Source organism: Peromyscus eremicus, chromosome 7 (assembly GCF_949786415.1).
Source record: "Peromyscus eremicus chromosome 7, PerEre_H2_v1, whole genome shotgun sequence".
Taxonomy (NCBI): Eukaryota; Metazoa; Chordata; class Mammalia; order Rodentia; family Cricetidae; genus Peromyscus; species Peromyscus eremicus.
The window spans coordinates 33,981,271-34,049,700 of NC_081422.1; the positions used below are offsets into that span (position 1 = coordinate 33,981,271).

Sequence of the window (68,430 nt, forward strand, 5' to 3'; positions counted from 1 at the left end):
ATTCATAATTTATAAGGCAATAACATAAGTCTCAAAAGAATGGAATTTAACAATTTATATATATATATTAGATTATGAAGTGAATAATTCAAAAACAATTATTGATCCCCTATTCTGTAAAATAGTCAGGATCTATGAAACACAGGTACACAAAATGAATATGAAGAGCTGACCTGCATAACATGAACTCTACAATTTTTGGTTTGGTTTGTTCTTTGTTTGTGTGCTCTTATTTGGTTACAATTTGGAGAGTTTGGGGGGGGTTGTTATTTTATTTTGTTTTGTTTTTTGTTTTTGTAAGCTTTTTGTTGTTGTTGCCTTAGATCTTTGTTTGTATATTGAGAAGGCACTTATACTAGGGTGGGGAGAGAGGTGCAGAAGATCTGGAATGACTAGGGGGGAGGAGAGGAACATGATGAAATATATTTAAATTTAAAAATCGTGTTCAATAATAAAAAGAAAAACAAGAAATGCACACCAGAAGGAATAAAGGACCTGTGAGGCAAACCCAAATACTATGATGTCACTGCTTAAATATTTGACTAATTTCCAAACAAGAAAACAGGAGTACTTGGTGCTGTGGGATGGTCTATATGGCAAATGTGTTGCTGATTAGTCAATAAATAAAACACTGATTGGCCATTGGCTAGGCACGAAGTGTAGGCGGGACAAGGAGGTGAATAAAGCTGGGAAGTGGAAGGCTGAGTCAGAGAGACACTGCCAGCCGCCATGATGAAAAACAGCATGTGAAGATGCCGGTAAGCCACGAGCCACGTGGCAAGGTATAGATTTATAGAAATCAATTAATTTAAGCTGTAAGAACAGTTAGCAAGAAGCCTGCCATGGCCATACAGTTTGTAACCAATATAAGTCTCTGTGTTTACTTGGTTGGGTCTGAGCGGCTGTGGGTCTGGCAGGTGAGAGAGATTTGTCCTGAGTTGGGCCAGGCAGAAAAACTCTAGCTACAACTTGGACGTTTCTCTCCATGGAAGAATGAAGAATCTATCTTTAGGTTCATTTCTGGGTATGGCAGCCATGTGAACCATCTGATCCTCACAGTATCATATTGATTAATATTTAGTTCTAAATCGAGATCCATGGTTTCTGTGCTCTAGGAAGCCATGCAACCTGCTGTGCATCCTGACAGTGCTGACAGTACCATCCCCTTTTCCTCCTATAGTCTCTGTATATATACCCAAACCATGAGGTTTCTCTTATCTTTGAAAAAGCATAATATGATAATTATTTGAATTGGAATATTATTAAATGTCTGGGCATTTTTTGTTTTTGAACTGTTTAGGTGGCATGTGGATATTATGAAATCCATATCTCTACCCTTGGGAAAGTAGAAATTAAAGTCCCTGTGTTAGAACAATAAAACTTGTAAGTAGGAAAAGAGCATCATCCTGTTCAATAATGAATGAACTCAGAGACCAGCAACAGGGAATCATGACCCAGTTAAGACACATCAACATCATATTAAGGTCAGTGTGCAATTGTAAATGAAGCTATTTGGGGCTTATACTTCTTTAAGAAATAACCATAGAATAATTCATATTTACCTCTTAATATCTTTTCTAAAACATAGAAATTTCACAATCAGAATTAATGCACTTTTATAAATTAATAAAATTAGCATTCTATTACTGGGTATATTTTACAATGTTGTAATTATTTTGTAGTTCATTGTATTAAGATAGAGTAAATATCATGCCCAGACATAATTTAATGGAGGTGACAGATGAAATAATGCATTTTTGGCTATATGCAAGTATTTACTGGATAATGTATTTATGTTCCTTTTTGGAATGAAATCAAAAGGTACCCTGCTGGAGGACAGCATGCTGGTTGATTCAGGAAGCTGCCCTGTGGTTGCCTGGCAACAAGTTGCTCTGTGTGTGTGTGTGTGTGTGTGTGTGTGTGTGTGTGTGTGTGTTTTGTTTGTTTGCTTATTTGTCAATAGAATAAGTACATAAGCCAAGATTGTACTGAAAACAAGCAGGATAAAATGTTCTATTTCAATTAATATCAACCTTTAGGGAAATATGTATACTAATATGTATAGAATATATGTATTTATATAGAACTATAGAAATTAAATAGAAACATAAAAATCATATTTTTAAAGTCCCCAGAGAGATTGAAATACATTGAATTTTAGTAGTTAGCGTGAGGAAGTCAGCAGAAAGATGGTTGATAAAGCCCCTCAGTACACACAATTTCCATGTTTTCTCCTTAGTTTTATAATGTTCCACCAAGTTAAAGCAAATAAAGCCTTCAAGTTCCTTTTTTTTTTTTTCCTGAAAGCTGAAATGCAGAGGACTTATACGGCCCCTTCCTGAGGTTACATTAAAAAACAAGCAACTGGTGGTGAGAAGAGACTCTCAGACCAGCAGAGCTAGCTGCTTACAAGTCCCTCTAGGAGCTCTGGAATGCATCTTTCCTGAGTCACTATCCAGGCTGGGATGGGCTTCTCTGTGATGCAGCTGCCTGTATGTCATTCAAACTTCTGTAAGTGAGTGCTCCTGCATCCTTACTCTTAGTAATCCCATCAACTCATTGGATGGGCATGCTGGCCTTAGTTATCATTTTGGCATCAGGTTGTTTCTCATTAACAGTTCTCCATGAACTTCAGATACTGTATAACTCTTCAGTGCCCTTTGTGGTGCTGCACAAGACTACAGTGCTCTCTGTGGGGTAAACACGTTTGTATTGTGCTCCATGGCATGCAAACACACACTTCTGTAGTTGTTTCTATTCACCAGCATAGAAGTGAAACCAACTGACTTGTGGTTTCTTAGTCACACTTTGTTACCTTCAAATAATGTTTGAGAAGGCTCCATTTACCTCTCCAACATATTCTCCTCTCATAGTGTGTGTCTCAGAGATGTTGATTACTCCTTCATGAGATTTAGAAAAATCAAAATGAAGAAGTGGTGCTTGGAATCCCACAGCCGTATTCACTGTCTGTGCTATTGTCCTGTCCCTTCAACTTCTGTGTTACATTTCTTCTCTTCTGATTCTGAGCAGCAATGCTTCGTCATGTGGATACTGAAAGGAACTGGCGATACCATTAAGCTAATGAGCAGCAATTGCAATGATGCCTCATGGAACTAAAAAGATGCCTCATGGAACTAAAAAGATATTTTGGACATTTTAATTCAATCCCAAATCATTCCAAGCTATATGACAAAACTAGCTAATGAGTACTGAGGACAATATCTTCAAGTGGTGGATACTGAAGAAACATTTCATGGACTGTTGAACTTTGTCACTGACACCAGAGTTAATTCACGTTAATTAACTATGATTCTCAATGAACTAACCTCTTATTTCAGAGATACAAACATCTTAAAATTATCCTGATATTAAAAAATAAAAAGTAACATAGGCTTATGAAACAGCTAAGGAACCAGTGTTCTCAGAGTCTTCAACTGACAGTAATTTTGCTTGGCAATTATTATTGGGTTTGTCAAAGATTTAGTTATTTTACTATTGACTAATATTGTAAGAAGAACTCAAAAATCAACCTCTCTATCACACCTGTAAATATGGAAAAATTACTGGGCGGCATTTTTTCATTAAAAACCCAGACATTTGGAAAGACCTGCTTCATCTACAGCAAATGGAAGCAGAACCTGGAGTTTTATTCCAATTGAAATGAGTAGTTTGGTAAGGGAGGTTTCTGCTTTGGGTATCCTAACATGTCACTAGCTGGATAGCACATGTTATGTTTGCCTGAAACAGTATTATGTGTTAATAAATAATAATTAAATAATATTTAATTAAATAAAAATAAAATAAATAATATTTAAAGGTTTTAGTTGTTTATCAATGTATGTAATATGCATGTAGAGAGTAATATGCTTGTGAAAAGAACTCCAAAGGAAGGAGACAGTGAAGCCTTTGTGTGACAAAGCTTAAGGAGTCACCAGAGCATCTGATTACACAAAGTCCCAGTGGTCACTTTGAGAACATGGTCTACTATGAGGCTAAGGATACTTTACCATAGTTCAGTCAACATTGAATTTTAGTACATCATACTAGAGAGAACATATGGAGCGTTAACTGTAGCTATGGTGGAAACAGTAGTTATAATGAGCAGAAGGATATTCCTTGGCAAATAAACATCTCAGACTACAAAATTTAAAAACAGTTGGTCAAGAATGAAGTAATGAAAACAAGAGGTCTGATAAATCTGCTAACATTGTCTGTGGTAGAGGTTCTTTTTTTTTTAGACTAACCTGATAGGATCAATAAAGCCCTTTATTTTTTGTTCAATAATGTTCTGTGTCTGAATGCACAATGAGAATCATATTTCAATTCGCATTAGCAGGAGAGACTCCCCTCCCCAGCCCCCAACAAAGAACCTCTGTGCACATCCAGGGACTGAGAATCAACAGGAGAGAGTAAGAGTTGAAATGAAAATAACTTGCCAGCAGTGTGGTGGCGCTCACCTTTAAGCCCAGCACTCAGAAGGCAGAGATAGGTGGATCTCTGTGAGTTCAAAGCCAGCCTGGGCTACAGAGTAAGTTCCAGGACAGGCTTAGATTTTTTTTACATTTCAGTTTACCTAGTGTTGTCCCTGTCATGTCCACCCCATCTGTAACATTCCTGCAATTTTAGTCTTCTCTTGTACTGACCCAGAAGGTTGGTTCCACTAACGTGGAATTGCTGGTCTGATGCTTCTCTCCAGTATTTGTGTTTCTTGTAGATGAATTTCTAAACAGTCTTATTAAATAAGAAACGCCAAATATAGGGGTGAAAGCTGTACAGATCAGAGAAATAGTGATAGCCACCAGCTAACCTTACTCACCACCATAGCTTTCCCCAGAGAACCAGCTTCTTCCTATCTAACCTGCACCTTTATTGCCTTGCCATTCTGCCTTCTCATTGGCTCTTTGCCCAGCCACCTTATTTTTTCATCACTGCCGGTCTATACGGACCTCCAGGTCTTTATGGTTGGTACTAGGATTAAAGGCGTGGGTCACCACACTTGGCTGTGTCCTTGAACACAAAGAGACTCTGCCTGCCATGTGATCAGATTAAGGGCTTGTGCTACCACCGCCTGACTTTTGTTTATGGCTGGCTATGACCTCTGATCTCCAGCAAACTTCATTTATTAACATACAAATAAAATATCACCACAGTCTCTTACGCACACATTGGGATTGCCATTCTGAGAATCCGTTCAGCAGAAGGCAGGCAGAAAGCCTTCTCCACCTGCAGTGCCCACCTCACTGCCATCCTCTGTGCCTACGGGCCTGTAATCATCATCTACCTGCAGCGTACACCAAACCCCTGCTTGGTGCTGTGGTACAAATATTAAATAATATTGTCTCACCTATGCTGAACTCTTTAATCTGTCCACTGAGGAACAAGGAAGTGAAGAGGTCCTTAAGGAGAGTTTTCAAGGGTGTAATGCTTGCTGTTCAGAAATAATTTGGGAAATTAGTAATGATAGTCAAAACTTTGTCTCTAACCAAAACCCTTAATTTCCTTTATTTAAATGAAAAATGCATTAATGGGCACACAATGGAATATCTGAAAACATGTGGCAAGCCTGTAACACTTTTTATATTCTTCTGCCTCTACAATTCCAGAGTCCTCCTACATAACGCTATAGCCAACCACAGAGGTTACTAGGGCTGAATTCTTAGTAATTCTGGTAATTGCTAAGCCAAGGGGCATAGTAACCAACAACAGAGAGATTTCCTGTGTGTGTATATATATATATAATCCTCATCCCACACATACCTCCTGGTTGAAGACTGGAGACAGCTATGACACTTTTCATCCCTTCCCCATGTCAAATCAGTCTCACTTCACACTTCTGCTTACTTAGAATGGGGTTACTCTCCTTTTCTGCTCCCAAGCCCTTCACTTCCCTAATTCACAAAGAAGAATGTTAGACACTTAGAAGGCATGACATTGTCTGGTGACTGTGATGCCCTCTTCACAACTCTCATCTCCACATATGTACACACCACTCCTATAAAGTAAATGTTACCATTTCTATGCAAGAGTTCTCAGTATTGGAAACCTCAAATAACATATTAAATCTGACATTATGTATTAGCATTATGGCCCTCAAGCACATATCTAGTTCGTTAAGCGTCTACTGTGCCTAATTGTCCACTCCTCCTGGAGCCACCCCTTCATGACCTCTGTGGTGGCTTAACACACTCATCATCTTGCCAGAGAACTCATCATAGTAATGAATTGTTCAGGAAACAACTGATAATAAGTGCTGCTAATAGGTCTTGAGTATATGTGGACCTCAGTGTTAACTCCATTTTAATCTCTCCATTTCTTCACCTGTAGTAAGAATAGTTAGTATCCAGTCTCCTGCAACAATCTATTGATGGCTGAACCTAGTCTGGGCCCAACTCCAATGCCTCCTTTCTTCATACTGTGTTGACAGCTTGATGCTGTCACAAAAAGGAACCACAGCTGTCTGTTTTCACGGCATGGCTGCTGCTGTTACATCCTAGAATTACTGTTTGTCTGACTGTTTTCACAGCATGGCCGATGCTCTGAACACCCCAGAACCACTGTTTGCCTGTTTTCACAACATGCCTGATGCTCTTACACCTCAGAAACACTGACTGTTTTCACAGCATTCCTGATGCTATTACACCCCAGAACCACTGTTTGTCTGACTGTTTTCACAGCATAGCTGATGCTGTTATACCCCAGAAGCACTGTTTGTCTCTCTGTTTTCAAAGCAAGGTACTTTAAGATTTCATCCTGGTATTGGCATCATATTTTAGCAATTCTTTCATGGTGATGTCATCTCAACTCTGAAACTTCTTAGCCTCTAGAGTAAAGTTATTTTGGGGAGGATAGCCTTTGTGTTCCCCACCGATGGCTCAAGGGCTACAATGGAGGCTTTTGGGAATTTTCATTTGGCTACCCCAGATCTTCTAAATGTCCCATTACTGACTATCTCTCAGGACAGCAGCTGCTCTGGTAGGTGGCCAAGTGCTTTTTCATGAAGTACCCAGATGCCATTGACTCAGTCAATTCTCCATTGTCAGTGAGGTGAATCCATCACTGTACTTCCAGGTTGTGCCTAAAGAGTTTTCAGATGGCAATCACTTTAGTCTCCAGATATTTCTATACCTCTTCCTTATCCAGAAACTGGCAGAAATGTCAGAAAAGAGCTCCTAATATTTCAAGAGGGCAGCATTCTCAACCTGTGGTAGGATGCACTGGGATACTGGAGGAGAAAGATCTGGGGTTGAGAATTCTAATTTTTTATATACTTATTTCATTATGTCTATAAAATGCATCCCACTGGAGATCACCACTGAATGTCTTTTCCCTGAGTATGAATTTTTTTAGTGATTCTAGGCTGTCTTTGATTTAGAACAGGTAGATTGTGATGAAACTCAAAGTCTACCTCATCCCATGCCAAAGGCAGTGAACATGATGTCAGGCTCATCAGCATTGATGCAGTTCCTGGCTGAGTTCCAGGTGCATCATCTTTCCGAAATGACTTGCCAAGGACTACTTCTCAGAGTATTTCTAAGTTTATTGCCTCTCCAATATCATCTAATTAAAACCAAATAGCACATTATGCTTCTGGAACTAGACACAATCCTGTCCACACTCCTTTTGTGCAGTGGCCATGTACTTAGTCACAACCATGTCACCCAGAGCTCCACAATAATGGAACCCTGGTTATCAATCACTGACCCAGCTCCTAGGTTATAGATGCAGCTCCAAGAAGTCATAGCAGCTCCCACTCCTTCATCTCACTGCCTGCATTAACCCTGATGTTACCTTCTTAAGCCTATCCCTTAGATAGCCTAGCAATTGCCCCATCATACCATTTAAGGGAAAGCCTTCCCATCCTTATGGAAATGTCTGAATTATCAGTTGTTATCTTGTTCAGCTGGTTCTCCCACAAAGCCTTGTTGCCTTACTTCATGTCTAACAAGACTGCAAATGAAAATCATTTCCCAATTTTTTTCAGAATCCAAGGAGCAAAAAGCATTATACCCACATTTTCCTAATATTATTTTCATCTGTGGTTTTTAAATTATATATTATCCTGGCCTACAGAACTGTAAGCTAATAAATGTCCTTCCTTTATATTATAGCCAGTCCCTGGAAATTTTTTATGGCAATGAAAAAGAAATAAAGACCCCCTTTAAAATATGGATTACATACTTATTGGCATAAGAAGAAAGAACATTAATAACACATTTTTATGCAGAACAGTGTTCTAAATTGGATGCATACCTATACTAGAAATATACAGATATTTGAAAGTCAAAACATGAATAAACACTCATTCTTTGACTCCTTTTAAATAAATTTGTCAATGACTGTATCAAAAGTTCCAAACATTTTAAATAATCTCCAATTATAACACCCAACATTAGAATATTTAAAACTAATTCTCTAGATATATATAAATACATACTATTAACAAGGAAACTATTAAAATACAAAGACATGGTTTTTGTTGATGGAAAAATTATGCTCTTCTATGCTCTTGTATTGATGAGACTATAAAACGGGAAAGACAGAATGGAAATAGCATCGTAGTTCCTTAAAAACAAGGAAGAATAAAATAATGAAATTAATCAATTCAGATTCTTATTGTATATACAAAATGCTCAAAAGTAAGATCCTGAAGAGCTACTTGTGTTTCTGTGTTCATAACAGTATTAGTCACAAGGCCTAGAATGGAAAATGTCTGAGTTTATGAATGGATCATCTCAATGTATTATACAATGGATATACGAAGGAATATTTTTCAGATGTGAACAGCAAGGAGGTTCTGACACATGTGTTACCCCTCACCCACATGGACAATCCTTGAGGAGAGTAAGCTAAGAGAGAACAGACAATCACAGTAAAATGAACATAGTCATTTTAGGCTCTAGAATGAGTTTCTTTTATTTAAAAATGAAATAGAATGATGGTTAGTAAGGGGTGGAAACTTGGGGAGACTATAGAAGCAGAAAAAGAGGGAGCTTTGGTTTAATGGATATATTTTCTTTTATCTTTTGAGATTATATATATATTTCTCTTTCTCTTTCCTGCCTTCAAACTCTTCCTTATACCCAACCTTTCTCTTTCATTTTCCTGATGTCTCTTTTCACTGATAATTGTTATAGGCATTCATGTAAATTATATATGTATATATTTCTAAATATAACCTGCATAGTCTAGATAATGTTACTAATATGTGTATGTCTTCAGGGATTACCATGTGGTGTTGGATAGTCCATTGGTGTGCTCTTCCCTAGAGACTATTTCTTCTACTTCCAGCATTCTTATGATTTTCAGTTTCTTTTAAAACTAATTTTAAATTATACTACATAATCATGATCATCACTATGACACTTTCAGCATGTATAAGTTTCAATTCTGCATAATGGAAGGATTCTATAGATTTATAACAATGTGAATGCATTCCATACTGTTGAAACACACATACTAGAAGAGGTTTAAAGCTCTATCTTTAAAGCTGTTGCCTGTTTTAAGGCTGCATGCTTTTTGAGGTAGTGAGATAACTTCTTTTATTATAACTATATTCCTGGAGATTCTTGAACCACTCTATTTGAATTCTTTCCCAACCTCAATGTAGCAAAGCTAGGAAGCATCCAAGCAATAGAAAGCAGGGTGACTGAGAAACAGTGCTTACAGCATTAGCATTGTGTTCCCAATTAGCACATCATACTCCCTACCAGTCATGTGCGATTGCTCTGTGGATGCACCATAAGTGTGTCTGAGCTAGGCTGTTGTGTGATCATTTTATACATCAAATGGGAATTGGGAGTGTTAGAATGTTTGAAGTATTCACTTTGTGGAAATAAACAGGATCCTACTTCAGATGTTCACCCACCTTTGCACAATGGAACAAAATGGACTAAAACTAAAATGGTGACCATCACTATCTCCTAAGATATCTAACCACTATGTTTATCCTATTTATATCACTGGATTTTGTAGTCTTGTCCTCATATCCTTCATGGTCCCTCTTCTTAGCCATGGTTAATTTAGGTTTCTCCTTGTTTGCTTTATTACTCCAACTTTTCCTTTTGTTTTATACAAATCATCCTCTCTCTCTTTGAATTTCTTATTAGTCTGTTTCCCACCATAACAGCTTAATTTTTCTCCTCATCTGGAAATAGAGATCTACTCTGGTACCATCGTGTTAGGCTAACTAGCTCTTTTCCCATACACACTAAAGATAACATTTCTCTGAACTAATAACTATTCTTTCTCCTTCATCCTGACCAAGTGTCTGAAAAGTCTCTAGTTCAAGGATCTTACTTGACTATTTGAATAGTATCTTCTTCCCCAGAACTATTCTTTGTACTGTAGATCTAATCATCTCTTCATATACTTTCTCACCCACAATATACTGAAACAGTCCTGCTTGAAATGGTGGCATTTCATCTAGTCCTTAAATCAGAGACAACCTGTTTAATGTAAACAATGGGACCTTCAGTCATCATCTGCTGTCTTCTCTCTCTCTGACTTTATCTTACTTGGAGTTCTCTTTCTATAACTCCTAACACCCCTTCCTTTGCAGTACTATGGATCAAACCTATGGCCCTCCCCATGCTAAGCAACCACACTACAAATAAGTACACTTAAGATGAGCTCTATTCCTATCCACTTTAATTTCTTATTTTGAGACATGGTCTAAACAGGTTTTCTATGCTAACCTTGAATATACTCTGTCATTCAGTATAGGTGAAAGTTTCTGTCCTGCTAGCAACTCCCAAATACCCAGAAGCTGCTTTCCAAATTACCATATGGAGACTTATATTAATTATAAATGCTCGGCTGGTAGCTCAGACTTATTATTAACTAGCTCTTACATTTAAATTAACCAATTCCTATCCATCTACTTATTGACACGTGGTCCGTGGCTTACCAGTCCTCCAGCATCCTACTTCTTGGGTGGCTCATGGCGTCTGCTCCACCCCCATACCTGTTTCTCTGAGAGAAATACATATTCACAGGATACAAAATGACCATTCCATAGCTGTAGCTGGAGTTTTCTCTCCAAGTCACACCAAGCCCCGGCAGTTCCACAGCCCACTTATAAAATAAACACACAGACGCTTGTATTACTTACAAACTGTATGGCCATGGCAGGCTTCTTGCTAACTGTTCTTATATCTTAAATTAACCCATTTCTATAAATCTATACCTTGCCACGTGGCTCGTGGCTTACCGGCATCTTCACATGCTGCTTGTCATGGCGATGGCTGGCAGTGTCCCTCCCCCCGCACCCCTGCCCCCCCCCTTCCTGTTCTCTCAATTCTCCTCTCTGTTAGTCCCGCCTATACTTCCTGCCTGGCAACTGGCCAATCAGTGTTTTATTTATTGACCAATCAGAGCAACACATTTGACATACAGACCATTCCATAGCACATAGCATTTTGCCCTTTCTATCTAATCAAAAGGAAAGTTTTTAACTTTACGATAGTAAGATTAAATATAACCAAACAATTACCAAGCAAGAATTATAGGTATAATATCTAGTCCATTTATATTTTATAAAGTCAGAGAAAACATTTAATTATCTATCCTATCTTGGTGAGTCTAAAGTTTTATGTCTAATTTGCCTTTTATCATAACTAAGAAAAATTATAACTATGACTATCTAGTCTTCAACTCCATCAAAGACTTTAGAAGTTTGAAATGTTACCTAATGACAAGGACATCAGGCTGCCTGGACAGTCGCCCGAAGTTTCTCTGAAATGTTGGGGCATCCATCTTTGGCCTATAGGCCTAGAATATCTGACAGACCTTTTTCAGAAGCAGGAAAATTTGAAGGACTCTCCTACCCTGCCTTGGCAAAGTTTGGCAGTCATTTTTCTTCACTTCTTGCTTGTCCAGACTAGAGAATGTGCTTACTGTCAGCAGGCAAGTCAAGGGTAATCTCCAATAGGCCAGTTGTGCCAAAAAGAAAACAAACTCCAAAAGGTCTGTCTTTGGTGCCTATCATCTCTGAAGTAAATCGGAGCTGTCAGGAGCAGATGTGTCTCACTATCATGAAAAGCCTTAAGTTATTGAAACATTTTAAATGCCATATTCTGTAGGTCTTTGAAGTGTTTGAATATTACCTATCTAATTGAAATATATCTTTGTATACCTAGATAACCTAACTAACATGACTGTAAGTTTGACTATTATAGATGACTATTAATGTGTATTTTTAATTATACATTACATTTTTAAATAAGCTGTATAAACACAAAACCTAAAACAAGAGTAGAAATATACTTACAGTTCAACAAAATTGACTTTAAATTTGTATAAATAAACTAAAATCTATAATAATGTAAAATATTTTGAGATTAACAGGTTTTTTTGGATTAAAGTAGATTCAATAATCTACCTTTTTTTCTATCATAATAGTCTATCCTTTCCCCTATCATTTTTATATCATATTCTCCTTTCTTCTTTAGAAAGTGATTGACTATGACCAATAACAATTTATAATCAACCCCCTAAACAAAGACAAACATCTATAATCTATTTTGGGGGAATGTGGGCATAGTTCTCTAGACTACTTCCTGCTGATTGGGGGCACTGATAAAGATTTGGGACTCAGCTGGGTGGTGGTGGCGCATGCCTTTAATCTCAGCACTCGGGAGGCAGAGCCAGGTGGATCTCTGTGAGTTCGAGGCCAGCCTGGGCTACCAAGTGAGTTCCAGGAAAGGCGCAAAGCTACACAGAGAAACCCTGTCTCGAAAAACCAAAAAAAAAAAAAAAAAAAAAAAAGATTTGGGACTCAGAAAAATTAAGATAATTGTTAAACTTTGGCTGTAGTATTTTGTGAGGCTGGATCATCTTAGTTAACTGCCTTAAAGCTGCTTTGGATGCTGGATCATCTGGACCATTGTTTTTATTGCTGTCTGATCCCCTTGCTCTAAAAATACATAAACTTTTAAAGGAAACATGCATCTCCATATTAATACAAATATAAACTGTTCATTGTACATAAGCCAGTCAAAGATAATTATTTTGTTTTATCTCTGAGCAGGTAAAATTATAAGTTACATATCTTGTAGTTATTTTAGGTTTATTTTCCCATGTCTGTAGTTAGGAATTCAGGGGGTCTTCCTTGATCAAACCTGATTTTTCTTAACCCAGAATGAATCCATAGCCTCTCATTTCCTGTGGAAACAAAACCAGAAACTCTTTCCCAGACAACATATCCCTTGACTTAAATTTTGAAGTCAAGGCAATTTTAACATATAGAGGTTGATTTAATCTAGCAACTTTTATAATGTTTCTCAGCAGTTATCATTTGTTCATTAGCCATCAAAATATTTAAAGACATCACAATAATATACAGTATCCAGACTCTCCATATATTTTCCATTTTATGTGGTTTATCATATTTTTGTTATTCTATTTCCTTTTTAAGGACCTTGTTATTTTTAAATCAATTTTTATGACTGTTATTACACTTTCTCTTCTTTCTCCCAAGTTCACACATATTTCTTAAACACATTTAGAGGGTTTTGTTTTTTGTTTTTGTTTTTTTCTGAATCTGTCTTTACTGCATATGTCTTTTTCTGACCACATGTGTCTTTAAATTGCCAAGCGACATGACTAGGACCAAATCAGCTGGCCCCACCCCATTCCTTGGCTTCCTGAGAGTCTAACTTCATGGTGGAGGTACTGGCTGGATCCATGTGTATCACCCCAATTCTAGGGAGTTTCTACATCTATGCTGTCACCATGTAGCATTTCACCCACTGCACACAAACCCCATTTAAGTGTTTGGTAGCAGAGCCTCTTTAGAAAGCTACCCATCTTTGCCACTAACACTGAATCAGGAAACTGTCTCTTAAAGGAGCTGTGCCTCTGCTTGCCACTAGCAAACAGAGCCTACCCAAGAAAAAGTGGTTACCAAGAAGCCGAGTTTGATTCAGTTTTGTGTGTTTAGAATTCTTTTTAAAGCTTTTCAGGCTTTATGTGGAAATTCTTGGCAAACGTTTGGGTACCATATGTAAACAGAGGTGGAGTTTCTATCCCAGTTGCAACTCCCAAATACCCAGCAGCTGCTTCCCAAATTACCAACAGAGGCTTATACTAATTATAAATGTTTAGACTGTAGCTCAGGCTTATTATTAACTAGCTCTTACTTTTAAATTAACCCATTCCTATTCATCTATTTATTGCCAGGTGGTCCATGGCTTACTAGTCCTCAGCATCCTGCTTCTTGGGTGGCTTGCAGCCTGTCAGGACCTTGCTCCTCTTCCTCTGAGTCCTAATTTGACTCTTCTGCCTATCCTTATCCTGTCTTGCTATAGGCCAAAACAACTTTATTATCAGCTAATGAAAGAAATACATATTCACACTGTACAGAAGGACCATCCCCTAGCAATTCTGGAAAGTCTGTATTTGTGATCCTATTACCTCAGACTCCTAAGAAACTGAAAATAGAGGCTTGTGGAATATTTTTTACACTGTATGAATATATGTCACTGTAACTGGTTTAATAAAGAATCTGACCAGCCAGCAACTGGACAGGATAAGGTTAGGGGGGAAGCCAATCAGAGAATGCTGGGAAGAAGAATGGTGGAGCCAAAGGAGCAGCAATCAGACACAGAGGGAAGCAAGATGGACGTGTCATACTGAGAAAAGGTACCAAGCCACGAGACAAAGCAGAGATTAAAAAAATATGGGTTAATTGAAAATGTAAGAGTGAGCTAGAAATAAGCCTGAGCTATTGGAAAAGCATTTATAATTAATATTAAGCCTCTGTGTGGTTACATGGGAGTGGTTTGTGGAGCAGAAAACTTCCACCTACAGAGACTATGACATTCAGGCCCAGCTCCTAAATTCTTTAAGTATGTTGAGTTCCTTTCCATCATGCACAGTGTACATGCCAATGCCTCAGCTGGGAAATTGCTTTGTCCCTCCCTACCCCATCTGCTGATTCACACTGCAGGTCTCAGCTAACAGAACATTTTGTGAGAAAGCACTTCTCTCACCTTCAGAGAACCCTACCTCACCATATAGGTCACTATGTGACAAATAGAATTTCAGAATTATCAGCTTGGAAAATCTTTAGTGACAGGTTAAGTATGTGAGAAAAATTGAGGTTTCAAATGAACATTATTGAACAGTATTAGTCCATAAGAATATTCACAAAAGATGTTGAAATACTCCCCCCCTACACCACCACCACCACATAATTAAAGCAAGGAGTTAATGAGATGCTTTTTCAATAAGACTCCTTTCTCTGGGGATTGATACCCAAAGGATGATCACTATTATTTAAAATCTCTTGTCTTGTGACTTATTGCAGTTCCTGGAACCAAACAGGAAATTGCTGCCAGGGAGCTGAATCACACTTAGATGTGTGGAATTCTACTGGAAACTGATATAATGAGGAGAAAGAATTATCAATTCCAGTTTACAGACTGAAGGATGGTGAGGCTTCTTCCTTCTGCTGGAGGTACATAGGAAAAGAGTGCTCAACACCATCCATCACATTAGGCTTCCTATTGGCTCAGTAAGTGCCCAAATGTCTCCTTCACCTTTACCAGAGTGTACAGTCTCCCAATCACTAAGGATATATTATGGGGGGTAAGGGAGAGCACACAGAGTTTTAAGCAATAGATTTTCTGAGTTAACCTGTAATTTAAGGAGTATACTGTATTGGAAAATTGAAAAACTATTAAAGTATCAGAAAATTTCAAAATATGACAACTCAAAAGGAGTGTTTTCTGTGCCTACCCTTCTCTTTAACACAAATATGATTCCAGAATTAGACTTTGCAGCCTGATATAGTGGCAACAGTAGCTTCTTCATTCCACCTAGAATGCTAAAGTCTTTTTTTAGGTAGCCTCTCTTTCTTGTCCCTCATGCCCAAGGAAATAATCTGGAACATCAGTGAATCTACTGTATGAGTGATTTCAAAAATCATGAATAGACAGTTAAGGGAAGTTGACAACTGATTATGCATTCTTATGTTCACAAATGAACCGATGAAATTGGATGCACCTTTCTTCATTAAAAGCAGAAAAAGTTCATATTTTTTAAAATATCTGTGACTTCATTGTTTGCATTATGATCTTTGTGTATCCTGTTTCTGCCATATAATTGGGCAATAAAGTGCTTTTTAGGTTGCTTTTCTTTTTTGAGCCTCACATAATTATATATGACATGTGTGACAAATACCCTTAAAAATTTTAACACAATATGAATTGTGAGGTTTGGACTTCAGTGTTTGTATGTGCATGTGTCTCTGTGTATGTCTGTCTGTCTGTGTGTGCATCTGTGTGTTTATGTGTGTTTATGTGAGGTGTATATTATGTTTCCAAGAAACAGAAGTAAGTGAAGCTCTGCTATTATAAAAAGTAACTCTGGAGACTTCAGTCACTGTGCTAGTCTCAACTTTCCTTCCTACAATCCGCAGAATTTTCTCATGTAAAATCACAGATCCTCGTTTTTCACAAGAACAGTAAGCAAACATTCATGCTGCTGTGTAAGAAAACTTTAATGTATTCATTCAGCTTCCAGCTCCATTTATGTTCAGATTTTGATTTTAAAATCATGAGGTATAACCTTTGCTGTTGTAATTTTTGTCATAAATGCTGTTGGTTCTGATTCTCTTTACCTGTAGTTCCAGAACCCAGGTGCAAATGTGATTGGAAGCAAAACTTTTTACTAATTAAAATTTTTCTTGGAAAATTTCAAAACTGTGTATAACGCATCCTGATTATTCTCATTCCCCACTTTTTCTTATCCTTTTATACCCCTGCCATTTCCCCCATCTTCCCTACAACTCCAATTCTAGTGTGTTTTTCTTCATTTTAGAATCATGAGCATCTGGAATGATGGAATACGATCATTTATATGAATAGGGGAAAAGAGGCGATTAGCCTTTGAAGTTACTTTCTGGGTGAGGTTGTTAAGACACCATTTGCAACTGCTCTGGAAGTTAACTTCTGAGTGACAATATTAAGAAGACCATCTGCAACCAGGTGCCTAACTTAGAAAAATACTCCATCAGCAGGAAAAGCAATTCTGTCTAGAACATCTCTCTGTAAATACCAGTATCTTTTTCTCTTCCACCCTGGTGAATTAAACTCATCTAATCCACATACATAATAAATTTTACATCTTTCCACAGACTTCCAGGAGCTGATTCTTCCATAAACATGACAAACCACACCATGGTGACAGAATTCACCTTGCTGGGCATCCCTGAGACAGCAGGCCTGGAGCAGGTCCTGCTCTTCCTGTTCTCAGCACTGTATGCCTGTGCCCTCCTGGGAAACTTGCTCATTCTTACTGCAGTCATCTCCTCCCAGCGACTCCACACACCCATGTACTTTTTCTTGGGAAACCTCTCCATCTTTGACTTGGGTTTCTGTTCCACAACAGCTCCAAAGATGTTGTCATATCTTTCAGGACAGGGTAGGGGGATTTCTTTCCAGGGTTGTGTTGTACAACACTTCTTCTATCATTGTCTGGGTTGCACAGAATGCTTCCTGTACACAGTGATGGCCTATGACCGCTTTGTTGCCATTTGCTTCCCTTTGAGATACACGGTCATCATGAACCACAGAGTGTGCTGTGTCTTGGCCACAGGGACCTGGATGAGCGGCTGTGTGCACTCCATTATCTTAACATCCCTCACTTTCCAATTGCCCTATTGTGGCCCCAGTGAGGTGGGCTATTACTTCTGTGACATGCCTGCAGTGTTACCACTAGCCTGTGAGGACCCCTCTCTAGCACAGAGGGTGGGCTTTACAAACGTTGGTCTTTTATCTCTCATTTGCTTTTTCCTAATCCTTGTGTCTTACACTCGAATCGGAATCTCTATCTCAAAAATCCGCTCAAAAGAAGGCAGGCAGAGAGCCTTCTCCACCTGTAGTGCCCACCTCACTGCCATTGTCTGTGCCTACGGACCAGTCATCATCATCTACCTACAGCCCAACCCCAGCCCATTGTTTGGTGCTATAATTCAGATTTTGAACAATCTTGTGACACCCACACTCAACCCATTGATCTACAGCCTGAGAAATAAGGATGTGAAAGCAGCCCTGAGGCAAATATTTCTTAAGAAAACTCAACATCCGGAAAGTAAATAAAAATGTCTAAATCTTTGCTTAACGAAGTTTGAGTCAACATTTAGTAGGTCAGATTTGCATCTACAGCATATTTCACTAGAGAAATTGACAGCTCTAACTTCTAAGGCATATTGAAATGAAATGTACATTACATAAATTTACCACTTTCTTCTTTGTTTGAAGATATATATTCATTTTATGTTTCCTTATGTTTTATAATGAAATATAAGTGATAAAGTCTCTTAACTTTATCCTGTGTTAATTTTTACGTTGTATGGATTCTCTCCAAGCACTGCTATTCTCTCAAGTATTTGTTACTCATCTAACTCTTTAAAAGGATTGAGACATATTTACTCCCTCAAACAGACTAAACCAGAATTTTATATCCTTTCTAAAATAGAAAGGTAAGCTCAATTTTCTACCAGAGACTCATAAATTCAAACTAATTAAGTTACATTTAAGGTGAGCTCTTCCAAGCATACAATCTTGCATGATTTCAAACTTGTTCCCTGTGCACATCTTCTGGGACTGAGATATGTGTGTTGTTCTGTAATTGTACCCCTCAAAAGGCACAAATGTGGATTATTTCTCAAGAGTTGGTCAATAAATCCCCTTTGTTGTTTTAAAATTTGTTTAAATCAGACAAAAAGGCCAATTAAATTGAAATACATTCATGCATTTTATGTGTCTCAGTCAGGTAGCTGTAGTAAACTGTTAAAGGGATAACATAAACGTGTGTTTCTTCCCTTTTCATAGTAACATCTACAATGAATTTACCTTTCTCTAACCTCTGCACTTCAAAATGCCAAGAAATAAATAGATATGTTTCATTTGTAGAACCTAGTTAAGTTTCTAATGAATGTATTCTTCCTCTTATCTTGGTTTTAGTTTTCTCTTAGTTTTTATATCTTCCTTATATCCAGGGCTATTCTTGAATTCGATATTCATTCCTATTTTGAAAAATAAATGATTAGATTATAGAGAGGGAGAGAAGAAAGAAGAAAGGGAAAAAAATCTAGCTGTGTTGTAAAGGAAAAATTAGTACTACATAATGGAACGATTGGTGTGTGTCTTTTTCATTAAGTTTCTGAGAAGCGACAGGGGAAGGCAAAGTCTTCCACAACCAGAAATTATACATCAAAAGAACAAATCTGTAAGTGTGGGCAACTCTGTTAGAAAATATTCAAATGCCCCAGAGACAGTACTTTCCAATAACCAGGGCACTATGATGTTCTATCTAAGGGTCTTTGAGATAAAATACTGTAGATATCAGACAATACTGCTAGAAATCAAAAAGACATTAGTATAACACAAGAAATCTTAGGTCCTTTCAGAGAGCCAATATTAATTTGAAATATTAAACACACTAATGTTAAAGAGTCAAATGTAACCTGCAGCTTTATACTCCCTCTGTGTTCAACATAAACACTGAAAGTGGAACAACTACCCATTTTATCAGGAGGTTATGGTGTCAAACATTCTGAAACTCAGGAACCACTACAGTCAGTCCTATCTCGTTCCTTTGCACTTGCCTTCTGGACAGAATGTCAAAATGGACGTGTTTTACAACCTTGCCTCACTTCCTCACTTTTACTACCTTTTTCACATTTATTCTCCCTCTTCTGTCTCTCTCCCTCTGCCCCTCCCCCTCTCTCCTTCCCTCACTACTGTTGGACCCCAAAGGTTTAGGGTCTCGAGTGGGTGCCCCAAGAACCCAGACTCCAGTCCAGTTGATGCAATAGCAAGAGGTTTTTATTGAAGCACCTGTACAGACAGGCAAACTCTGCTCCTAAGAGCAAGAGTCGCATCTTACTGTAGTCACATAGGTGCTTTTAAAGGAAAAACCCACAAAACCCACAAGATTACAATTCCCGTACAATTTCATGGCCTGATCACAGGGTGATCACAGAGTGGGTACAGTCACGTCCACATGCACATTCTTCCTGAAACCTCAAAGCGGGTATCAGGGCGGGAGTGGAGCTTACACAAGGGCCATGGTGGTCCTTCCTGGAACACCTGCAACTATCCCAGTCACAGTTGAGCACATCTCTTAACGGAAATCTTTTTACATTGTTACATTGTGGCAGGGGTGATTGAGTAGTGGCTGAGTCAGGTTGCCCTTGGAACTAGATTTTTAGTTTCTCATTTCCTGGGGCTTGGGGGATGTAAGCCTGAAGGGTTAGAGTCTTTCACCTACCTCCCTTCCCCCTTCTCCCTCTCTCTCCCTCCCCCCCCCTCTCTCTCACTCTCTCTCTCTCTCTCTCTCTCTCTCTCTCTCTCTCTCTCTCTCTCTTCTCTCTCTCTCTCTCTCTCTCTCTCTCTCTCCCTCTCTGCTTCTCTCTCCCTTTCTCTCCCCCTTTCCATCTCTCCCTCTCTCTCACACATAGTAAGTTGTAGTCCTAGCAGTTGCTGTCTTTTCCATAATAGCTTTGTGGTAAGGTTCACGGTCTAAGAATTTGTACACTAAAATTTATTTGGTTCAGATTACCAAGGGTGGATTCCACTCTTATGGTTTTCAGGACACTACTCATTCATCAGCAAAGTTCCAATTCTGACAGAGAAAGTTATGAGTTACTATGCTGCTACACACCACAGCTGACCATGACAACATTGATCACCCTCCTGACAAATCATCATTACAAAAACATCACATGAAATCACATCATTTTGTTGTTAAAAAAAAGTGTCTCTATTTAAACAGTACTTTAAAAAAACACAGAAGAAATTAAATATGTCTAAGTATAGAAAGCATACTTCAAAAAATGTTTCTCACTCTTTATTGTCATGAAACCTACATAGACTACATAGTATTGGCATTTAAAAATCTATACAAAAATATGGAAAAGGTACTATATGTGTAGTATACAGGATCCATATACCCTTTACTCATTCTCAAAATGTTACAATTACATTTTGTTTACTTTCTTCATAGCACTGTGTGTGTGTGTGTACAGTTATGATGCATTCTTGCCATTATGTAAACTCTAGAGTCATTTGTTCACTACTTATGAAGATGTCATTGATTTAATATGTTACCTGAAAAAAATTACTTGACCAGAAAGGTATTTATTTCACTTTCCACGTTAAAAATGATTGTTTTTGAAGTCAAGGGTATTTGGTGATTATTTCAATGGCTGTTAAGCCTACATCACTGAAAGAGGCTTCACAACCAAAGTTGAACACATCCTCTAATAGAACCCTTGTAAGCAAAGAACAAAATAGTTCAAAGGTGAAGTTAATACACCGATCCCTCACAATTTAACTGTGCCTATCTTATATGTGCCAAAATATTTACTGTAACTTTTAACTGAAGAGGATCATCCAGTGTAGGGTCAATTTTACAATTAAATGCTAAGAGCTCATGTATGCTCCCTTATGTGTATATTTTAGTCATGGTAAAATATGGACATTATATTTTAAAATGCTGGCAACACAGTAGAGCATGTAGCCCCGGTTACTAGCTGCAGTTTTAGCATAGCTGAGAACTCAGGTGCCTTCCATTACCCTATATTGTGAGAGAGCATTAAACTGCAGGTCACTACCTTGAAAGAAGATCAAAATTCAGACTTTGAAGTGTGGTTTCTATTGACCACATACCATTTTTTACATAATCATGAGAACAAGCATGCTAAGTCAAATGATTGTGAGTGAGGGACCAGGTACAGTATAGTTACCAAGTAATGATGTACCTATTTAACCAATCATACTTCACTTAATTGGGTTTCTACTGAGAACTACCTCTATTCTGAAGGGCTCACTTCAATTCTTACTATCAACACAGCATTCTAACAAACTTAGTGAAGCTGATTCCCACTTTGTTGAACTGTGAGCCTGACTTATGAGAGGAAGTGGTCATAAGAAGACAAAATCTTTCATTTAGAGAGAGACAATTCCTTTTCAGAGAGATAAAAAACGTATCAATGTCTGTGCTACTGGTGTTCTATTTAGGAAGTGGTCTCCTATGCCAATGTGTTCAAGACTACTTCCTACTTTCTCTTCTAGCAGGTTCAGAGTAGCTGGATTTATGTTGAGGTCCTTGATCCACTTGGACTTAAGTTTTGTGCACGGTGATAGATATGGATCTATTTGCAGCCTTCTACATGTTGATATCCAGTTATACCAGGACCATTTGTTGAAGATGCTTTCTTTTTTTCCATTGTGCACTTTTGGCTTCGTTGTCAAAAATTATATGTTCATAGGTGTGCGGATTAATGTCAGGGTCTTCAATTCGATTCCATTGTTCCACATGTCGGTTTTTATGCCAGTACCAAGCTGTTTTTATTACTGTAGCTCTATAGATCCATGGGTAGGTCCCGGGTGGATCTCTGGGGGTCCAATTAGCGAGAATGAGGAGGGTTTATATGAGCGAGAATTGTTGAGACCAAGGTTGGATAAAGCACAGGGACAAATAGCCAAACGAATGGAAACACATGAACTGTGAACCAATGGCTGAGGGGTCACCAACTGGATCAGGGCCTCTGAATGGGTGAGACAGTTGATTGGCTTGATCTGTTTGGGAGGCATCCAGGCAGTGGGACCGGGTCCTGTGCTCATTGCATGAGTCGGCTGTTTGAAACCTGGGGCCTATGCAGGATTGCTGGGCTCGGCCTGGGAGGAGGGGACTGGACCTACCTGGACTGAGTCTACCAGGTTGATCTCAGTCCGTGGGGGAGGCTTTGCCCTGGAGATGGTGGGAATGGGGCGTGGGCTGAGGGGAAGGTGAGGGGGTGGGAGGGGGGAGAACAAGGGAATCCATGGCTGATATGTAGAACTGAATTGTATTTCAAAATAAAAATTTTTAAAAAATTTAAAAAAAAAGGTATCAAATGAAGAAGCTTTACTTGGACTATACAGCGTCTATTTCCCCTCCCAAGTCTGAAATGCTAACTCTGATTGTATATAACTGTCTCATAACTTTGGACTGATTCATCTATTTGGGAACATGAAAGTATAGATAGAGAAATGAATGGCAAATGGGAAATAAAAAAGAGAGAGGGGAAAGTTTTATTTTTCCCCTTGGAATTAAATAATTGTTGAGTTTACAGTCAAATAAAAATCAATTTCTTTTTCACTTGCTTGGTGCTAGCCAGAGACAAACTCTGGATAAAATTCTAAACTAGAACAAATAAGAAGTTTTGGTTTTTTTTTTTTTTTTTTAGTTTTAAGTATGTAGGAGACAAGGGACAAAATAAGAAATGCCATGTAGTCTCAGTTATACACTATAGTATTTGCATGACTGAGGGCTCAGAGTGGTTTCCATGGCCTTACATTGTGGGAGAACAGAATTATAGAAATGACAGCAACAGTGTCCAAGACAGAGGTTTCTGAGTTCCAGGATGTAAACCTCAGCCTTGAGTACAGAGCTGTTCTGATAGTCTGAGAATGAGTAGGTTCATATCAGACCCTTTGAACCACTGTTAATTTTTGTCTTACTGACACTATTCAGTGGCAATAACTTATGTGTATGTGCCACTAACAACTTCAACCTCATCAATATCAACACTACAAGGTCACACAGCTCTCAAGATTATAAAGTCTTCATATTTTACTCTCAACCTCTTTGGGTCCTGTTTCTACTGTGACTAATTTTCTGAACTAGGTGCTGTAGGAATAGAAAAATAATCAGTTACCCAGAATTCTCAGAGGCTCACCTCAAGGATCCCATCTTCTATCTCTGTCCTTATCTATGCTCTTGGGCCACTTGCATTACTTGTCTTTCCATATCTGTGATCACAGTACCTGACAGCACAAATTAAGGTGGGTGGTCAATTTGAGCTTGTAGTTACAGAGTCTTCATCGCAAGGTCACTTGATTCTGGGTGTCTGGGCCTGTAATGTAACCATGAGTAAACCCTGTTACCAGGAATATGTGGTAGAAGGTATTCACTTCATGATGGGCAGAGAGCAGAAGCAGAGAATGACAGGCCTTGTGATAAGATCCAAGCCTTAAAACATGTCCCAGTGAACTACTTCCTCAAGACAGATGCACATCTGAAAGTTTCCATCGTGAGTGATAATGTTAATGTATGAGACAACATATTCCAAATCTGACATTGTCTCCCTTGCACTCAATGTCTCATACCCATCTAATAATTCCAAGACACTTATTTTCTCTCCAACCATTTTCCTTTTTGTTTTGTTGTTTTTTTCTTTTTACTTTTCCTTTTTCTTTTTAAATTGAAAATAGATCCTTTTCTCATATAATACATCTTGACCATAATTTTCCCTCCCTCCACATCTCACAGCTCCCCTCCAGTTTCAGCATGGGTCAAAAGGTCAAGCCCCTGCCACCATCTGTATCTAAGCTCCAGGAAATGAGCCCCATGTAAATTCAAAGTGGCAGAGTTACAATGGACAGTATCATAAGGTAAGCATTCTAATTCCCAAATGAAGAAATGGGAGGACACAAGGACACGAAGGAAGAATTAGAATGAAGGAAGACTGAAACTCAGCAGGCAAACACTAAATCCTGTAACTGTATGCCCAGCATGTAGGGATCTCACTGCTCTAATATTAGCTCCAATGGGCTTAGGTAGCACTGTGCATTTGATCTTGCAATTTTCAGTCTACATGGATTATTTATTTTCTTTTTTTTCTTTAAGAAATTTTTTTTACTCACTTTACATACCAACCACAGATTCCCCTCTCATCCCTTCTCCCACTCCCCATCTGTAGCCTTCTGCCTCCAACCCACTCTCTCATCCCCTCCTCCAAAAGACTCCCATGGGGAGTCAGCAAAGCGTGGTACATTCAACTGAGGAAGGTCAAGCCCCTCCCTACTGCATCAAAGCTGAGCAAGGTGTCCCACTATAGGTAATGGGCTCCAGAAAACCAACTCATGCACCAGGGATAGATCCTGATCACACTCACAGGGGCCCCTCAAACAGACCAATCTACACAACTGTCTCCCATATGCAGAGGGCTTAGTCCAGTTCTATTCGGGTTCCACAGGTGTTGATCTAAAGTTTGTGAGTTCCTATGAGCTTTGTTCAGTTGTCTCTGTAGATTTCTCCATCACGATCTTGACACCCCCTTGCTCATATACTGCCTCTTTTCTCTCTTTGACTGAACTCCTGGAGCTCTGCTTGGTGTTCAACTGTGAATCTCTGTATCTGCTTTCATCAGTTACTGGATGAAGGCTCTATGATGACAGTTAGGGTATTCACCAATCTGATTACCGGGGTAGGCCAGTTCAGGCACCCTCTCCACTATTGCTAGTAGTCTAATCTTGGGTCATCCTTGTAGGTTCCTGGGAATTTCCCTAGCACCCCTTACCCCATAATGTCTCCCTCTATCAAGATTTCTCTTTCATTGCTCTCCCACTCCTTCCCTCCCCTAGCTCAACCATCTCATTCTCTCATGTTCTCATCCCCTATCCCCTTCCCTCTATTGCCCCCCATCCCAAGTTTACTAATGGAAATCTCATCTATTTCCCCTTCCCAAGGTGATCCATGCATCCCTCTTAGGGTCTTCCTTGTTTCCTAGCTTCTCTAGAGCTGTGGGTTGCAGTCTGGTTATTCTTTGCTTTATATCTAGAAATGAATTATTTCTTAAGCTGGCTTCACTAGTTCCTGTTACTTTCATTGAGAAATGGTCCATATTCTTAACTTACCTAACATCCCAAGATCTCCCTTCTTGCTTAGCTTTGACCGTTAGAACTTCGTGAATCACCCTGCTATGGAATGCCTGCAAAGACTGCAACCCACTGGCCTCAGTGACTTCCTTTTTAATCTGGGTGGAAGCCTCCATGTCTCCATAATCTTTGCATTTTGCATGTCTGCAAATTCACTTAGTTTTGCAAGAAGTAGTTAAGTACCAAACCCCTATGTATTGTTGGTGCATTTCTATTGGACAAAAAAGAATACTGTGCAACTTAGTGATGTCCTATCATGTGTAGAGTAAACATCCCTGGAAATAGATTTGGGATTGAAAGAATGTAAAGCCATATGTACTGTTTACTGAGTTGAAAATGTGTTTCTATCTCACTATGAGACTAGATAACTGAACTTTATTCATAATTATTAAGTCTAAAACACAAACCCCCCAAAATGGATGTTAACTGTTAACATATTAGATTGTGAATAATTCAAAATAAGTATTGATCACCTATTATAGACAATATTTAAGATGTAGCAAATGTAAGTGCACAAAATTAGCATGTACCCAACCTTAAGAAATGTACATCAAAAGGAAAAAAAAAAACGTACCTTTAAGGAAAGCCTAAAAAACATGACATCATTGCTTTAAATTTCAAACTTATGACAAAACAAGAAAACGGGAGTATTTGGGCATCTATCTCCAAGAGAGAATGAAGTATCTATCTTTGGATTCTTTTCAGAATATGACAGCCATGTGAACCATCTGACCCTCTCAGTATCACACTGAGTAAAATTGAACTCTAAAACCAGATCCATGCTTTTTGTGCTCCAGGAAGCTATGCAAACTGCTGTGCATCCTGACAGTGTTGACAGCATCATCTCCTGGTCCTCCTGTTAACTCTGCCTGCATGTATGTATACCCAAACCAAGAGGTTTCTCTTAGAATTATTGCAGAAGCAAAATATGATTACTATTTTTTTTGGAATATTACTAAATGCTTGGGCATCCTTTGGCTTTGCAATGTTTAACTAGACTTGGAGTATTATGAAATCTATATTTCTGCTCTTGGGAAAATGGAAATTAACTTAAAGTACCCATGTTGAGCCATGGAATTTGTAAGTAGGAAAAGAGCCTCAAAAACTAGCAACAGGGAATCATAACAATAAGTAAGGCATGTTAACATTATATTAAGGCAGGGGTTCTCAAGAGGTGGGTTGTGACACCTTTGGGGGTCAAATGATCCATTCACAAGGGTTGTCTAAGACCATCCGGAAACACAGATATTTACATTGTGATTCATAACAGCAATAAAATACAGTTTTGAAGTAGCAATGAAAATAATTTTATGGCTGGGGGTGACCACAACATGAGGACAGTATTGAAGCGTCACAGCATTAGGAAGGTTGAGAATCACTGTATTATGGTCAATATGAAATTGTAGAGGAAGGAATTTTGGGCTTACACTTCTTTAACAAATAACCAGAGGATAATTCATATTTACTTCTTAATTAACAGTCAGAATTCATACACTTACAATTTAATTAAATTGGCATAATATTTCTCAGCATATTTTACCATGTTTTATTTTATTTATTATATTTATATTTATATTTATATTGCAGTTTGTTGTATTGTACTACAGTAAATATCATGGCCAGACAGATTTAATATAGGTAAAAAATGAGATAATGTACTTTTGGCTGTGCTTGAAGTATTTACTTGATAATCTGTTTATGTTCTTTTGTGAAATTAAATCAATAGGATGGCCTGCTGTAGGACAGCTTGATGACTGATTCAGGAACCTTCCCTGTGGTTGCCTGGCAACAAGTTGTTGTGTGGTGCATTATGCCAATAGAATAGGAGCATGAGCTGGGATGCTGCTGAGAGGAAGCAAGATAAAATATTTTCTTTCATTTATCGTCTACCTTTATTTTCTGTAAGACTAACATTTTATTCTTTCAAGTCCCCCCATAGATACTGAAGTCTATTTAATTTTAACAGTCAGAGGTGAGTAAGCCAGCAAAAACATGGTTGGTTAAGCCCTTCAGCACACATGATTTCTCATCAGTTTCATAATGTTCCACCAAGTTAAAGCAAATAAAGCCTTCAAGTTCCTTTTTTTCCCTGAAAGCTGAAATGCAGAGGACTTATACGGCCCCTTCCTGAGGTTACATTAAAAAACAAGCAACTGGTGGTGAGAAGAGACTCTCAGACCAGCAGAGCTAGCTGCTTACAAGTCCCTCTAGGAGCTCTGGAATGCATCTTTCCTGAGTCACTATCCAGGCTGGGATGGGTTTCTCTGTGATGCAGCTGCCTGTAAGTCATTCAAGCTTCTGTAAGTGAGTGCTCATGCATCCTACTCTTAGTAATCCCATCAACTCATTGGATAGGCATGCTGGCCTTCAGTTATCTGTTTGGACTAATATCAGGTTATGTTTCTCACTAACAGTATTCTGTTGTGGCCACGTCGCGAGACCCCTGAGCAAGACCACCACAGAGCCGATATCCAATGCAAAACACACTAGGGTTTATTGATAACAGGCAAGCTCGGGCTTGGTTCTCCTCCAACAACTGACACAGCGGATGAAGGAGAATGGCCCTGGGCTCTCAGGGTGAGGGGTTTTTAAAGGGAAAAACCACAGGCATGGTGGTACCCGCCTTAGCATCATACAATTCGGTGAGGGTATGTAACCTTTGAATTTACTGGTTGGAGGTTACAGTTATCATTTTGGGCAGGCCTGGGAAAGTCCCAGGCTCTGTCCTTGAGCTGCCATGGAGGCTGGCTCGCCTTGCACATTCACATTGACCCATGCACGTAGCTTTAAGTTGGTGAGGGGTCACAGACAGTAAACAACTGGCTGAACCTTGAACAATCAGGGTACATGCAGAAAGGGAGCTACTGCAAGGACTGTGTCTTTTGTTCATGTCCCTCCCAGAAACTGCTTGCTTAAGTCTCAGGAAACTGAAATTGAGGCCTGATCTCTGAGAGAAGACCGAGCAGCCTGTTATGGCATCTGCTTGGTCCTTTCAGTTTCATGAACTTCAGATGCTATATGACTCTTCAGTGCCCTCTGTAGTGCTTGCTATACAACACTCAGTGCCCTCTGTGGAGTGAAAAACATTTGTTTTGTGCTCCCATGGTATGTAAACACACAGCTCTGAAGGTATTTCTATTCACCGGCATAGGAGTGAAACCAACTGACTATGGTTTCTTAGCCACACTTTGTTACCTTCAAATAATGTTTGAGAAGGCTCCATTTATCTCTCCCATATACTCTCCTCACATAGTGTGTGTGTGTGTGTGTGTGTGTGTCTCAGAGATGTTGATCACTCCTTCATGAGATTTTAAAAAATCAAAACAGAGAAGTGATGGTTGGAGTCCCACAGTCATATTCACTGTGTCTGCCACTGGTCTGTTCCTTCAAATTCCGGGGCTTCAATTTCCTCCCTTTCTGTTCCGAGGAGCAATACTTCTTCATGTGGTTGCTGGAAGGATTCGGTGTTATTCATTAAGCTAATAAGCAGCAATTGGAATGATGCCTCAAAGAACTAAAAAGTCATTTGGGAGATTTTTATACAATCCCAACAATCATTATCAAACCAGTGATGACCTGAAAATATTAAGCACTTAGCACAATGCCTTCACATAGTGGATATTGAAGAAATATTCCATATACTCTAGAACTTTGTCATTAATTGAGAGCAGAGTTAATTCACAACATTAATTAACTTTTATGCTCAAGGATTTAATCTCCTTTTTCAGAGATATAAAAAAATCTAAAACATTTCTTGTCCTGACAGAAAAGAAATGAGCATAGGCTAATTAAACAGTTCAGGAACCAGTTTCCCCAGAGTCAACTGAAAGTAATTTTGCCTGGGAATCATTGTTGGGTTTTGTCAAAGATTTAGTTATTTTTTACTATTAACAAATATTATAAGAAGAACTAACAAATCAATCTCTCCATCACACCTGTAAATATGGAAAAAGTTACTGAGAGGAAATTTTTAACTGGACACCCAGACATTTAGAAAGACTTGTTTCACCTACAGCAAAAGGAGACAGAACCTGAGTATTATCCACATTGAAATGAGTTGTTTGGTTAGGGAGATTTTGGCTTCAGGTATGCTAACATGGCACTTCCTGGATAGCATACGTTTGCCTGAAACAGCATTCTATGTTCTAAATAATATTTAAAGATTTTATTTACTTACTTATCAGTATTTGTGTATGCATGTAGGAGGCTCATGTACTACATGTGTGCATGTGTAAATAATTCCAATGGTAGGAGACAGTGAAGCCTATGTGTGACAAAGCTTAGGAGTCACCAGACCATCTGATTATACAAAGTTCCGGTGGGTCATTTCAATGACATGGTCTATTATGAGAGTAAAGATACTTTGCCATAGTTCTATCAATGTTGAAGTTTTGTATATCATACTAGAAAGAAAATATGGAGAGTTAACTGTAGTTATGGTGGAAACAGCAGCTATGATGAGCAGAAGGATATTCATGGACAAATAAACATCTCGGTGCTTATTTGTGTTTGAATGCACACTGAAAATCGTATTTCAGTTCTCAATAGCAGTGATGACTTTTTCCAACTCTCCAACAAATATCCTCTGTGCATACTCAGGGAGTGTGAATCAATAGAAAAGGGTAACAATCAAAAGTGAAAATAACTGATCACCATTCAATGGGATCAGGGCATTTGATCACAAATGCGTTTGGAGTGATATAGTGCATAACAAGATCATAATGCCACAACTTGAACATCTATATGTCATGAGTGAATTTCTCTCTCTAGGAAATTAATCTCATTTTTCTCTCAAATATTTGACTCAAATAATCAGTATCAATAGGTCCCATTATTATGTGTCTATTTTTTTCTACTTAAAAAAAATGGTTATACAATACTATAGGTATCATAAAGTAATTAAAGGAGAACATTCAGAGATAGTATGAAAGTCCACCATATGTGATCACACCAGTGAACATTTATGAGAACACTATTTCAAGCATATCTGTGTATATGAAAACATTTATATGAAGACAAAAAATGATATGTATGTTTTTCTAATGTTTTACTCCTTCCTGCTATGAGAAATAACATTTATGGCTCTGGTTGTATTTCTGTCAATTTATTTACTTTTTATTATTGTTTATTTTTCATTTCTGATAACAAAATTTTAACAACAGTCTATGAATATGCATATGCTTTTAAATAACATACTTTTAGGCACATGAAATCTTTAATGTGTTCTAAGTTTTATTTCCTCAGAATCACATCAGTACAAATTTAGAAGAAGATTGTAAAATGATGATAAAAATTTTAGATTTTATATATTCCATCTTTTTAAATATTTATTTATTTATTTATCTATTTTACATCTTAAACACAGCTTCCCCTCCCTCTTGTCCTCCCAGTCCCGGCCCCTCCACCTTCCCTCTCCCTCCCATCCACTCCTCCTCCTTTTTATTAAGAAAAGTGCAGGCCTTCCCTGGATATCAACAAAGCATGGCATATCAAGTTGAGGTGGGATTGAGCTCCTCCCTTTGTTTTGAGGCTGGGCAAGGAAACTCAGTATTAAGAATAGGGTCCTAAAAGTCAGAGTCAGAGGTAGCCCTTGTTCCCACTGTTGGGAGTCTCACAAGAATACCAAGCTACACAACTCTCACATATATGTAGAGTACCAAGTCAGTCCCATGCAGGCTCCCTGGGCTCCTAAGAGCCCAGTTTAGTTGATTCTGTGGGTATTTCTGTGATTTCCTTGACCTCTCTGGCTCCTACAATCCTTCCTCTCTCTTTCTAACAGGATTCCCAGATTTGGCCTAATGTTTGGCTGTGGGTCTCTACATCTGTTTCCATTAGTTGTTGGATGGAGCCTCTCTGATGACAATTGGACTAGGCACTGACCCCAGCACATCCCATAGGCAGAGTACACTGTAGGTGGAAGGTTATGTGGCTGAATTAGTGTCCCAATCCCTCCTCTGTAAGTCTTGCCTGGTCACAGAAGAGGGCCAGTTCAGCCTATTCCATATTGCTAGTAGTCTTGGCTGTGGTCATCCTTGTAAATCCCTGGGAATTTGCCTTGCACCAGGTTTGTACCTACTTCAGTCCCCCAACCGAAGACTAGATAAAGAAAGTGTGGTACAGCCCCTTTCCAGTTGGCTCCTTTAGTACTCTCCCCCTAAACCCTCACACCTGATCTCTCATGTTCCTACCCCCACTCCACTCAGTAAATCCTATATGACAAAAACTTCAAGTCTTTGAAGAAAGAAATTGGAGAACATATCAGAAGATGGAAAGATCTCCCATGCTCGTGAATCAGTAGCATTAACACAGTAAAAATGGCAAACTTACCAAAAGCAATCTACAGATTCAATGCAATCCCCATTAAAATTCCAACACAATTTTTTACAGACCTTGAAAGAACAATATTCAACTTCATATGGAAAACCAAAAAAAAAAAAAAACCAGGATAACTAAAACAATCCTGTACAATAAAAGAACTTCTGGAGTTATCACCATTCCTGATTTCAAGATCTACTACGGAGCTATAATAACAAAAACTGCATGGTATTGGCATAAAAACAGACAGGTGGATTAATGAAATCAAATCAAAGACCCAGATGCAAATCCAAACACCTATGGAGATCTAATTATCAACAAAGACGCCGTATTATACAATAGAAAAGAGAAAGCATCTTCAACAAATGGTGCTGGTATTATTGTATGTGGAAGAATACAAATAGATTCATATGTATCACCCTGCAGAAAATTCAAGTCCAAGTGGATCAAACACCTCAACATAAATTCAGATACAGTGGACTTGATAGAAGAGAAAGTGGGAAATAGCCTTGAACTCATTGGCTCAGGTGACAACTTCCTGAATAGAACACCAATAATACAGATAAATAATAAATGAGACCTTGTGAAACTGAAAACCTTCTGTAAGGCAAAGGACACCTTCAATAGCACAAAATGGCAGCATACAGAATGGGGAAAGATCTTCACCAACCCCACATCAGACACAGGGCTGATCTCTAAAATATATAAAGAACTCAAGAAACTACACATCAACAAACCAAATAATCCAATTTAAAAATGGAGTACAGATCTAAACAGAGAATTCTCAACAGAGGAATCTCAAATGGTTAAGAAACACTTAAAGAAATGTTCAACATCCTTAGCCATCAGGGAAATACAAATCTAAACCACTCTGAGATTCCATCTTACACCTGTCAGAATGGCTAAGATCAAAAACACAAATGACAGCTCATGCTGGAGAGGATGTGGAGCAGGGGAAACACTCTTCCATTGCTAGTGGGAATACAAACTTGTACAGTCACTTTAGAAATCAGTATGGAGGTTTCTCAGAAAATTAGGAGTTGATCTACCTCAAGACTCAACTATACCACTCTTAAACATAGACCCAAATAATGCTTAGTTATACCACAAGGACACTTGCTCAACTATGTTCTTAATAGTTGAGCTTTATATATAATAGCCAGAAACTGGAATCAACCTAGATGTCCCCCAACTGAAGACTAGATAAAGAAAGTGTGGTACAGCTGTTAAAAACGATGGCATAATGAAATTTGAAAGCAAATGGAAGGAATTAGAAAAAAAAATCATCCTGAGTGAGGTAATCCTGATCCAGAAAATAAAACATTAGGTATGAACTCACTTATAAGTGGATATTAACTGTAAAGTAAAGGATAATCATGCTACAATCCATAGACCCAGAGAGGCTATGTAACAACAAGGTTACTTAGATCTCCCTGGGAAATAGAAGACATATATTTTAGTCTTATTTAGATATTTATATATGTTTTCATTTGGATATATTGGTGTTCTCTTGCTGAAACATTAAATCATGTTCTATTCTGTCACAATAACTATGCACATCTATCACAGTTTGAATTGTTAAATGGTATTTAGTAATTCATTCAATAAGTCTTAATTAGCCATGTCCTTTGGACATCTCATTGTCTATAAAAGTATTGTTGAACATCTCAACCTTTCCAGATGCCATGACATTGTGGTTTCTCCCACCAGAATCCAACCATCAGAACAACAAATGTATTCTAGGATATATAACCACAAAACCACAAAACGTAGAACTAAGATTTTCTGTGGTTTAGATGATTTTCAGTCATTTTAGGAGAGATATATAATCATTAGGTTGTACCACGTGACACTTTTTCTCCGTGTGTGGGTTTCATTGTCTTCTTACTTCATTTAAGGGAAGAATATTCTCATGTTTAATACTCTTTTTTGTTTTATCTTGTTTCATATTATGGTTTTAAAAATATGGAGATTTGGGAAATTAAAAATCAAAACAAATCCCACAAATGACTAAAATGTGATGAAAATGAAGATCTGGTATGGAATGGAATCCTCAGTAAATAGAACTTTCTTAGTTTCTTTTCTATTGGTGGGATAAAACACAATGACCAAAGCAACTTGGAAAGAAAATGTTTTATTTGGCTTATGGTTTCAGAGTATTAGAGTCTGTGATGGCTGAGCAAAGGAATAGCTGAGAGCTCACTCCTTGATCCATACCCATGAGGCAGGAGAGAGCATGAGGAATTATGCCTCAAAGCTCAGCCCACAGTGAGAGACCTCCTCCAACAGGACCATACCCCCAACCCTTTCAAAACAGTTCCTCCAAGTAGGAACAAAGCTCAAATGTATGACCCTACGGGGCTCATTCTCATTCAAACCACCACAAATATCCTTGTTTCCCTTCTTGGATTCTGATTTTTTTAATGAGAAATAATTCTCATCTCCAGAGTAGGTAGAGGCCCACTTAGTAAAATGCTACTTGGAGAGAAAATTAAATAAGCATAATAATTGGACCAGTTATTCCATAGTGCTGGATGGGAAGGCTGTCCAATGATTTAGGCTGATAGTAATGTAATACATTGGCAGCATAGTGCAAGGATAAAATCATGGCAGAAGATTCAAAAAGAGGACTTGAGCCAATCCTGGTTTTACCTGAATATGGCACAGAGAAAATGACTATGACCTACCTACAAGTGGAGCCAAAGTAGAGCAGAATGACTAGTGACAACAGAGTCAATGTATCAACAAGGCCTGTGTCTGTCGTCATTCCCAGTTACTTTCTGACCCACTCCTTTCTATCATAAACTTTTTGAGAGCTAACAATGAGTGACATATTGCCAGGCATGTTATTTAAAGAAACTTTATTCAACTTTATTCATAAGGACTTAACAGGTGTGAGTGTGTATGTGTGTGTGTGTGTGTGTGTGTGTGTGTGTGTGTGTGTGTGTATGTAGATCCTACTTTTACTTTTTTTAAATATACTTGAGTGGGTAAAAGTGTGGAGATCAAAGATATGACTCAATAGGTAAAGTAACATCAAGAATTTTGACATCAACTTCATTTAAGCTAAAGCTCCAGTTAATGAATTATAAACCAAACTGGTTTGGTATTTTGAAGATCTTATTATTAAAGCACTTTTAGGGATATGTAAACTTTACTTTATGGTCAACAAAGGAAAATTAAATAAGTTAGCATATGTGAAAAATATCATCTCAGTGTCTGAAGAACAGTTAGTGCTCTAAAAATATAACTTAAGAATCAATAAAATGTGAATAGGAAATGTTAGTAGGCAGAAAGAAGAAGTGCATTCCAAGCACAACAGAAGTTGAAGTGAGGCCAGATTTGATACAGAGAAGAGTAAAAGAAGTTGAAGTGAGGCCAGATTTGATACATAGAAGGGTCAAAGTTCCATAATTCATTCCTAAACACCTAAGCTAAACTGTGAAACACTCTTCTTAAGGACCTCTTCACTTCCTTGTTCCTCAGTGAATAGATTAAAGAGTTCAGCATAGGTGAGACAATATTATTTAATATTTGCACCACAGCACCAAGCAGGGGGTTTGGTGTGCGCTGCAGGTAGATGATGATGACAGGCCCGTAGGCACAGAGGATGGCAGTGAGATGGGCACTGCAGGTGGAGAAGGCTTTCTGCCTGCCTTCTGCTGAACGGATTCTCAGAATGGCAATCCCAATGTGTGCATAGGAGACACAAACACTGAAGAGAAGCAGCAGAGCCAGAAAGCCAACGTTAATGGAACCCACCTTCTGAGCCAGTCTGCTATCAGTACAGGCTAGAGGTAAAACCGCAGGAATGTCACAGAAGAAATGGTGGACGTGCTTGGGCCCACAATAAGTTAACTGAAAGGTAAAGGATGTCAGAATGCTAGACTGAAGACAACCTATCAACCAGGATACTGCAACCAAACTCAGGCATACTCCAGGTTTCATGATGAGCATGTATCTCAGTGGGTGACAAATGGCAACGTAGCGATCGTAGGCCATCACAGAATAGAGGCATCCTTCAGTAGAACCCAGAAAGTGATAGAAGAAGAGCTGGGCAGCACAGCCTTTGTAAGAGATGGCTGGGCTCTGACCAGAGAGATAAAGCAGCATCTTGGGACAGGTTACTGATGGGAACAGCATGTCAAAAATGGATAGAAGTCCCAAGAAGAAGTACATAGGGGTGTGAAGGGTAGATGAAAAAACTATTGCTGTAAAGATGAGCAAGTTTCCAAGCAGGGTGAAGAAGTAGATGAATAAGAACACAACAAAGAGTACAGTCTCCAGTCCTTGTGTCTGGGGTATTCCCAGTAGGATGAATTCATCCAGTAATGTGTAATTTCCCATGATCCAGGAATCTGTTTTGAATTTTCCCAAACGTGAAAACAGGAATGAAGAGCTTGATATTAGTAATGTATTTATTGTCATAAATTTTAGTTAATTTTTCCTTAGAAATAACAATGGGAATTATTTCAAGGTCATTTATGTGCTATAAAAACATAATACAAATACAGACTTCATATCTAGAGATATATTTTCTCTCAAGCATGGGACAAAGTAAAACCTTAACATGCGGAAGTAATGGATGAGGTAAGAAGACAGAAATCCAAATAGTGCAGAATGACATGGTTTAGCTAATTCCCACAATCCAATTGTTCAAAATTAATACAGAATGACAATCCAACCTGGAAGATTATTCTTCTCCTTTCCTTTTAGAGCATTTGAAATTACTCAATGACATTAACCAGCAGGCTAAAATGTCCATCAAAATTGAACTTGGGAACTCTCACCTCTAATTTGAAGTATGAGTCATCATAGAGTGCAATTTGTGTGGTATTTACACTATTCTAATTTCACACACACACATACATATTTTTGTGTATAAATTTTGTGTATAAATGTTTATAAAGTTCTAGTGAGACTGAGTCCAGGGTCTAAAAAGTTTATGGTCCCTAAAATAAAGATTGAATATATAAATGCATTGTATGTATCTTGTTTGGGAAATTTACTCACATGACAATGTTCATTTGCATAAAAATGAGCTTATAGCGAAACTTTTCACTATTTTCTTATATTGTTAAATTGCCTAGAATTTAGCAGCTATGTTGCATTTTGTAGGTTTTAGATTTTAATGGAGTTGCATGCTATGTAAAGGAATGAATGTAAAATATTGTACAATGTCAATAATCATTATATATTGAATTTTGACTGATTAGAGTATTAATACAAAATCAAAACTGGACTTCTTGGATACTTTATGTTTGCAAATGTTTTATTTACCAAAGAAATTAAGGTAAACATGTTTGACATGAGCCAATGTTCCCAATAGATATTAGTACATAGTTTGATATTGCTAAATAAAGGAAGAGTGTTCGACAGCAGATGTGTAGAATGTATTCTTTGGTTCTATACATCCTCATGCACTGTCATTCACAGTCACCACATCATGATTTGGCTTGTTTCATTTGAACAGAAATAGCCAACTAAACATGCTGAGAACCCAAAAGTACCTTTGCGTAAGTGTGATAAGGAGTCTATTGAAATGCTTTCATTTCAAGGTTCTTGGGACTCAGCCATGAGCAGACAGTGTTTCACATTGCATTTTTACTTTACCCATCTTCTTGAGATATAAATTATGCAGAAATTATTCAGTGATCATTGCTACAATGTCTAACTTTTGTATTCATTTTTTCCGATCTTTCCTTACAATTAATATTTTCTGTGTGAAACCTTTGTCTTCTAAAACCTTGGAAGTTATGTCAATACCCTCAACATCCATACATGATGTACTAGTGAGACTGAGTCCAGGGTCTAAAAAGTTCATGGTCCCTAAAATAAGGACTGAATTTTTAAACTTTTTTTGTTTTATTTTTGTTTGTGTTTTTGCTTTTTTATTTTATTTTATAATTTAATTTAATTTTACATGCCATCCACGGATTCCCTTGTTCTCCCCCCTCCCCTTCCGTCCTTTCCCCCCAATCCCCCATTCCCATCTCCTCCAGGGCAAAGACTCCCCTGGGGATTGAGTTCAACCAGGTAGATTCAGTCCAGGCAGGTCCAGTCCCCTCCTCCCAGGCTGAGCCAAGTGTCCCTGTATAAGCCCCAGGTTCCAAACAGCCACCTCATGCACTGAGGACAGGTCCCAGTCCCAGTGCCTGGATGCCTCCCAAACAGATCAAACTAATCAACTGTCTCACCTCTCCAGAGGGCCTGATCCAATTGGGGGCTCCTCAGCTATTGTTTCATAGTTCATGTGTTTCCATTCGTTTGGCTATTTGTCCCTGTGCTAACATGGTATGTACTCACTCACAGGAGGATACTAGAGGTAAAACAAAGATGACTAGACTGCTACTCACAACTCCAGGGAGGCTACCTAGAAAACAGGACCCTAAGAAAGACACAGGGATCACCCAATGACAGAGAAATGGATGAGATATACATGAACAACCTGGACGTGAGTGGGGGTAATGAAGGGCAAGGGTCGAGGGAAAGAGAGCTTGGGGGAGCGGGAGATCCCAGCTGGATCAACAACAGAGAGGGAGAACAAGGAATAGGAGACCATGGTAAATGAAGACCACATGAGAATAGGAAGAAGCAAAGTGCTAGAGAGGTCTACAGAAATCTACAAAGATACCTCCACAATAGACTACTGGCAATGGTCAAGAGACAGCCCAAATTGACCTACTCTGGTGATAGGATGGCCAAATACCCTAATTGTCGTGCTAGAAACCTTATCCAATGACTGAGGGAACTGGATACAGAGATCCACGGCCAGGCCCCAGGTAGAGCTCCAAGAGTCCAATTGGCAAGAAAGAGGAGGATTTGTGTGAGCGAGAATTGTTGAGACCAAGATTGGAATTTTTAAATCTTAATCTAATCTAGCACAATGTTTACTGAAGAGCGGAACTTAAGTCTTTGCTCAGTGGATGCATCCCTGAATGATAAGTTAGAAATTACTTCACGGACATAATTGGGCTATGTGTACCAAGAAGAGACTGTGTTTATCATAGTTATTACTGCATCTCTATAACATATTTGGGGTGTTACCTGTTTGTTTTGATATCAAGTTTTTGAAGGCTCAGAAATGATTACTTTCAGCATGGAACCATATCCAGGACTTTGAAGCAATGAACTCCAGAGTCACAACATTCATCTTTTGTCTCCAGATTCCAAATGCCTACTGGAGAACATTCAAATACTCCTCACTTTGTAGAGCATCTGATTCTTGAGCAAAGAGAGAGGCAGGCGGAATGCCAAATATCTTCACAATTGCTGGCAAGCAATTATTGTCCATTGGTAAAGAAAAGAAATTTAAAATAGTAAGTTGAGTGAAGAGTGAAGGAAAGAAAATGCAATTTCCTGAAAAGAGCCACATAAGAACATCACTATTACTAAAAATTCACATAGCAATATGAAAAAAAGTGTGAATAGGAATTAGTGTAAAAATATCTGAAATAGAATAAAATCTCTTCATACAGCCCAAGAGTGCTTAAGATACATTTAGGTTGTTCACCTTACTTACTCCTTGTGATAATCACATATGGTAAATTATTAAAATATTAATGTAATTTATTTTTATTATTGTATGAAGTTTATAATGAATGTTTATTGCACTGAAGTAATTGAATCTTGGATACTTTGAGGTTCATGTTTAAAAAAAGTTAATATTATTCCTGTTAATTCCTAAAAAAATTTACTATTTCTCATGGAACATCATTTGGGCTTGAATTCAGTTTTTGTATATGCAGCATTGTAGAGAAGAGATCATGATCGCTAGTTACAGAGGATCTGGAACAGCCATCCTCATATAAAAACAACATTAGAGTTTTCAGGACAACTTAATTTACTCTCAGTAAAGAGGGAGAGCGAACAGAAAAACTGCTGTGTAGGTGTATGAATGCATTTCTGGGAAAATAATCTTAGCAAAAAGGTATAGAAGAGATTGGAATGAAATGAATGATATGAACCGTGAAAATGTAGGAGACAACGAGGAACAGAGAATCACTAAAATCCGAATAAAATGGAAAAATATTATTGAAAACTTTTAGTGTTACTCACTATAGGTTTGCTTAAAGCGTAATGACTATTCAATTATGCATATTATTGGTGATCTCAGATAATATCTCTCAATTTCCTTGTTAAAAATAAATGTATGATTTATCTTGCATATGACAGAATTCTGTTGCTGCCAGAAGGAAAAGGGGAAGTAATTAGAAGAAATGTGACTTGTAAGGAGAGCAGATTTACTTGAAATGTTAACCAGTTCTAGTCATTTGTAGAGTAGGAGGGTCAAGAAATGTTATTTACATTTTCACTCAAGACAAGGGGTGGGGAGGAAGCACATCGGTTTAATATTGGCATGAATACCACACAGTATGAGTGTCTGTTTAGGAACTACCGTTTGTTCTCTATAGAGATAGCTGAATTTTGTTGAGAAATATAGCAAGTGGTAAGAAGATTGGGGACGCAGGCTTACGTGCCTGTAGTATCATATCCCACATAGCTTACATGTGAGTACCCTCTCAAAACATTCCAACACACTGCTATATAAATGGCACTAACGGCTGATATCAGTGATGTGCAAGAGGAATCATAAGCCACATTACAGCCGATTCTAAAGCAGCATACACAAGATTCATACAAAGATTATAATTCAAATCAAACAAAACCCATATGAAAATAGCACTGTTTGCAAACTGAGATATTGTTTGCACCATTTTGTAACATTTTCACATACAAATTCAAGTGACATTAAAAAAAAAAAACAACACCAAATAAAACCCTGAGGCATCTTACTAATTCTACACCCACCAAGGGCAAGCTCATAGAAATCACAAACACATGTTAAAAAGAATGATAATTCAAGTAGCAACTTGGGATATCTCAGTTTTAAAGTGGATATGGTTTACTAAAAGATACAACTCAAAATTAAAGCATTTTCTACAAAAGATAAGCATGGTCTACCTGAAGTAGCTTAAATAAAATTGTAAAAATCTAATTTTAAAATTCTCACATGTGTGTGCGTGAATGAGTGTGTGTGTGGGGAGTGGATATATTTGTATGTATGCAGATGGATAAATTGTGGGTCCACATATGGAGGCTGAGGATCAACTACAGTTATCTTGACTATGTCTCCCTACCTTGATCTTTTGAGAAAGGGTCTTTCACTTACCAAAGCTTGGTGTTTTGGTTAGCTGGCCATCAAGCCCTCAGAATCCACCTGTCACCATGCTCCATCTATTGATGCTGGAGTTGCGGGTATCTACCATCATCCCCAGTTTTTATATGGATGCTGATGATCTGAACTGGGTCATTTCTGATTTTTATAATTCCACGATTTATAACTTTTAAACTCATGTTCTCACCTCAAGCAAGGACAAAATTGTACATCAGAAACATCAAGCAAAAGTCCATAGTTAAATTTGCCATTTCAAGCAGATTTTTAAGAGTAAAATGGAGTGTTATGACTGTTAAAAAGCAGCACCATGAGAGTAAAAAGGAAAATTAATGTCAGACCATTGAGCTACCATTACTCGATCCTCATTTGCTCCCCATTTGTGTCGCGAGATACTGGTTTTTGTCCAATGCCGTTATCCTGTGATTTGGGACTGCATGAGTGCTGTTATGAACACACAGGGTGCTGTTGTAAATCAATACCTGATTTATAGTGGACATCCACTAAATGTGCTTTATTATCGTGGAACAAAATTCACTTCGCAGAGTTGCTATAAAGATTTAATGTGATGATATTCTTGAAATGTTTTTATGCACAGGAAAACACTGCATAGTGAGCCCACAGTTTCATGGACACTGTGGGAGTCCCTTACTAAAGAACTTGGAAAGTGCTGAAATAAAAGTGAATATGTTAAGCCTGAATGACGTAACCTGGCAAGAGACCATAATGCCTGGAGATATATGACTAGAGGGCAAACCTTTGAAAATACTGTATTTTAGATAATAAGAAAAAAGACAGACACTTAAGAATGAGTGCATTCATCTTTCAGAGAATTAGGAAGTCAAGCCTAAGCATTTGTCTTATGTATCTTTGGTAAAGATCATTACTTTCTTCCACTGAAGAAAAAATATTTAACTAAATTCTATAGCTGCAACTTTTTGTGGTACTGTGGAACATAAGAGGTGGTTAGTTAACAAGGAATAATGGCCCAGTATTTCCTCCATGTTGTGAGACACTGAGTGAGCAAGGACACTGGCCAGTACATTGATGGAAGAGGAAGCCTCGTCAGGACTTTCCTATGAATCCTTGCACCCTAGGACTTCAAAACTGTGGAAAAGAGAACGTAAGAAGGAAGGGAGGCAGATTTGAGCACTTACTTCATGACAGATCATAACAGCCATGAGGGAAGTAATTTTTACTTTCTTCCAAAGGTGATGGGGCCCTCCACTCACCAAATGTTCCCCTTCCATGATGCCAGCATTGGGCTTGAGTTGTTTTTTCTTTACACTCTTTTTTTTTAACCTAAAAACCACAAGTGGCCTCTTTTTCTTCCAAGATCACCCACAGAAGAGTGTATTACACCTAGGGGACAGGATGGTGTGTTGTTAGTGGAAGTAAAAGGACCTTCTGAGTTTGTGGGATTTTAAATGATATCATGGTCCCTCTGGAACTATATTCATGTTATAAGACTCACCTGTAAAAATCTCCTGAGCTCAGGGATTGATTAAACAATTATTACAGAACAGTGCAGTATGGAAGATAATTCTAAGGTAATTGACAGAGTGTGTGAATCCCTCCTGACCACCCCACTTTCTCTTGTGTGTAAATGTCTCATTAGACCACCTGTTCCCTGGGAACCTCTGCAAGTTCTGTGCCAAATTTATTGTTTTTCAAATTTACATCATTCCCTTATCTCTTGTGGCCTCTCATTTCCTGTTGATTTTAACTTCTTATCAAGATCATAGCAGTTCTAGGACAGGCTAGTAAATGTTAAAATGGATAGCGATAGGCTTGCCTCCATTTGAGTTTCCTTTCAGTATAATGCTCAGTCCTGAAAGCATATATACAAGTGGCTTTATACAGATTAAGTGGGTTGTATTTATGTATTTAGGGATATATATAAATATACATACACATATGCACATGTAATAACAATGAGAAAGAGGCCATGAATTTGAAAGAGAACAAAGAGAGGTATATGGGAGAATTTGGCAAAGGGGAAATGATATAATTATAGTCTAGAAAAATAAAATAAAGTTAAAAATCAGGTGAACATCAATATTAGAGGATACTTAAACATACTAAATCACAAGGAGGAACATTTATGTGGAAATAATTAATCTGAAATAACTTCCACTTGTCAACATAAGTCATGCACCACACAGATGGTTCAGTCAAAGAGCACCAAGTAGAACATGTCTACAACCTAGTCACAGAGGACCATCATGAAACTACAAGTATTTTCTATTACCTAGTGATGCCCTAGCTTGCAGTAACGTTGACGAAAATAAGCCCACTCTACCACTTGTCCTTTATCAGTATATCAATAATGCTGTTGGCTTATAAATTTACCATACTATACTTTCTGTCAGTGTTTTAGGGCATAATCCTTTTATTTTTAAAAAAGAAACTCACTATAAAACAATATCCTATGTTATGCCGGGAATAGCTTCCACCCTGTGTTATGAATCTCCTGAGATTGCATCCATGTACAGAGGACTTTACTAAGCTGTAACATAAAATAAAATTTACAAAAAAAATATGTATATTTAAAATATTATATTGAGACAACCTATGTCCAGACAAATATTTTGTGTTGTATCTAATATGCGGAACACAGCTTCTAAATGTTAAATGCATATATTTTGGAGAAAGAAACTGTGGAAGGATCCCATAAGATAGGAAAGAAAATGCTTAAAAGAAAAGAGTCAGGAGTGCAACAGAACACATGACATGTGAGAGAGGAAGAGGGAATTACTCATGAGTCAAAGGGCTCAACTTGGAAGGTTGGAGCAGAGAGACAGGCGAAGGAACTGGAGTTGAGTGAGTTCTGCTTCTAAAATGAACATATACAGAAGTGGTTCTTGCTGTTATTTCTTCAATACTGTACTTCCACACAAATTACATTGTATTACATATAAATAATAATAATAATAATAAAGACTTCATTGGATAAAAATTCTTGTAGTGCAACTCAGATGAATCAGATTGTCTAGTATGTGTCATGAGTTTCAGAAGAAACAATAGGAAGTAGAAAGAGAACTCAGAGGGCAGTTCACAGTATAATGACATATTGAGTGGTGACTAAACATGGATATGTGAGCATTGGTGTCTCAATTTTTTCTGCTGTTTTATCTTTTTCTGATGCACAGAGAAGGGGTGCCTTAGTCCAAACATATGCATTTGTTTTTCTCAGATCATTGTAGATCCTCATAGTTCATGTTTCCTTGCCATCTATGTGCATACCATGTGAAACTGGACTAAGATAAGAACATTACAAATTAAAAGAATTGTTAGGATCCCCAAATGGGCTTAAGGGTAATAATGTTTCTACACTCTTAATGAACTTCTTCCCAGGAATACTTCCTCAGTTATAACTGTCACAGGTACTGAACTAGAACCACTTGAAGCAGACTCTTCAAAGCTCAGCTGTTTTGCAGTTTTCTCTTCCTAGAAGGTAATATATTTTGGGGAGTAGGCAGCAGATGAGAGTTGTTCAAGCCCTCTATTTTCAGGTAGCAACCTAGATTCATTATTTACAACATAAGACTTGCAACCTTATACCCCACTGAAACGGGGTGGCTTCTAGTCAAGCAAAGCTGCCTTGGCCATCTTGGCCTACATCAGCTGTCTTCAGGCAATGCCTGGACCCTGCAGACCTGCCTGCCATTCTCATTGGAACCTGCTGCACTGGCCCTTGTCTTAGTCATTATTCTATTGCTGTGAAAAAACACCATGGCAACAGGAACTCTTATAAAGGAAAGCATTTAACTGGGGCTTGCTTACCATTTCAGAGGTTTAGTCCATTGTCATCATGACTGGAATCATGGCAGCATGCAGGCAAACATGATACTAGAGAGGAGTTGTGAGTTCTACATCAGAATTTCACAGGCATTAGGAAGAGAGAGACGCTGAGCCTAGCCTGAACATTTGAAACCCCAAAGCCCACCCTTAGTGACACACTTGCTTCAATAAGGCCACATCTACTCCAACAAGGTCACACACACCTCCTAATCCTTGTCAAGTAGTGTTCTCCCTAATGACAAAGCACTCAAGTATATGAGCCTATGGGGCCTATTCCTATTCAAAGTATCACAGCCCTCTTTTCACATATTGGGTGCAGTCTGGGAACATTTTCTGTTTAGAACTCTGGCTACAGCCTGTCTCTGGTATCAGGAACCTCCCTCAAGGTGTCTAAGGAATCTAAGCTCCATAATTTCCCATCATTTCTCTCTTTTTTGATTCTACTCGAGATTTTGGATAGAACAGTGCTCTGCAGCTGATTTCCCTCCAAAAGGCTCCTGGTGTCTGGATGAAGATGTAGTCAAGTCCTTGGCTACTTAGATTTGGAAGACATACAGCCTGTAAATCCTGCCAAGATGAGATGCAAAATAAATAAATAAATAGATAGATAGATAGATAGATAGATAGATAGATAGATAGATAGATAGATAAATAAATAAATAAATAAATAAATAAATAAATAAATAAATGTGGTTTTCATATAGATTTTCATAATGAAAATCAGGGTCCAGCTGAGAAACAATAATAGTGATGATGTATAGATGAAATTAACTTGTAATAAACAGAAAATGAGATCATCTCTGCTTAAGCTAAACAACAAAGAACACTGAATTGATAGGTTAGCTACTGGGAGATGTGGTAAGACCAATATCCATCAGTGGGAAAACTGAGATCTTCTGCTTTTATCTTCTTAACTGACAGGCTTAGTCATACAACTAAGAATTACTGAGCTTAACTTTTCCAGATGCTGTGCTAAGCACTTAATATTAGGCTTTAATTTATTTGTTCCAAATTTCAATTATTTAAGGTAGGTCCTACTCATGTTACTATCTGTATTAGTAACTTTTCTACTGCTGTGATAAAGCACCACAACTAAGGCAATTTACAAAAAAGTTTATTTAGGGTGTATGGTTTCAGAAGCTGAGAGTACAAGAGGTATTTTTCTATTGCTACAATAAAACAATAAAACACCACATCCCAGGCAATGTACAGAAGAAAGAGTTGGTTTGGAGCTTACAGTTCCAAGATGGCTGAGCAGAGGTAGCACCTAGCTGGAGCAGCAGGTAAGAGCTCAAATCTCAAACCACAAAGAAGAAGCAGAGTGTGCTCAAAATAATGCTAATCTTTTGAAATTTCAAAGTCTGTTGTTAATTACTCACTTCCTCCATCAAGGTTACTTCTTCTCATCCTCCCAAACAGTCACCAACTAGGAAACAAGTAATCAAATTACTGAGGCTTGTGGGTGACATATTAAAACTACCATAGCAGTCTATATATGAAGACTGAAGATTTCAGATGATTGACACTGTCTGGGCCAGTAAGTCCAGAGCTAATGCTAGTATAACCTGCCTTCAGAGCCTCCAAAAATAACTCCATTTTTCTTTCTCTTCAGAGTAGAAGATACAGACTTCAGGGAAAGTTATTTGAAGTGAGGACTGGAAAACAGCAATGAAAGCCATGTATTTACTTCAAATATCTTCAAACTAAATTCCAAATACTAAGGGAATTCATTGAACCTTTTAATATTCTTGAGGAAAAATGGTTCAATACAGGACAGATGCCAAATCATGAAGAACAATTGCTGAATTATCCAAGTGTGAAAAGTGATGAATTGAACTTAAGATTTTTTTTATTGAAAATAATTCTCCTCCTTATATCGCCAACCAATCCAACTCCACATTTTCTTTATAGCTCTCTTTATGAAGAAAAAAATGGCAAAAATATAAACCAGAATAAAACAAAACAAATAGAAGAAAAAGAAGCATAAAATATAAGAAACATGTACACATGCAGAGACACACACATTCACAAAAAAAAATTAAAAATACAAAATCAGAAAACATGCAAAAGACCAGTAAAATGAAAAATATCCAATCAAAGCATTATGAGACAAAAATAAAGTCTCCAAAAATACCATTGTGTTCATTTTGTATTGACCATCTACTGCTGGGCATGAGGCTTACCCTTAAATGTAGTTTGTATACTCGGTGAGACTCCATTGGAGAAAACTAATTTGTCCTTTGTGAGCCGTAAGCAATTGGAGAAAGTTTCTGGGTCAGAGATGGAGACTCATGTCCACTTCTCCCCTCAGCATCAGGAATCCATCTGGCTTAGATCTGTGAAGGCCCAGTGAATGCTTCCATGGTTTCTGTAAGTTCATATGTCCATCAGTCCTATTGTGTCTGAAGGCACCGTTTCCTTGATATCATCTGTCCCCACTAGTGTGGTGGTATTGTGTTCCCCAAAATATTGTGTACCTTAATAAACTTATCTGGGGTCAGAGAACAGAAAAGCCGCAAGATACTTAGGCTAGAAAATGTTACCACACGACTTTAATCCTAGCATTCCAGAGACAGAAATCCCTCTGGATCTCTGTGAGTTCAAGGCCGCATTGGAAACAGCCAGGCATGGAGACTCACGCCTTTAATCCCAGAAAGCAGCCTTTAATCCCAGGGAGTGGTGGTAGAAAGCAGAAAGGTTTATAAGGCGTGAGGACCAGAAACTGGAAGCATTTGCCTGGTTAAGCATTTGGCTGGTTAAGCATTCAGGCTTCTAGCAGAGTTCAGCTGAGAGCCATTGGGATGAGGACACAGAAGCTTCCAGTCTAAGGAAACAGGACCAACTGAGGAATTGGCAAGGTGAGATAGCTGTGGCTTGTTCGATCTCTCTGATCTACCAGCATTCACCCCAATACCTGCCTCGGGTTTGATTTTATTAATAAGAACTTTTAAGATTCATGCTACACACTAGCTCTTACAATCTTTTCGTCCCCTCTTCCATATAACTCCCTGAACCCCCAGGGGAGAGTCTGATGGAGACATAGCATTTAGGATGGAATGTTCTAAGGACTCTCATTTTCTGCACAGTGCACAATTGTGGGTCCCTGTATTAATTCCCATCTCCTGCAGGTGAAAGTTTCTCTGATGATGACTGAATAAGACACTGATCTATATGAAAGAATGTTGGTAGTCATTTTATTGCTACATTTCTTTAACAATTTGATTTTTGCCCAGGTCCATGTCCCATCTAGTCTCAGATATTTGGCCACCAAAGCAGTGTCAGGAGTAGGTTTCATCTCATTTGAGTGGGCCTTAAATCTGATCAGATAGTAGTTGGTTACTCCCATGTAACATGAACCTTAAAAGGTCTTATTAATAAAAACAAACCTGGGGGGCAGGTATTGGGGTGAATGCTGGAAGATCAGAGAAGCAGAACAAGCCACAGTCACCTCACCTGGCCAATTCCTCAGCTGATCCTGTTTCCTCCGACTGGAAGCCTCTGAGTCCTCATCTGAATGGATCTCAGCTGAACTGCTGCTAAAAGCCTAAAGGCTTAACCTGGCTGTAGTTCCCGGTTTTCATGCCTTATATACCTTTCTGATTCCTGCCATTACTTCCTGGGATTAAAGGCATGTGTCACCATGCCTGACTGTTTCCAGTGTGGCTTTGAACTCACAGGGATCCAGACGGATCTCTGCCTCTGGAATGCTAGGATTAAAGGCATGTGCTACCACTGCCTACTCTGTATGTTTAATATTATGGCTGTTCTGTTCTCTGACCCCCAGATAAGTTTACTGGGGTGCACAATATTTTGGGGAACACAATATTACCACACTCTCACCACTTTTGCACCACTATTATGGGAACATATCATGCAGACACATCACCACGAATATCAAAAGGTTTGTAGTTAGGTTGGCATTTACCTTTCTCCTCTGAGAACAATCAGAGTTTTTTCCAGTGCCATGAACACTAGTCAGTAGGTGTGAAGTTAGACACCAGCAGGACTTCTCTATGTTCAATGAGATATTTAGGTGTTGTCTTCAACAATAGGGACGTACTATCTATTTGTGGAGATCAATAAATAACACTGGCAATAACCTGAGTTGTTTGGGGGTTTCTGTGTAGCCTCTTTGGTCAGCAACTAAATTAGATATAAACCATTCCTGGCACTGGAAGTTTTACTTGGTGGTGAGAGATGTATTGTTGGAGCTTTGTCTACCCCATTATTTGACAATTCCATGTAGCTTTATTTCACAGATATACATATTTTAAGAAACTTTTTATTATAGCAGGTTTCCATATGACCTCTCAGGTGGCACTTAGTTTGAGTTCTTCCTCCCTGTATTCTCTTCTTTAATATTCTATATCCACCCCTTCTCTGTTCAGTCCTTCCAATTTCGGTGCCTTCCCTGTCTCTCCATAACTATGTATCTTATTTTCCCTTCCTTGAGAGATACTTCCCTCCTGCCTTGTTCCTTACTTTATACCTCATCTCTATGGGTATGTGGATTGTAGCATGCCTATCAAAGACTTAAAAGTTATTATTCATATATGAGACACTGCATACCGTATTTGCCTTTTGGGGTCTGGATTACCTCATTCGAGATGATTTTTTCCAAGTGCCATTCATTTACCTGGAAATTTCATGATTTCAGTTCGTTTGTTTGTTTTTTTAAACAGCCGAATAATATTCTGTTGTGTAAATGTAGCACATTTTCATTATTCATTCATCTGTTGATGCACATCTATGTTTCTTCCAGTTTCTGGCTGTTTTTTTGTTTTGTTTTGTTTTGTTTTTTTACTATGTTGATCCCATCAGTCCATGAGCATAGGTGATCTTTTTGTCTTCTGATATTGTCTTCAATTTCTGTGTTCAAACTATTGAAGCTTTTCATGCAAGTCTTTCACTTGCTTAGTTAGAGTTACCCCAAGGTAGTTTATATTATTTGAGGCTATTGTGAAGGGTTTTATTTCCCTGATTTCTTTCTCAATCCATTTGTCACTTGAATATAGGAGGGCTACTGATTTTGTTGTTGTTGTTGTTGTTGTTAATCTGGTATCTGGCCACTTTGATGAAAGTGTTTATCAGTAGTTGATGAAAGGCTTCCAATGGTGGGACTGGGTTAAAGTCTGTTGAATTGTTGGCTGAGGTGGCCTTGCAGAGATTCCTAAACAACCCAGGCTGATGCTAGGACAGAAGGACATTTTCAAAACTGACAGCAGGGCCCCACTGCTGAGGACAGCTTCCACACAGCTCTTTGAAAGTAGAGATGTAGAGCTGGGGCAAGATTAGAGCCTTCACCCATATGGTACAATTTCTTTGGGGAGAGAACGTAGTCTGGAGGTTATGGAAAGATAAACCTGGACAGATATCAACGCAGCCACAAAACCCTCCACCTACAAATCTGTCCTGCCTGCAAGATGTCCTGGGGCAATGGTGGTATGCAAGTTGTAGGAGTGGCCAACCAATGTTTGGTTTAACTTGGGGCTCATGCCCTACACTGCCTGAATGGTCAGGAACCAGAGAATGCCTAGCCCAGAGATTTAGGGTAGAATCAAACATGACTGGTCAAAAAAGAAAGAAAGGTAGGAAGGAAGAGAGGGAGGGAGGGAGGAAGGGAAGAAATGAAATCAATTAAATGATTCCTAATGAGTTTCTGCTATACTCATAGATTAGTGCCTTGTCCAGTTGCCATTGGACAGGCTTCCTCCAGCAGCAGATGGGAGCAGGTGCAGAGATCCATAGCTGGACATTATGCAGAAAGTCTAAATTTGAGGTCTCTATCCAGTCCCTCTCCTCAGAGATCAGGGAACCCCACCGAAGAGGGAGAGAAAAGAAAAGTGGGACTCAAAAGAGATGGAGGACAACAAGAGAACATGGTCCACTGAATCAACTAAGTAAGGCTCACATGGACTCACAGAGGCCAAAGCTGCAAGCACGGGACCTGCAGGGGTCTGCACCAGGTCCTCTGGGTATATGTTGTGGCTGATAGCTTGGTGGGTTTTGTTGTTGTTGTTGTTGTTGTTGTTGTTGTTGTTGGACTCCTATCATTGGGAGAGCGCGTGTCTCTGATTCTTTTGCCTGCTCTCCAGACTCTTTTCCTCCTATTGTACTGACTTGTCCAGCCTTGATAGGACAGCTTTTGGTTTGTCTTATTTTATCTTGATTTGTTCTGTTGGACTGCTGTCTCTTGGAGGCCTGCTCTTTTCTGAAGAGGAACTAGAAGGGGAGTAGATCTGGGGGAGCAGATAGGTGGGGGGATAGTAGAAGGAGTGGAGGGAGGGAAAACTGTGATTGGGATATATTGTATGAGAGAAAAACCTACTTTCAATAAAAAATGAATTTTTTACAAATTTTTACATTTTTTTCTCTAGCCACAACCAGGAAAGGAGCCTCTGAAATGTAGTGAATGAGAATGATTAGAAACTATGCCTGGGAAAGGCCAGGCTGCCACCATTGCCTTCACAATCCTAGTGTGTTCTCCATTGAAGGCGTCCTTGAACAGTGCTGGGAAAAGCATTCAGGGCAGTTTCTCCAGAGCAGAGATGGCCAAGGCTTCATTTCTTAACAGCGCCTGCCTTGCCAACTTCATGAGTGTGGGTGGGGTTTGAACACTCATCATGAATGGTCTTCAGACAGAAGGCTCCAGTTCTGAGCACTGACCACAGTCTCTTTATCCCAGCTGAGCCAGGCACTTCCTCCAGGCTCCAGGTCTCTGAGTATCTTTCCCCTGCCTCCCTGTGGGGACATTGATGAAGACCCCCAACTTGGAAACCTTCCAGGCTGTTCTAGATGGAGTAGACATGCAGCTGAAAAGAGAGTTTCACCCCGGGAGGGAGAAACTTCAGGTACTGGACCTGAGGAATGTTCAACATGAATTCTGGAACATATGGACTGGAAGAGAGGATGGGGACTGCTCAGCAGAGACTGTGGATGAGAGGTCTGTAGTGAAGGACCTTCCCAGATATGCACTGAGGCGGTGGCATCTGAAGGTGGTAACTGACCTCTACCTCAGGCTCCCTCTGAATGAAGAGCAAGCAAGCTTGAAGTGGGTCCAGCAGAGAAAAGACTTTCTACAGCTGCACTGTATGAACATGAAGATCTGGGCTGTGCCTGTGTGCACTGTCAAAGAGATCTTGAATGTTTTCCACCCAGGACACATTGAGGAGCTGGAATTGAACCTGGCCTGTAATATGTCCAAACTGGCACAATTTGCTCCCTACCTTGGACAGATGAGAAGTCTTCACAAACTCTCCCTGAAAAACATGGACCAGGACACTTTTGGGATTGTCTCCAGGACAGCAGACACTGAGAAGTGTATCAGCAAGGCCATTACTCAGTTCTCCAAACTCCACTGTCTGCAGCATCTCTCCATTAATGACATCTTCTTTCTCAAAGATCACATAAAACAAATACTAAGGTGCCTGACGGCCTCCTTGGAGACTCTCTCCATCAAAAACTGTGATCTGTCAAGGTCCAACTTGAATTATTTCCCCTGGAGCCACAGCCTGTGTCAGCTAAAACATCTGGACTTGAGAGTTTTTTACTTCATGTCTCAAGCCTCTTGGAGTGCTGCTAGAGAATGTAGCAGATACTCTGGAGTCTCTGGACTTGCAGTGTTGTAGGATCAAGGACTCTCAGCTCACTGACCTCATCCCTGCCCTCAGCAAGTGCTACCAGCTCACCGAGGTTAACTTTTCATACAATGACTTCTCTATGCCCATCCTGAAGGACCTTTTGCGTCATACAGCCAACTTGACCAAGATGAGTGTGGAGCAGTACCCTGCCCCCCTGCAATGCTATAATGATTTCGGTTACATCGTGGAAGACAGATATGCCCAACTTTGTCTTGAGCTCATGGATACACTCAGAGCCTTAAGGCAGCCCAGGAGCATCTTCTTCTCCACAAATGCCTGCCATGTATGTGATGAGCACTGTGACTATGATGAGTGCTGTGAAAATAATGAATGCTGTGTCTTTCACCTGGAGCTTTGTTCTTGCGGTAGATAAATAGGGAACATGACTTCTCTGGATTTGGGCACTCTCCCTCTGGGGTCCTCCTCAGTCATTAGCCTCCCTGCTAGCTTCAGGGTCTGGAAAGATTCTCAACTGGCCTCAAGCATCTACTTTACCAAGGAACTGTTTTTGAAGTCTTCCATTGTGATCTCTTTGTTAATTGTGTTTTTAAAAAGTCCCTATGCCTACCCATTACATTCTCCTTTTTCAGCATAATAAGGCAGCAATAAAATAATTTAGTATCAGTTAAAAAAAAAAGGAAAGAAACTATGCCTGGGAAACACATATTAATACAAACACTTCATAATGACTGTATTAAAAAGTAATTCCTTCTTAGTAAGATATTCTCTCTTTTAGTAAGACTTCTTTATATCTAGGGCTATGGCTCAGAAGGAGAATTCATCTCTCATGTCCAAGAAGGGACCTTGGATTTGAACCTCAGCAAGAAAATATGGTGAATAAGTGTTGATGTTCTACCTTTACTTTTTAAAAATATGGTAACTAGGACATTTAAAATTATATAATTATGTCATTGTTTTCCATTAGATGTGATGTTTTTAGCAAATGATTAAAATGAGAAATTACTAACCCCTGCAAGAAGATGGAAGTATCATACAGTCCAACTTAGAAACATCAAGGACAAGACATCAGACTCACATTAATTTTGATGTGATAACTGGCAAATGAAGAGTATCTATAGACTTGCTGTAAACAAAATGTGAAATTTGAAATTAGTGATTCCACAGATTAATTGTAAATTAATTCAAAACTAATAGAATGGAATAAAGCTACAACCCAGAATCACCTACCTAAGGATGGCACCACCCACAGTGGGCTAGGCCCTCAAATATCTATCATTAATCTAGACAATAAGAAAATTGCCTACAGGTCAATCTTATGGAGACTTTTTGTAAATTAAGATTCCCTATTCTCAGATTTCTAGGTTGTGTCAAGTTGAGAAAAAACACAATACCCAGCTCTAAGTTCTGATATTTTAGTGTTCTGTATTTTCAATGGTAAATTTAATGAGGAACATCAGAATTTTCTCATTTATATATTAAAAAATTAAAAAAAAACACGTTAAATAAAAAATCAAGATCCCAAATACCTCTGAACTGTGACTTGCAATTTTTTTATTCAAAGCACTTTTATTACTAAAATGTACAGGAGGATGAAAGATCAGAATTCTTTTGGGTTATTAATTATGAGCTGAGTGGAGAAGAGAGGCAGCTGATTTATCTGGAGTTGATGTGAAAGTCAGAGGTGTCAGGTAGACAAAGTGAAGCAGCAGATGTGAAGCATGCTTAGCAAAGGCATTCAGATGACAACGAAAATCTCTGTGCCAAGAAAAAAGCCTAGATCAGAAAAGGCAAATGCTGGGTAACACGGGGGGGGGGGGGGCCTTTGGTTACCCTAGTTACTGCTCCTTGAGTTTGTAATCACCATTAGAGGTGAAACGGTGTTAAAGGAAGCTTTTCTTAAAGAGACGCAGGCCTGTTTCTCAGAAAAGACCCACAATAACCAATGGAACAGGATTGAGAACCCACATAGAAGCCCGCACTCCTAGAGCCACCTGTTTTTTTATAACAGGCCAGCAACATATTTGGGAAAAGACAGCTTCAAAAAACGGTTCTGGTCAAACTGGATAGCTACATATAGAAGAATGAAACTCTTTCAAGTCTCCCACCCTGCCCAAACTCATCTCTAAATAAATCAACAACTTGAACCTATGATCTGATATTCTGAACTGATAAAGGAGAAAGTAGAGAACATGTTTGAACTTACAGGCACAGCAAAGGACTTTCTGAACAGGACCCTAACAACACAGGCATTAAGACCAACATGTGTCAAATGGGACCACACAAAACTAAAAAACAAAGGACACCATCATTCAAGTTAATAGGCAGTGTCTTAGTTTGGGTTCCATTGCTGTGATGAAACACAATGACCAAAAGAATGTTCTGGAGGAAAGGATTTATTTCACTTATACTCCCATACCATAGTTCAAAATCAAGGACAGTCAGGATAGGAACTCAAACAGAGCAGGAACCTGGATGCAGAGCTGATGCAGAGGTCATGGAGGAGTGCTGCTTTCCGTCTTTTGTAGCACCCAAAATCACCACCCCAGGGGTGAAAGCAACCACAACTGGCTGGGCCCTCATACATCAACCACTAATTAAGAACATGCCCTATATGCTCACCCTTTCTTATGAAAGCATTTTTCTCAATTGTGGTTTTCTTCTCTCAAATGACTCTAGCTTGTGTTGAAGTTGACATAAAAACTAGCCACCACAGGCAAAGGGGGGGAGGAGAGACACTTTGGCAATTGTACATCTGAGAGAGGATTAGTACCAAGAACATACAAAGAACTAAAATACAAAACAAACCCTAAACATCAATAAAACAAATGAAAACCAAAAGAAACTAACTAAATAATGAGGCATAGCATTCTACAGAGCAGTCCCAAAGGATGAAATACAGATGAGTGAGAATTATTTTTAAAAATACTCACCATCCTTAGTCATCAGGGAAATGCAATCTTGAACTACTTTGCAATGATTTTATCTTAACACAGAAAGAATGGGGTAAGATATAATCAATGAAACAAAACAACAGCAAAAATCCCAAAACAACAACAAAATGATGACAAAGGCGCATGTTGCTGTGAGGAACGAGGAGAACTTCTCCACTGCAGCCACTATGGTGGCCAGTGTGGAGGTTCCTTAAAAGCTAGAAATAGATCTACCACAGGAGCCACTGATAGCATCCTCGTCCTACTACAGAGACACTCGCTCATCCATGTCCATTGCAGTGCCATTGACAGTAGCAAGAAACAGAAACAGCCTAGATTTCCATCACTAGATGAATAAAGGATAATAAAATATGGTACATTCAAAACAATGAAATATTATTCAAATATTTAAAAATTATAAAATTAAAAGTTAAGTAGAAAGAGCTGGTCATCATCATTCTGTGTGAGGCAGCCAACACAGAAAGAACACTGCTGTGTTTTCTCTCATCTGTTCAAAGCATGTGAGCTTTGAATCTTCAGATGTGTATGGAAAATGTATGCCAGGAAATTAGTAAGGGGCTATGAGCTGGGACTTTCAAGGGAGAGAAAACAGAATGCAGTGGTATACAGGGAAAGGGGGGATAATGGAGCAAGAAAGATTAAATAGTGTGGGGGCTGGATTTACAGGATAGAAGAGGGAATGCATGAAGGGTTTGCTAATGCTAAAGATCTTCTGAAAAATTCATATGAAGATCTGCTTCAGAACACGTTCATATGATAAAAGAGCTTAAGTAGAGTTATCCCACTAGTCACATGGACTATCAAATAAAAATCTGAAGCCAGGCGGTGGTGGCGCACGCCTGTAATCCCAGCACTAGGGAGGCAGAGGCAGGTGGATCTCTGTGAGTTCGAGGCCAGCCTGGTCTACAGAGCTAGTCCAGGACAGGCTCCAAAGGTACAGAGAAACCTTGTCTCGAAAAACCAAAAAAAAAATCTGAGTGTCAGAAATGGGTTACCTCTGTTGAAGTTGGTGGACAGCGAAATCCCATACATTCCCAAATGTCATTGTTCTAGTGTACCTTCCAGAATTTGATCATAGTTATATTTAAGTTAAAAAAGTTACTATCCATTAACCATATAAGCCATTAGTATGCATGATTATTTTGAAAAATAATTAAAATAAAAATAAAAGGTATCTTTTCAAGAGAATAAAATTCATGTCTCAGTGTGGAACCAAGAGAGACCCTGTTGACCAGAACCAGAAAGTTGTAAGGGAAATGATTCTGGGCAATAACTTAGCAGGGACAATGTGAGCTGTTCAAATCAGGTGTTTATTATGTTGTTTGTGCATTAGACCTCAGCTCAGCTCATTTGTAATAAGAGGTATTAACACACAGGTGAGTGCCTGTAATTCTCAATTACACTGCTTAGCTCTGTTGGCTCTAATGTTCTCAGAGCTCTCACAGGAAACTTGTGAGGGCCACTCCAACTTAAAGCAAGGAGTTTTCATTGTACATTCAGGTTGAGAAACTTGAACAAACAATACTTGAACATGAATGCTATAGGAAGGAAAAATAATAAATAATGTAAGGAGAGATAACTTCGATAAGGTATAATAAGAAGATTCTCGGGTTCTCCTCACCCAACTGGCAGAAATCCAAGATCATGCAGAAGCTGCATCTCCCTGGAACATGCTCCTTAGCCATTTTTTTACTTACAACAAACCAACACATAAACACAGCACCTTTATTCTTCAACTTCTTTTGGGTGAGATCCACTCTTGGACTCAGAAAAGTCTTCTGTATGCTTTATGCTTTCTTTCATCCTAGCCACAGCATCAATGCAGGCCTACTCTAATGATTTCCTTAGCTGATTGTTTTTTGTAATAGGCCCCACAGTTATCAGACACTAGGACTTCTTCTCATTCTCTAGTCAAGCACGAAGTTACTCATCAAATGTCATCTGCCTGAGTTTACTTTTAAAAAAAAATGAGCAGGACCCCATCTTTATTCTTAAAGAATGTTGTGATTGTCTGAGCAGCTACAGGCTAGACAATAGAAATATGGAAGAGCAGATTCTCCATACACTGGAGAAACAGAAGCACAGATCTTGAGAGCATTGAGGATGGCTTGACATGGACTAAACAAATAAGACTAGATTTCTAGAAACCATTTTAGGCTCTTATGTATTTGAAAACAGCATTAAGAGAGAGTGTTAAGGAGCTTAAGATTAGTGACCAGGCAAAAGCTGGTCTACCTTCCAGGAACTCTTGCCAAAGGAACTTCAGTGTCTTCAAGTAGAGATAGGGTTGTTAGATTAGTCTGGTGGGTTCTGTGATTGTCCTCTGGTTCTGACAGGAGCGTGCAGAAGAGAACTGTCCCCTGTGCTCCTTTGTCTTCTGTCACCTCTTCCCAGTACTTTTCTCTCTTCTTTGCCATTGTTAGAATGAGCAACATAGCTGCTTTTGTCCCACTGCATGTAATCAAGTTGCTAACAATTTCAGTCATGAAAATAGTAGCTTGTTAAATTGAAGAGCAGATTTCTCATTTGTAGTTCATTTTAGCTGGAAACAAAATCAAAAAACTGTTGGAAGGTAAACCAAAGTCAACCCCCATGTCTGAGTAAGTGTAAGCTGAAAAGGGAGAAAATGTAAGTGATATTGTCCAGTAGTGCCTTGAATTCAACCATAAGGCCTGCTCAATCATTCTCTCAAGCCCCGTTCTTTATGTGATATCATTTTGGTTCAATGCAACTAAATCATTGAAAAATAAAGACCACTTCTCTCAAACTTCAGTAACCCTTAAGTGAATAAATTGATTAAATAGTTAATGCATATATTCTATGGGAATATCATTCCATCAAATATGAAAAAGCACTAGGGAGAAGAAAAAGAAGGGGAAGAGGCACGAGATAGGACAATAAAAATAAGGAATTAGAAGCACTGAGTCTGACCACAGTGCAAAAAAATGATGAAAAGAAAGCAGGATGAAAGAGTGGTGGACAATGAGCAGGCTCACATTGTTCTGCCTATGGGAGGACTGCTCCACTCTCACCTGCCTTCACTGTTCACTTGAGGATATAGGTGGGTGTGAGTCAGACAAGTGGCCCTGTAGGTTCTATTTACCATTTGCTCTCTAGATGCCGAGGCTTTGTGTCTTAGTCAGTAACAGTGTAAATTTAAGATAGTAATAACGATGCTCTCAAATACAAAGTAGTTTTGAGTATTCATTAAATCTATTCCATTAAGCTGAAGGGTACCTAAGTATTCACTACTGATCTTTCTTTACAACTGTCCAGGTAGGAAGCACAGTGGACGCAGGACAGTCCACAGTGATGACTTTACCTCCTTATTCCTGAGGCTGTAGATTAATGGGTTTAGCATAGGGGTGACCAGGTTGTTCAGGACCTGAACAGTTGCATCCAGCCAAGGGCTTGGGGTTGGCCTTAGATAGATGAAAATCACTGGCATGTAAAAGAGCAAGATGGCAGTGAGGTGGGCACTGCAGGTGGAGAAGGCTCTGTGCCGGCCCTCAGTGGAGCGGATCTGGAGGATGGAGCGAACTATACAGCTGTAGGAGGTGAGAATGAAGAAGAAGCAACTGAGGGGCATGAGGCCCACACTGATGAATCCCACCATCTCCAGGGTTGATGTGTCTGCACAGGCCAATTTCATCACCACAGGGATATCACAGAAATAATAGTTCACCTCTTTGGGACCACAATAGGGCAACTGGAAGGTAAGAGAAGTTAGAAATGTGGAATGAATGCAGCCAAAAACTGATGTCCCCATAGCCAGAAAGGCACATACTCTATGGCTCATGATGATTGAGTAGCGTAGAGGGTAGCATATGGCAACAAAGCGGTCATAGGCCATCACTGTGTATAGGAAACATTCTGTACCACCCAGGAAATGGTAGAAGAAGAGCTGGGACACACAGCCTGCATAGGAGATGTCTCTGCTGTTTCCTGAGAGATAGAACAGCATCTTGGGAGAACTCACGGAAGGGAAAAATATGTCACACACGGACAGCTGGCACAGGAAGAAATACATGGGGGTGTGAAGCCGAGCGGAGGAAATAATTGCCAGGAGAATGAGCAGGTTTCCCACTAAAGTGAAGATGTAGAAAGACAAAAACAGGACAAAGAGCGTGGTCTCCAGACCCTCTGTGTGCGGGATGCCAAGCAGGATAAATTGAGTCACTACTGAAAGGTTCTTCATAGCTTCAAGAATGTTTGACCTTGCAAAGATTAAAAGTCAGCAATCTTGTCATCGATATCTATTAAGAAGCTGTTTCTCATGAGTACTTTGAGTACGATTTGAGAAGCAGCAAATGGCTTTCTATGGATGTGCAAAAGCAAAATCTCAGTAAAAGTACCAGTTACTATAAATTCATATTTGAGAGTTTGTCTACCCAGGTTTTAGAAAAGTTGCTTCGTGAATATAAATGGTTGTCTTCTGTTCCAAGGGCAGAAGTTAAAAGACATAGTCAAATATTCTCATTAGACACTGCTGTACATGAGTTTGTATTCTGAGAACATGTTTGTTGAATCTTGATAATATATTTAAATGACCGGCTGCCACTCTTCATTATACTCTGCAAAGCAATAAGAAAATATTATATGAGAAATCATGACATTTTGTAGGAATCCTGACCTTGATTCTTCTTAGCTACACTAATTGAGATAATTTATACAACGTGTTTCATAGTCATCTACAGAGTGTAAGACATACTTACTAAATGTGTTCTTATATAACAATAAAGTTTATAAACTGTCTGAAAGTTCCCAGCAAAACTATTACCAAACGCTAAGGTAAGGTCTTTCTTAACTTTACAACTTCTAGAAATGCTAGGGAAGACAAAAGGGAATGAAAGGAGCCTCCTTGGTGATGCTTCCCAAGCATCTTTTGAGGCATATTATCATCAATACATCAACTGCCTCTAAACAATTGGCATAATCAGTGGTCAGTAACACTATGGTACTGAGTTTGTAGTCAGCCTTGAGCTATTTTGGCTGGCCCAGAGCTAAAAAAGTATATATGATAGGAAGGAATAGCTATATTTATTGCTGTCAGTTTATTCTTTACCTCTGTTGCTTTTGTGTTAAGGTATAATACCCTTTATAAGCGGCATGCTTGATGGTCAGAAACTCTCTTTACCAATGTTGAGAGTGGCTGCCTCTCACATATAGGCCAGACAAGAGGGGTCTCCTCTGAGGTATGATCTCTCTTGTATTAAAGAAGGTATTCATTGTTGGTCTCCTTTAGAGATATTAGAATTACAAAATTCAAAAGGAAAGGGATTTCTAACACAACATCTAAAAATCCCCAAGCTGCTTGTAACTCATTTTCATGCATTAGCCTTTAAATAAGAGTTAAATATCCATATGTGGCTAATAATTTATTGCAAAGTTAAAAAATGAGCCTATGGCAGGGACTGTACAGTGGCCACAAATCTAAAGTATAAACTGATAACAGAAAATATAATTAGTTATTCCTTCCTGACCCAAAGAAAGCAGAGGTAAAAGAAAAACTGACAGCAATAAATACAGTTATTCCTTCCTATCATATGCACTTCCTGAGTTCTGGGCCACACAAAATAGCTCAAGGCTAACTACAAACTCAAACTTTGAGAATGGTAATGTTCAATATTTCTCTCAGGTAACCCAGAAGGATGAGTACTGCTTTCCTGACCAAGGCCCATGCCAACCCGGGAAGAAGGCAATTTTGTACCTCCTATAATAAAAATCATAAAGAAAAAAGGTCTTGAGCACCCAGTTCTTACCCTCCTGGTCTGTTCACCTTGCCTTTTTATTGGGTTTCTTTTTCCTTTAATTCTCCTTTAATGGAACGTGGGACTTTTTATTAACCCTTCTTTGATTCCCTTGCCACAAATAATCAGTCTCTCTCTCTCTCTCTCTCTCTCTCTCTCTCTCTCTCTCTCTCTCTCTCTCTCTCTCCAATAAATGGCCTAAAAGTTCTCCTCAGTTTCCATTCCTATTTCCTTTTGTCAATGACAGCAAGAACTTATGAAGGGAACTCTATGCCCTAGATGGAGCATAATTTAGCTCTTACGTATCTTCCATTAACACTGGTTTTCTACACTTATATACAAACAATTTTTTTACTAACTTGGGTCTTTGACTTTTCAATAAAAATAATGCTAAACAAGAGCCCAGCTAAGTAACAATTAAATGGTATTGACAAATTCACATATAAAAGCTCAGTAGATCTATTTAATATGCGTAAACTATAAATAGAAATAGAATCCCAAGGCACCTATGTTTCTAATTTATTAAACCAATTGTTTTGTATGACTATTATATGTCAGACACAGTCTCTATCAACTCACTGGCAATTCATATGGTCTCAGGGCTCAGGTCATCTTGTAAAATAATCTTTTAAAATTCTATTATTGGATTGTAATGTGCTGGATCCTTGACGCAGATGTCCACACAATGTTGTTTACTATCTTTAGAGAAAGATGGTAGAAATATAGGACAGAATATTCACTGGCTTTTCTAATTGTTTCATGTTAGATATGTAAAAGAATTTTGTTATTATCTATATTCTTGAGGCAAGATCTCCCTGGGTGGCCCTGGGTGGCCTGACTCTTATGTAGATAAGTTTAGTCTCAGGCTCACAGAGATCCTTCTGCTCTCGTCTCTTGAGTGCTGAGATTAAAGGAAAACATCACCATGTCCAAACCCTTATCCATTTTTAAATGGAAATTATTGAATTGCTATCCAAGACAGAATAATTAAATAGAGTGCATAGGATATTTTTCTGTCTTACTTTATATTCATCCTATCCAAAGGTCAAACTTGGTAGTCAATGTCGTCACTGTTAGCAATTTTTTTTATTACTTTCTTTATTTTTTGAGATTACATGTAATTACATCATTTCCCCCTTCCCCTTTTCCCCTCAAAAACCCTCCCTTAAACTTATTCCTCTAATTCAAATTCTAGCATCTTTTTTCATCGTTACATGCATGTACGTCTATACATAGATATTCCCTAAATACAACCTGCTCAGTCTTTATAATGTTACTTGTATGTGTTTTCAGAGCTAACCATTTGGTATTAGATAACCTATGTCTGTGTTCTTCCCTGGGGAAGACTATTCCTGCCTCTCTAATGATTTCTTATTTTTATGATATAAAATGATTAAGTGGATTTATATCACGTCCGCCTTAGATTATATCACTGCAGACTTGAGAGCTGTGTGCTGAGAGAGGTCCCCAACTCTGACAGAAGCTGCTGTGCCAGTTCTTTTCAGCCTTTATCTGTTCTAGATGGAATTAGGGCAACTCAAGCTTTAACCAAAAAAAAAAAAAAAAAAAAATGAGGTCGGGGGTAAAAGCAACTACATATAAAAGGTAAGCTTTTGTGTTGAAATAGAAAATACAGTAGCCTGTGCTAAATAAAGTCAAGGAACAGAACCAAGGGAGTGGGTCATGTAAGTAAAAAGCAGAGTAGGCACCTTAGGAGACTAAGAGCCTTTCCACTCACTACTCCATTAGTAATGACAATAACAATGGCATTGCACACACAGGCACACACCATCTAGTGCATACTCAGTGTGTTCCAAGGACTGGTGAGTCATTCATAAAACTTGATTCTTTTTGAAAATATTTATTTGTAAGTTGTTATTTCTATCAGAAATCACATCTGCAGACAGAAAGTTGACATTCAAATACATCAAGAAAAACCCTTTTCTTGTTTTATTCCATATCTGTGCTTATAATCTTTAGTAGGATCTTTTCTCTCTCTGCCTCTGCTTCCTGGGAAAGCCTCTTCTATTGCTGGGAAATGAAGCCCTTCCTGGAGGACTCTTTATGGTTACTTTACACAAAAGTGGGGGAAAACTTCATGTCTCATTCTTCTCCAGTCATTTCAGCCAGGTTGTTTTTAAATTTTGTGTGTGTGCATGGGTGTGTGTGTGTGTGTGTGTGTGTGTGTGTGTGTGTGTGTGTGTTTGCATGTACCTGCATATACCATGGTACCTGTGTGCTGGTCAAAAAACAATTTGTGGGTGTCACCTCTCTCTCTATTGTGTCTAGGGATTGAATTCAGGTGATCAGGAAGGTGCCTTTACTGGCTGAACCATCTCCCCAGTCCTCATTTTTAATTTTAAAATTAGATTTTTAACTGAAATTTTGTTTTATTTTAGAAATCACACAACATATATTTTCTTCCTCTCACACATTCTGTATTGATATCAGCTCCAACACAGGAACTTTTGATCTATATAGTTATATTCCTCATAAAGATTCCAGATAGGCTGAGACCAGAGCTGCTAAAAACAACATCTCTAAAGATAGGGGCCAGTTTAACATGGGTCAACACATTCCACTAAGGAAAATTTTTAAAGTAAGGAGAGACACAGTAACATTCTGAGGAGAGGGCAGAGGGCACTTACTTTTATAAGTGGTCTGAACAGCTCCAATTCCAGTGAGCCCTCCATGTCCTCCCATGGCTAAGCAAAGACCTTCAAAGGTTCTGGCCTTTGTTTATGCTCAGATACCATGATGTTCTGTGATTCCATAGGCTCACTGGATTTTCCTATTGATTTCAGGAAAATGCATTCCTGAAGGGTCAGGAAGTCCTGTGTGTTGTCTGTCAGGAGCAACGGCTGATAGTGAGACCCTGATGAAAATTCAAATAGTTCTGGAGACCTGGAAACATGACCCCAGTTTTCCAAAGTACAATAACTAGAACTTGCATATCCTTTTATGACCAGAACAGTGTGCTCCCACCAAGGAACTTCTGTGCCCACTTACGGGATCATGTCTCATGAGGCTTGTGCAATCAAGGCTAGAACACTCTCTTGCTAGAGAGTTTTGAAGAACCTCTTAGGCCCTGTTTGGAGTTCAGGGACAGCTCTGAGGGAGCAATTAGTTTGTCGACTCTATTCGCCATCTAAACATGAGATTATGATGATAATTTCATTGTAAACGGATGTTCCAAAATGAGAAACATGGTCTTCCAATATTATTCGCACAGTAGAAAGCACTTCAATTCTTATGTTATCAGTTCATCTGCAATACTGTTCCTTCATTTGGCTGCCTTTTGTATTGTTAAGACTCAGCTACATCATTTGTCTCATCATTTTAAAAATCATCTATACACATCAAAAATTAAAGAGTAAAGGAAATGATTTTAGATTTTAGAAAGGATTTTACATTGAGATTTTCTTGTATGGCAAAAGTTTCTTCCAAAATGGAAATGGAGATTAGGACATAACAAGAAAGTTAAGGTATGTCACAAAAAATGTTTGTGGAAGTTAATACTTTAAAATAGTATGTTTATAAAAAATCTGCTTAAAGAACAAAGATTTTTCTGTTTTTTCAAAATAATTGGTTATAGTCTCCATTGAGTTTCTAGTTAAGAAACTTAGTCTTGACAGAGACAAGGATCATCTAACAACTTGTCTTTGCTGAGTTTCAGCTAAGTATTACATAACAGCTAATTTTTTAAGACTTATTTATTTATTATGTATACAGTGTTCTGTCTGCATGTATGCCTACCCACCAGAAGAGGGCATCAGATCTCATTATGGATAGCTGTGAATCGAACTCAGGACCTCTGGAAGAGCAGCCAGTAGCCAGCAGCTAGTGCTCTTAACCTCTGAGCCATCTTTCCAGCCCCACATCAGCTAAATTTTAAACCACACTTCGTTATTCAATTCTGGTGTATCTGACTTTCTGGGTATTCAGCAATCACATATGATAGCCAAAACCAATTCGATTCCACTGTCACAGCCAATGTTTTGGAAATTGCTCCTGCACCAACTAGATTCCAGGGAAAGATGCAACATCTTCAAAAGTAGCCTTAAACTTTGAGAAGTCACCAGTCCTCTTGATCAGAGAGACCATATTGACCCCAGAAACTGGACTTTACTCAGGCTAAATTCCTAAGAGTGGTAGGGGGTGAATATAAAGGGAAATATCTTCAGGGCTTCCAAGGGAAGTAACATTGTTCACTAGACACTGACCCATCCCAGTTGATGGCCTAGCTTGTAGAAGTAGAGTGAGAAACACTAGGCAGGCACAATTGCCCTTAAGAGTAAAGGGGATGTAGTTCAGTTATGGGCATCAGCCTGGCCTCAAGCACAAGCAGGAAAGCAGAGCAAAACACCACAATGACTTGCAGTAATACTGATCAATAACAACCTCAACAACCAAAAACTAGGCTAGAGAAAGGGAGGAAAAAAGACACCATGACTCGGAGCTTACAGACAATCCTACAAAACTCTTAGTGCAGGCTACTAACAAGCACACAAGACAATCACAGTCAAGCCAACTGTAACACAAAGATAAATTCCATTATTTAAGATGTTAGAAGTTATAAATTTAGTTTATATTTTGTGCTCTTTGTTTCTTTCGGGGGGACACTCTTGCTACTTAATGCTTACAACCTCATATTATCTCCCTTTTAATCTATTTCAACATGGAATTTCACCTAAGAATCATTCACTTGAATATTACTATAGTCTTTGTTATTCAATGACAGTTTAATACAACTCGTAATAGGTTTAGTCATTCTCACTTCCTCCCTTGCTTACTCCTTTCTCTCTTGCTGAAACTCTTCTTCCCAGCAGTCTCCTTCTTCCTACCTTTATGTCACTTTTTGTGTGATCCACTGAGTTTAATTAGGGCTGTTTGCATCAGCATATGTGGAGGGTTATGCTTTGCACTCAAGCTACATAACATGGGATTTCCTGGGACAAACATGACATTAGTTTACTGGTTCTCACCATTTTGTTGTCAAGGAGTCATTAATTGGTTTAACCGTGTTTCTTTGGTTTAGATTTCATATCTTTAATCTGTTAATCTTTGTCTTATAAGTCACCTGGCAGTTTCAAATTAAGCTCTTTGTGATACAAAGATCTTAGGCAAATCCTCTTCTCTCCACAAAATGAACTAGAGAGAGAGTTTTGTGGCAGGGGAAGCACCCTGCATCAATACATAAGTAACAGGAGACTGATCATCACCCTTAAACTTTCCAAAGATTTCTTGGACCACAGCTCTCAGTGGAAAGTTGAGGCAGGAGAGTAGAGTTGGGAAGAGTGGCAGAAACAGTCACCTATTAAAGACACCACTTAGCAGAAAGACTGGAAATCATTTCCTACCAAGGCTGTATACAAGGGATACAACATGCATAGGAAATTGCTTGTGCCATGTAAACATTTTATACAGACTCAGAACTAACCTGTGTCTTAGAGCTACTGAGCAGCTGACTTTTTTTCAGCTTAGTAGCCTACTTCTACCCCTGGAGTACCCCTTGTCTTTATTTATTAATTTATTCAAACAAACTGCCTTTATTTCTATCACAATTCATCTATCCCTGATCCAATCTGACCCAATTTATTCCCTAGCAGAAGAACCTAGAAATCCCAGCTGGTACCCAATATTCTGATTTATGCCTCTAGCAGCCTAAAACCTATCAATCAACTCACTCAAATCAATCTTTCCTTTTTCTTTGTGTGTACACACAGATATGTGGGGGGGGTGCATGTTTACAAGTCAAGAGTGGACATTGGATATTACAGTATAAATTATATTGGTAAATTGTCATGTGCTGTTTGTGCTTGCTGAGAGCAGACTCTAAGGACAAGATGGGTTGCCCTTGTCTCAGAGTTGACACTATTTATCTCCAGTTCTCCAAGACTCCTTGTCCAAGAGCAGTCTAGTTCCCTGGGGCTGAGACAAAGGAAGAAGAATCACTTCAAACAGCTAAAGGTACAAAAACAATGGACATCTGAGAACAGCTACAAAAAAACCCTGTTGTCTACCAGGGTTACCATTCCTTATTCCATGATACAAAAAGCCAGCAGTGGAGACACTGGAAGCTCTTTCACCTAGATTGTCTCCAGGGGACATCTGGATCAGGAACTCCAGCATGGCTTTCAGCAAGGCCTCTCCGGTCATTTCTTCTCTAGTCAGATGTTGTAGAAACCCAAGTTGATACAGTTTTCCTGTCTGTCAGATACTTTGAATTTGGTCTTTTACTTAGCAGCTTCACCCAAGGACAGGCTGTGTTCTGCCGAGGACTCTAGCTCAGGAACTCCAGTTGGCTGACTTGACTAGGCTTGCCTAGTCATTTCTGAAGGATAAGTTCCAGATTTGATGACACTTCGCTCTCTACCTGCTGTCTGCTAATTGTTCCTTTACTTTCACCTCTTGCAGACTTACTAAACTCTCTCATTTAGAATCTACAGTACAAATATCATAAATAACTGCTCAGGAAAGAATGGGGATCTCTGACTATTACTGTCTTCTTACTTGGGAGACAGTTTCTCACTGAGCTTGGAGATCGTCCATTGTCCAGATGGACTGGCCAGTGAGCTCCTTGGATCTTCTCTCTGTGTCTGCAAATACTGGGATTAGAGGCAGCTCCCACATCCATCTTATCATACAGACTCTGAGGATCCGAACTGGGGTCCTCAGGCTTGTACATATGCAGTATACCCACTGGGTCATCCCCATCCAAACTCTTTTTTGCCCCTTGAGTTAATTTTCTCAAGCATTTTGCTATAGTGACAGAAAAGAAAAAAGAAATAACACTGATTGACATGATTATTTTCAATCCTAACTGTTCTTCATTTTTAATTCTAGCTGTTCTTTAACACTTGTGTTAGCCTGGCTAGGAACCTCATAGCACAGGCTAGATCCGAGGACTTGCAACCATCTCCCAAGGTGTTTAGAGATGAAGCAGAAACACTAATCTCCTAGTATTAGTTAAACCAAGGTACTTAGGAAATGGAAATAAAGACATGTAATAGAGTCAAATATATAAACAGAATCAATTCAAGATCTCCATAGCAGTTCTGAAATGGGCAATGTATGGCTTTTGTCTCTCTCTCTCTTTGTTATATTGATGTTGATTTTCAA

At 38.7% G+C, this 68,430-nt stretch overlaps 3 protein-coding genes and 1 pseudogene across 3 annotated transcripts; 2 read left to right on the forward strand and 2 right to left on the reverse strand.

Annotated features, from left to right (window-relative positions):
- Positions 1-17,162: 17,162 nt before the first annotated feature.
- LOC131914231 (putative olfactory receptor 10D4) lies at positions 17,163-18,101 on the forward strand. Its single transcript, XM_059266822.1, has one exon. It carries the CDS (start codon positions 17,166-17,168, stop codon positions 18,099-18,101), a length of 936 nt encoding a protein of 311 aa, XP_059122805.1. The 5' UTR covers positions 17,163-17,165.
- Positions 18,102-35,456: 17,355 nt separating this feature from the next.
- LOC131914232 (olfactory receptor 10N1-like) lies at positions 35,457-36,374 on the reverse strand. The gene has a single exon (XM_059266823.1). The coding sequence runs from the start codon at positions 36,372-36,374 to the stop codon at positions 35,457-35,459; it is 918 nt and encodes a 305-aa protein (XP_059122806.1).
- Positions 36,375-50,917: 14,543 nt separating this feature from the next.
- LOC131914671 (preferentially expressed antigen in melanoma-like protein 7) lies at positions 50,918-53,019 on the forward strand (annotated as a pseudogene).
- A 5,801-nt stretch (positions 53,020-58,820) lies between these two features.
- On the reverse strand, positions 58,821-59,786 carry LOC131914234 (olfactory receptor 10D1B). Its single transcript, XM_059266824.1, has one exon. It carries the CDS (start codon positions 59,754-59,756, stop codon positions 58,821-58,823), a length of 936 nt encoding a protein of 311 aa, XP_059122807.1. The 5' UTR covers positions 59,757-59,786.
- Positions 59,787-68,430: the final 8,644 nt, after the last annotated feature.

Coding starts and splice junctions, on each gene's coding strand:
- LOC131914231 (XM_059266822.1), top strand. CDS start 17,166: ATGACAAACCACACCATGGTGACAGAATTCACCTTGCTGGGCATCCCT.
- LOC131914232 (XM_059266823.1), bottom strand. CDS start 36,374: ATGGGAAATTACACATTACTGGATGAATTCATCCTACTGGGAATACCC.
- LOC131914234 (XM_059266824.1), bottom strand. CDS start 59,756: ATGAAGAACCTTTCAGTAGTGACTCAATTTATCCTGCTTGGCATCCCG.